The 72089-nt window shown below is 39.9% G+C and overlaps 1 protein-coding gene and 1 long non-coding RNA gene across 13 annotated transcripts; both read left to right on the top strand.

Moving 5' to 3' along the window:
• The first annotated feature begins 25313 nt into the window (after nucleotides 1-25313).
• Nucleotides 25314-29800, top strand: LOC114273282 (uncharacterized). 12 transcript variants are annotated; one of them, XM_082869007.1, is made up of 7 exons: nucleotides 25314-25514; nucleotides 25594-25662; nucleotides 26105-26252; nucleotides 26978-27092; nucleotides 28576-28862; nucleotides 28978-29049; nucleotides 29533-29800. In XM_082869007.1, exons 2-7 carry the CDS (start codon nucleotides 25596-25598, stop codon nucleotides 29591-29593), a joined length of 750 nt encoding a protein of 249 aa, XP_082725133.1. In that variant the 5' UTR covers nucleotides 25314-25514; nucleotides 25594-25595; the 3' UTR covers nucleotides 29594-29800. The 12 variants fall into 12 exon arrangements, 8 of the variants coding, with proteins under 8 accessions (XP_082725133.1, XP_082725132.1, XP_082725138.1 ...); XR_014329564.1 differs by adding an exon at nucleotides 29135-29221 and having other exon boundaries at nucleotides 25315-25662; XM_082869013.1 differs by having other exon boundaries at nucleotides 25316-25514; nucleotides 25594-25628; nucleotides 26093-26252.
• Nucleotides 29801-38734: 8934 nt separating this feature from the next.
• On the top strand, nucleotides 38735-40102 carry LOC145790659 (uncharacterized). Its single transcript, XR_014329568.1, has 4 exons — nucleotides 38735-38862; nucleotides 39059-39375; nucleotides 39497-39595; nucleotides 39706-40102. It is a non-coding gene; the product is annotated as an uncharacterized LOC145790659 (long non-coding RNA).
• The last annotated feature ends 31987 nt before the right edge of the window (nucleotides 40103-72089 follow it).

Consider the following 72089-nt stretch of genomic DNA (forward strand, 5'->3'; position numbering starts at 1 on the left):
AAGTCAATACCATCCCACATAATCACCACATATGGGCTGTTCAATAATGTCTCTAGATTCGCCAATCAACATATTGTTAATTTAATTACTTGCAAGGGTCATAATTAACAATACTTGAACGTGCGACTATAGTACTACTACTCACAGCGTTCAGATGCTTGGTCCGCCCCTACAGCTGACCCTACACAATACATAATAAACATAAAAATCGGGTCACATATACTTTAGTCCGTTCTTAACTCGTTTAATTCTCTTTATACCAAATTACACATCAATTCGCAATTAACATCATTAACTCAATACACTTCTCCATACATATCTCAACACAATCCAACATAATTCACGCTATTTAGCATGATTTAACTTACTACCACTAAATATAATTCAACATCTTTTAAGGTGAAGTCTTAAATTCTCATTTCATCATTTCATCCCAAGGCTCTTATCACCCATGATATTAATAATCTTGTTCCCCAATTTTCATCTTACATAATAGCATGATTCAGAATGTTCATAGAAAAATTCATTCGCAAATTTTAAACATAACTTTCAAGTATAACCAAATTCCAATTAAACTTGTACATATGTAATTCAACCTACCAATTTCATTATTCTACTTTCAATTTGGGCCAAATCATTGGTTATTATCATTAATCAACCTAGGGTCAACCTAGGGTTTTAAAGAAAATTGGGAGTTTCCTCCAACAATTACTATAGATCAATATGCTAAAAACATTCAACATCCTTTGAAAATTGGAGTAGAAGCCCCATTTGTGAATCAACAACAAGCCATTAATGTTTCTAACCCATAATCAACTCAAAATTCCAAAATGTCAACAAAATCCCAAAGTGTCAACAAAATCACTTTGAATCATAAACATTCAAGGCTAAGAGAACCCCCTACCTGAAGATTGGAAGCAAAGAAGCTAGGTCAAAAGCGTCCTCTTGAAAATCCCACAATATAATCGGTTGGAAAAGTTGATCTTCACTTCTTCCTCATCCTTGATGCACGATCCATGGTGGCTTGTTGGTGAGAATGGCTGAAATCAAAGGTTTGAGGGTTAGGTTTTCGGACCTAGGAAGAGAGGAAGGAAGAGGGAAGAAGAAAATATATGAAATGATCCAAAAATCCCATTTTTTAAGCTGTTGACCCGTAAAACCCGCTCAAGCGTCTATCTTCCCGCTCGAGCGTACCTGCTTCTAGCACAGAATTCAAAACTTCAAACAGGTATAACTCTCCCATCCGGACTCCGTTTTAGGTCGTTCTTGTGTCCGAATTGAACCCCCGGAAATAAAATTTCCAATGGTTCTAACCTCACATCCCAATTCAAAGTGTGGAAAAAGAAAAGGACAAATGAATGACGAATGATCGTAGAATAACTATCCGAATTATATTCTTTGGTCCAATCTTACTTTACCATCATACCACCACCTTAATCAATACCCCAAAATAAGGTAAGAACATTCCAAATACATTAATAAGAATGTCAAAAATGAGCTCACGTGCCTCAGAAGTTCAAACAGGCGACCCGCTTGAGCGCCCAACCTTGCGCTCGAGCTCGAAGACCAATAAATCCGTTCGCTCGAGCGACCATTACTATGCTCGAGCAGAAAATCACCACTCCCAGAATTTCAGTCCGCCTGCAAAATTACTGAAAACCCTAAAGGTCCGCACGAGCGCCAACTCCCCTGCTCGAGCGGAAGGAAAAATTTCAGATCGTTACAGTAAAGGTCGTCAATTCCAATAGATATAATTGATTTAAACCACGTTAACCCCATATTAAATAAGGATGACTTCCTCTACGCATTTTGGGGTCATTACAGTAAGGGACACCAGATTTAGTAACATGTGTTCACAGACTTGTGTGTATTCTGGGATATGTGTTTGGGTGTTTGTTTGTTTTGGCTATCTGTGCTAGCTCAACCCACATGGAAGAGTTATTGAAGGCTGGCTCCAAGTCAAGGAGTAGGAGGGGAGGGGGCAAGTGGAAGACTAGCTCATCTATATGTATATATATTTTCTTCTTGTGTTATAAATGTCTACCGGAAGGAGGGAAGCAGTTGGCTTCCTTTCTTGACTTTGTTTCCCTCTCTTTTGTGTATAAATTAAGGTGAGAAAGAAGGGGTGAGACATAACATAGACAGAGTATGACAACATAATAGAGAGTGTGTATGTAATTTGTAAGTGAGAGAGTTCTATAGAGGGTTGTGAGGTGTGACTTCTATAATCTCCCTTTGGGATAATTCTATAATGGATATCTCTCTCCTTGGACGTAGGCAATTGTCGAACCACGTAAATCTCCTGTGTCTAATTTTTCTATGTATGTGATTGATTTTTGAGTGTGCCTAATCCTAACAAGTGGTTTTAGAGTACGGTTGGAAGAAGAAACAAAGCATTTTTCAGAACCTGCTAGATTTTGAAGTTGTCGAAATTAGGTTTCGAACACACTAGGAGGTCTGGCTTGTCGAGAGGAGTCCAGAACTGCAAAGCAGAGCCCCAAAAGAGGCTCTACGCACTCTCACGCGCCACTTGAAGAAAGCAATTGAAGCCCAGTTGCATACACGCGCTTCATGCACCATCGGTTGCACCGGCCCGTCATCTAAGTCTCACGCAAGCGCCTGATGCGCGGCAGAAGAAAGAAGGCAAGTGATTTGCACGTGATAGTGATGTCACTACCACATGTCATTGCCATGTCAGACGGTACCTGTCAGCCACGTCATCAACACGTGTCACTACATATGCACCAGGTCAGCGCCACGTGTCATCACAACGTGGCTGCCACGTCAGCACAATAGTTGTCCAAACAGTCGGGTTCACCCGACCCGACCCGACCCGACCCGACCCAAAAAGCGGAAGGATTATCTGATGCTACGTGACTAAGTTACATTCGCAAATCTGAATCATCAAACTCATTTTGGAGAGATCTGAATTATTTAGAGTCTTCGAACTATTTGGAGTGTTCCAGACAGATCCGCATGGTCATATTTTGAATCAGGGTTTCTGTAAAAAGTAAGAAGACGATAGAGGAATCCAAATAAACTTCAGGATCCATGATCAAGTTGAATCATTCTAATTATGCAATCTGGAAGCTACGGATGGAAGACATCCTATATTATAAGGACTTGTTTGACCCTATTTCTCTAAAAGGAGTTAAACCGGAAGTAGAGAAGGAGGGAGACTGGATAAAGATGAACTGGAAGACTGTCGGTTGTATCAGACAATGGATAGACCATAATGTGTTCCATCATGTCACCCAGGAGATAGATGCCTATGTTCTTTGGACAATGTTAGAAGACATGAGAACAAAGCCTTGGTGATGAGAAGGCTTGTAAATCTGAAGTTGAAGAATGGTGTGTCTGTCGCCAAAAACACCAGTTAATTCATAAGTCTGGTGAATTAGTTTGCAACCGTCAAGATGCAGTTGGATGATGAAATGCAAGCTGTATTACTGCTCAGTTCTTTACCAGACAAATGAGAGACGTTGGTAATTTCTCTCAATAACTCTGCACCAGAAGGGAAGCTAACCATGAGCATGGTCACAAATGCCATGTACAATGAAGAGACTAGGAGGAAAGACATGAAAGGTAATCAGACCCATGCTCTTGTCACAAAAGGCAGAGACAGAGGCAGAGACAGAGAGAAAGGTACCTGAAAGAGCGAAGGAAGAAGCAAGAGTAGAGGTAGATAGAACAACATGAGTAAATCCAGAGACAACAAAGGTCGAGGAAACTCCAACTTTACTTGCTTTCACTGTGGCCAGGAGGGTTACATAAAAAGGAACTGCCCAAGCTAGAAAGATAAAGGCCAAAACAGTAAATCAAAAGGAGATGAGAACACGATAGCCACAACAATTGATGAAATATTTCTCGCAGTTGCTGAAAAGAAGGATTGCCTTCACGTAGCTGACCATAGAGTGGGTGATAGACACAACTGCATCCTATCACGCCACTTCCTATATAGAACTCTTCAGCTTGTACAATGCTGGAGATTTTGGCACTGTTCGAATGAGAAATTCTAGCTATTCGAAGATTGTGGGTATTGGAGACATTAGCATTTAGACTAATGTTGGATACAAGCTGGTTCTTAAAGATGTGAGGCATGTTTCAGATTTGCGCCTCAATCTTATCTCTGGAAGTGCCCTGGATCGACAGGGCTATACAAATACATTCGATAATGGCTATTAGAAGCTAATAGGAGGAGCTTTAACAATTGCTAGAGAAGAAGTGTGTCTTCCACACTGTACAAGACTCAAACAAAGATCTGTCTAGAGAGTCTCAATGTAGTAGAAGATAAGGAGTCACCAGATTTATGGCATAAAAGACTGGTTCACATGAGTGAGAAGGGATTGCATCTGTTGGCAAAGCAATCCAAGATACCCTTGTCCAAGGGTAGTGCTCTTAAGCAGTATGATCATTGCTTTTGTGGAAAACAACATCGAGTATCATTTAGTTTAACGATGTCACGACCCAAACCCGCCCCTATAGGTTTAGCGTCATGACCAGCCAGTAATCTTAGATTACCTAAGGCTCTATTAACAAAATCAATTTGAGTATAAATTACAGGGCTTAGCGGAAGCAATATAAGACCTGAAAATAATCCATTGAGCTATGCTTATATGAAAAAACCTCATATTATAGCTGTGCAACCATTCTTTACGTACATACATCACAAAGGTTTCAAATATCTGAGTTATACATCAAAACTCGACAACTCATAATTAAACAAAAACCCCATATACAAATACCAAAACGAGATTACAAAACAGAAAAAGGGTTAGACTTTGCATGGCCCATTGGCCCTTGCCCCGAAGGAAACAATACCGTGGCCCATTGGATTAATTGAAACATATAGATCTTTGATGTTAGGCCCACGTGATCACATTGAATATAGAATATGACCCACTGTGGTCCCATTAAATGACCCTTGTGGTCCCATTGTCGTTGATGCATTGTTATTCTATTGGATGTGCCATGTAAATTGATTGAAATGGCTATTGATATAGAGATTCGAATAGAATTGGAAATTGATATTTGAAATGTTATCAAACTTCATTCATATAACCCCTTTATTCTGTTATTACTCACTAGGCCCTAGCTTACTATTTATGTATATGTAGTGTCACGACCCAAACCCGTCCCTAAAAGTTTAGTCCATGACCGGCCTGTACATAGGCCTCAAAACAAAATTTATGAATATTTATTCACATACGGGGCCTTAAGCGGAAGCAAAACCAATATAAAGACAACGCCCATTGAGCTTGTGCATACATGGTGACTTAATAAATTTAAGCATTTAAATACACTTTCATATTTACATATACAATCACAGAACTTGCATAGATCTCACACACACACTTATTTAAGACTCCATACATTACATAATTCCTAGTAATAAAAATTAAGGCCTCAATACGAAGGCGTACCCTAGGCGGCTTGGCAAACAGGTAGATCTTAATACAATTCTAGTGTCAATCCCCAATGGCTCACCTACATAAATATACATAAAAACGGAGTGAGCAAGGCTCAGTGAATAATAGTAATGTAAGAAGGTCAGTAAAGGGGGCATAGTCTTAGAGAATGTAAATATGCATTTCAAACCATAAACAGATCTTAATCATAATCATATTTTAGAACAGCCTCTGGCCCACATGTAATACAGAATGGCCTCGGGCCCATATATATACGAAACGGCCTCAGGCCCAACATATTATACAGAACGGCCTCAGGCCCACATCTTGACAACTGTCCACACATTGGAGGGTAAGTAGGACATCGACATGCACACTACTTCCCTTGGCCTCTGGCCATGAATCATAATTGATTCGAATCAAATTAAGGTTGGTGAGACACCGGCATGTCATCACCTCCCTCATTTCCAGAGTTGTCCGCATTCAGTGGCTGATAACTGAATGGTCTCAGGCCCAATGTTAACAAAGCAGAATAATCTCGAGTTCTTAAGGATCTCATCGTTTAATAACGAATATGAATTTCCACTTGTTCAACATGAAACGATATAATTAATTTACAGAGAACAGAACATTAATAAAAGCTATTAACAATAAACGAAGTATGTCATTACAGTACTATTACTCACAGTGATGAGCTTCCGGTAGCGATGGGACGATGTCCCCGTCTTGGCCTGCAAACACAATACACATAGCATAATATGAGGATATAATCAATCTCTCTCTTGTTTTCTTTAATCAATAAGCCATGGTGGTTTTAAACTCATTAGGCTTGAATAGGTCATAATTCGTGTCTCAGAAAATAGGAAGAATCGAAAGGAAAGCAGTTTAGAAGAAGAAATGGTATTGAACCGGTAGATAGAAAGTAAACAATCTTCACTAATTTGGGAATATCTATTTGTGTACTTAAAATTTGAGAGTGAGAACACCACCATTGGAAACTAGACTTTCAGGGCTTGAATTTAGGCTCAAGAATCACTCAAACGGAGTTCGGATGTAAGAGATACACTTATTTGAAGTTGATTGAAACAGGCTGTCCCGCACGTGCGGGAAACAGGGCCGCACGTATTGGACCACATGCCTTTTTAGCAGAATCTAAAAATGGATTGCCGCACGTGCGGCTCTGGGTCAGTTTTGCTGTCCGAAAATGTTGCTTGCTCTATCTCTTGTTCTTTCCATTTCTAGGCTTGGCTTCCAACTCAAATCACCCAAAAACATGTAAAATTGTCTCACAACATGATAAACTAACATCAATCAAGTGTAATTCCATTTTAAACAAATCAATCCTTGCCTTAAAATAGAAATTCAAGTTTCATGTCTCTATATAATCAAACTTCTATAATATATACCCCACAATCACACAAATACATCTTACACATGGTTGATCTTCACACCAAAACTTGTTATTCCATGAATCATTCTTAAGATTGAACCCAATTCAAGCAAACTTAAGGAAATCAAGGTTCAATTCCTTGAGTTTAACTCATTTCATTCATAACCCAACACACTTGTTCATTTACATATTAATTTTAAGTCAATCCTTGATTTTATGTAGTAGATGAATTTTTTACAAAGATAATAGTTGAAGCCACATACCTTAACTCAAATCCTTGTTTTTCCCTTTAATCTCTTCAATTTTCCAAGCTTTAATGGATGATCTTCTTCCTCTCTCTTTAATTCCCTTCAATCATCTTCAAAGCCACCATGAATGTTGAGCTTCACTTAGAGAATTTTTTCTCTCCTTCCCTCTCTCTCTTTCTTTCACGGTTCTCTTTCTCTCTCCCTTAGATATTTTGGTCCAAATATCTTGAGTTCTACTCATGTATCTCATATGGCTTATCTATATATATCTATATACCACATACCTAGACTTATCACAATTAGGGCTAGCCAAACGCACCCTTACGAATCGCACAAAATCAAATTTCAATTAAACTTCCCAGATGACTCTAAAAATTATGCTGATCACAAATATGTCCTCTGTTCCAGTTTCTGAAACCTCTAAGGCCTTCAATTTGTAGTATAAAGTTAATCACTCAAACACACCTTAACGAATCAGACAAATTAATTTTCCAATCAACTTTCCCAAATAGCTCTAAAAATTCCCATTAACATATCTATGCAATCAATTTTGATTTCTGGACCCATAAAGGTCGGCAATTTCAATTTTAAGGTCGTAACTCAACAGATAATTCCTCAATTCAAATAGATATAATTAATTTAAAACACATTAATTCTTTAGTTGAAACAAGATGATTTCTTATACGCATTTTGGGGTCGTTACATGTAGGTGAGCAGGTTGAGCATCTAGGTTAGAGAAAGCCTCGGAGTCAACCCCATGTTAGCCTCTTCAGTGAGCTTTAATGGCCTCACCAAAGGATACCATGATTACAAATTCAAAACAGAACTTCATTCATTATGAGAAAATAATGTTTCAATAAACCATTTCATCAATCATCATAACATTTCAACAAACCATTCAATCAATCATATGTCAATTTCGAGAACAATAACAGTTTCGAAAATAAATATAACTTGAACATATCTTTATAAAGTTACTACTAAACTGTGAGGACACTAGGCCTTGGACGTCCACCTAAACTGTGACGACCCCGACCTCTGTACAATTATATTATATTGTTTCAATCAGCTTAATTGCATGATTGTGTGTTTAATTATGTGATTACATGCTTAATATTGTGGTTATCTGTTATCACATGGAATATCTGTTCACTTATCGACTTAGAATCAAAAATTGGAAGCCCGAACGGCTTTAGAAGCCAAAATTGACTAGCCCAATAGGCTAATTAGAATATTTAGAATTTTATGGCCACTTTCGTCAAAATTTGATTCGGAATCAATTAAAATTGAGTAGGATTAATTATTCATAAGCAAGCTTAATTAGCCTAAGTTAATTACACCCTATATAAGACCCTAATAAAGTCTTGAACTCATAATATATACATATGGGTTGAGATTTAGAGAGAGAGAATGATGGTGAACTCAACAATTCTAGAGAAGGGAAGGAGAATTTGAAGAAAATTGTGGAGGACTTGGAGAATTAAGCTAGAATACACTTGAATACACTTGAATTCACACATTAGGGATGAAATTCATCCTAAATTCTTAGAATTAAGTCATGTAGGAACTAAGCTCATGGAGTTGTAGGATCATTTGCATGAGTTTGAGTGGGTTGAGCATGAATTACCATGAATATGGTGGGTTTGAGTTGAATTATGTACATGCATGCTTGATCTTTCATTTTTGAGTTAAGATTTCTTGAATTTCATACATGCATGAAGCTTAGGAGACATGAATTTAAAGATTACTCATGGTTTCATGCATTTCATGCCACTTTGTGGTGTTTTGAAAAGAAGAGAGTTCAATCCATAATGTGCATGGTTTTACTTGATAGTGTAAGCTTGAATTTGGACAATTGGAGCATGATTTTGAATAAGTGGTTTCTAATCGACTATATTTTCAAGTTCTAAATGTTTTCCAAGTTTTTGTATTTGGACCTTTGAATATCATGTTTGAACTTCACACACAATTCTGGAAATTCCATAATTCGGATAAACACAATTTTGGAAATTCCAAAATTTGACCTATCCGCTTGAGCGTAAAAATCAAGCTCCCAGAAGTTTTGTAGAGAATTGCATAGTAGCTCGAGCATCCAAAGCTACGCTCGAGCAAACCCTGTTTTGCATTGCTCATCGCTCGAGCGACGGAAAGCTCACTCGAGCGTAAAAATCATACAACCAGTACTTTTACAGAGTTTTGCATATCGCTCGAGTGACCAAAGCTGCGCTCGAGAGACCCTATTTTCAGTAAATTTTGACTAACTCTTTTAAGTGCATACTTGTATCCTCATGTCATTTCTAGCACTCTTAGGCACCAATTGAACTCATATAAACATAGAATGAGTTAGAAACACATAAGAAGAATTAAATTAAATGAAATAGATATTGAATGGTACTTCAATTGTGTATTTGTTATGTGTTTTGTATAGGTGGACGTTCGAGGCCTAGTGACAACATAACTCACTGTGAGTAGTAACTTTATAAAGATATGTTCAAGCAATGCTTATTTTCGAAATTGTATTTGTTACCGAAATCGATATATGAATGATTGAATGAATGGTTTGATATAGAGTTATTTTCTATTGATGAATGAAGTTCACTTTTGGAAAAATATTGTGGCATCCATTGACCATAGGCCCTTATTTAAGAGTAACAATACCATGGCCATAGGCCCTTGCCTGGGGGTAACAATGCCATGGTCATAGGCCTTTGCCTGGGGGTAACAATACCATGGCATATGCCCTTGCCTGGGGATAACAATACCATGGCTATTGGATTGATTGAAACACATAAATTCTCTAGTGTTAGACCTTTATGGTTCATTGTGGTTGGAATATTATTGCTTCATGGATATGCCACTTAATTTGATATTGGATGACATCGACGACGAAATTTATTGAATATTGAGAACTAAAATGAGAATTGGTTTGGCAATTTATCGAACTTCATTTACATAACCTCTTTATTCTGTTATTACTCACTGGGCCCTAGCCCACTATTTATTTATATATATGTAGGTGGGCAAGCTGAGCATCAGAGTTAAGAAAGCCTCGAGTCTACCCGGGTCAGCCTTTTGAGGAGCTTCCAAGCGAAGTAAACTAGGCTCAGGTGGAGCCATGCTAGTTAAACCCATTTTTGCTTGTTCAATGGTTTTGTATTTGTGTATAAGTTGGGGTTATGTTTATATATGACATGAATGTTTGAACTTATGTGATGAATGTACATAAAGAACGAATGTTTGCCTATGATACGGAGTTTTTTTCATATATGCATGGCTCAATGGATAAATGTTAGGTTATATTATACTTCTGCTAAGCCCCATAATTATCTTAAAAAGGTTTTTGTTTATAGGGGCCATAGGTAATCTATGATTACTGGACGGTCATGGCACTAAACCTATAAGGGGCGGTTTTGGATTGTGACATAAACAAAACACATAACAAATACACAATTGAAGAACCATTCAATATCCATTTCACTTTAATTTAGCTCTTCTTATGTGTTTCTAACTCATTCCATGGTTATATGAGTCCAATTGGTGCCTAAGAGTACTTGAAATGATATGAGGATACAAGTATGCACTTAAAAGAGTTAGTCAAAATTTACAAAAAATAGGGTCTTCGCTCGAGCGCAACTTTGGTCGCTTGAGCGGTCTACAAAACTCTACAAAAGTATTGGTTGCTTGATTTTTACGCTCGACAGTCACTCAGACCAAGGACTGAGTAAAAGTGGGTTCGCTCGAGCGCACACTTTGTCGCTCGAGCCATCATGCAATTGTCTGCAAAACTGTTGGGAGCTTGAATTTTATGCTCAAGCGGCACTTTCTTTGGTCGAGCGATCTGCTCAAATTCTAGAATTTCCAGAATTGTGTTTGAAGCTCAAACTAGCAATTCAAAGTTTCAAAACTTGCAAGTTTGGTACAAAAACATGAAAAAACATTGTGTAACATGAAAACACTCTCAATTTGAAACCAATTACTCAAAATCATGAACCAAATCCCCAAAATCAAGCTTAAATCATGAGGTTGAAACCATGCATGACATGAATTGCACTATTTTCTTTTCAAAACTCCCATGCATGAGATGAGAAGTGTTAGAACTATGGAATACCTTCAAAGATGTCAAGTATAGCTTCATGCATGTGGAACATTTCATGAAATTCAAACTCAAAATGATGATTCATGCATGCATGTCTCAATTATGCTCTTATTTGACAAATCCATAGAAATTCTTGCATTCACTACTCAATTACATGTAATTAACTCTATGAATTCCATGAACCCAACTACTACTTAAATTATTTGCAAGGATTATGGTTGAAGATCATACCTAAGGCTTGAATTCAAGTGTACTCCAGTTCAATTCTTCAAATCTCCTTCAATTCCTTTACAATTCTTTGCTCCCTCTCTCTCTAGAATTGATTCTCCCTCTATTTTCTCTAAAATCTCAGCTAAATATACATTTTTGAGCTCAATTAGGCTTATGTGACATATATATAGGTTTAATTAGATTAAGTTAATTAAGCATGCTTAGGGCTAATTAATCCCACTTACTTCTAATTAATTCCAATCAATGATTCTAATTATTTTGACCCGAATTAAATTTCAATTAAAGTTTCCATAAAATTCTAAATATTCTAGTTAGCCTACTGGGCTAGTCAATTTTGGTTTCTAAAGCTGTTTGGGCTTTCAATTTCTAATTATAAGTCGGTAAGTATACAGATATTCCATGTATTGACAGATAATCACGAAATTAAGCATGTAATTACACCTTCAATCAGACAATCATGCAATTAAGCTTATTTAAATGCTGTAATATAATACTGCGGAGGTCGAGGTTGTTACAGTCTTTCTCCCTTAGAAAGTTTGGTCCTCCAAACTTAAGTTACCTTCATACAGAGACAAATGTGGGTATCGTTGCCGCATCTCATCATCTTTTTCCCAAGTGGCTTCTTTCCCATAATGTTCTTTCCACTCGACTTTCACCATAGGAATAGTTTTGTTCCTCAATTGCTTCACTTGTCGATCAATGATTTGTACAGGCCATTCTTTATAAATTGTATTCTTATCGAAGGCAATTCGATGGTGATCAATTACATGAAATGGGTCTCTAAGTGTGACAACCCTCGTCACTGTTTATCGATTAACCACTGATTACTGCTAAACTGAGACTGATTATGATTGGTAACTGAATTGATTGAAGTACTGAACTGACTGACTGAAATCTGGAATTGAATCGATTGACTGTATCTGTTTAATTGCATGTTTATCTGTTTGACTGTTTAATTATCTGTTCAGTTTTTATGTTTAAACTGTTAATTGAAGGCCTTATCGGCGGCCATATTTGAAACTGATTAATGTTATGTGTTCGTTAGAATTTATATGTTTTTATGGTGTATTTATCTAAAATGTGATTTGGTATGATTAAATTGGATTAAAATGAGTTAAATTGAAAGAGTTGGACTTAATTGCCATTTTGCCACTTAGTGGACTTTCATGAGCCTCTTAGTTGATCTCTAATGTTAACATTACAACACTTCATCAGCCCATCTTTCTTGTTCTTGCCGACTTGAGAGAGTGAGAGGTAGAGAAAGCTTGAGTTCTTCACAATTTGGCTTAGAGTCTTGTAAAGATTGAAGGATTCTTGCATATTGAGCCTCTAGACTTGTAATTGAGGAACCTAGGTATGAATTTCATCCTCCTTATTGTGTATTTGAGTCCTTTCTAGCATGGATCATGGTAGTTTAAAGAGTTAAGTCAAGAATTGGTTCAATAATGTTGAATTGGAGCTCATTCCATGCATGCATGTTTGAATTGTTGAGTTGTGAGTTGATTTCATGGTAAAATGTTATATGCATGTTTATATTGTGTTTAAGTCCATGATTTCATCTTGTCCTTGGAAGAATTGGCTCATTAGAGTATGAAATTGAGCTTTGAAATGGTTTAAGTTCATGCATGTTTGCATGTTTTTCATATTCTTGAAAATTGGTTTGAAATTGAGTTGTTTGAAACACCCTTGGGCCTTGATTTTACAATTGAGCTTTGGAATCATGTTAAACTATGAGTTTTGGGATGTTTCCTGGAAAATTGGCCCAAGAGGATCGAAATTTATGTTTTAAAACTTGATTTTGAGCTTGAAGTTCAAATCTGGAAATTCCAGATTTTGAACTCACGCTCGAGCGAGGTGACTGGAGCTCGAGCGTGGAAATCATGCTCCCAGCATTTTGTTCTATTTTTAGGTCAACTGAAGCGGGGTAATTTACGCTCGAGCGGGACCTTGTGTCTTACGCTTGAGTGGGTGTCGAGCGCCTAATCGAGCATGGATTTCACCTATCCAGCACTTTTGGCTGTTTTGCAGAATGCTCGAGCTGGTAATTCTACGCTCGAGCAGAAACCTTTGCCTGCATGTCCGCTCGAGCGGAGTAACATACGCTCGAGCGTGACCCTTGTTTTCTGAAAATTCTGAAAATGCTTTTAAAGAGCATCTTTGCATCCTCATATCATCTTAGGCATTATTAGGCCTAGTTTAAGACATCTTAATGAGGATATAGATGTAGAACCACACTGAGGCAAATTAGGGATTAAGTTATTATTTTCCCAACTGTGTAGCTTAGTGTGTGCTCAATCTGTAAATTGTGTAGGGTTGGCGACAGGGGACGCGCTCTAGCTTTATTGTAGCCCAGAACCCTGTGAGTAACAACTGTGTAAAGATATGTTCAAAATGATTATCTTCTAAACAATTGAACTGTACTGCTTTTTGAACTGATACTGTTAATTGAACGAATGTATGTCCTATATTCTGAACTGTATTGTGGCATCCTTAGGAACTACTGTTTACTGTTACTATTATAGAGATCTCTGTCGGTTCCCTTGTTGGAACCACTACTGTTACTGATTGATGGCCATCATTTACTGTTCGGTCTTTCAAGACCTACTGTTTACTGTACTGTTATGCTAACGGATGTACCACATACGACTGTACTGACTGAACGACTGAAATACTAATTTAATGAACTATTTTCATTACTGTAAGGACATTAATTCTTAACCTCTTTATGCATTACGTTATTCACTGGGCTTTAGCTCACTGCACATATATATATGTAGGTGTACAGGCACCAGACCGCAGCTAGAAGCGTCGGGGTAAACTCTAGTTTTGTCAAGCCAACCTATGTGCCTCACTGCGAGGTTCTGAGCCTGTCAAGTTATGGCTTAGGGGTGATTTAGTTCCCCCTTCTGTCTCTGTAACTGTTTTGTTTACTGTACTATACTGTTTAATAGGGATTATGTCCCTGAACTGAATGATTGTATATATGTACATACTGTTTTGTCCGACTGTATATATTTGAATGAAAAGTCTTTTTGCATACAGACTGTCACAGCTTATTGGACATTGTTTATTTACTGTTTTGGCTTCCGCCATGCCCCTGTACTCTGTTTTACTGTATTACTGTTAAGCAGGCCTTCGGTAATCTTGGATTACTGGCCGATTACGATGCTAAACCCATAGGGACGGGTTTGGGTCGTGACACTAAGGTACCCACAAAGCATGGATATGTGAAATACATTGTGTATTTGTTCCATTCTCAGTGGTAAAGCAATATAGTAGGCAATAGGACACAATCTCTCCAGAATCTGAAACAGCCTGATGTAGTGAGGAATCAGTTTTCCCTTTCTGCCAAAACTTGTCTGCCCTTTCATCGGTGTCATCGGTGTTACTTTAATAAATACACGATCCCCCACTCCATATTCTAAGTCTTTTCTTCGTTGATCCGCATAGCTTTTCTGTTGGCTCTGTGCAGTTTTGAGCCTTTGCTGAATGATTTTTATCTTCTCGGTTGTTTCTTGCACAAGTTTTGTTCCATAGATAGCCCTATCAACAACCTTTGTCCAACAAATCGGTGATCTACACTTTCTGCCATACAATGCTTTATATGGTGCCATACCGATACTAGTGTGGAAACTATTGTTATAAGCAAACTCAGCCAATGGACAATATGTTTCCCAACTGCCTTGAAAATCTAAAACACACATATGAAGTATGTCTTCTAAGGTTTGAATAGTCCTTTCAGTTTGCCCGTTAGTTTGCGGATGAAATGCTATAGTAAACCTCAACTCTGTCCCTGTTGTACTTTGTAGACTATACCAAAATCTAGAAACAAATTTAGGATCTTTATCTGATACAATAGACACTGGAACCCTATGTAATCGAATAATCTCATCAATGTAGATAGTAGTAAGTCTATATGCATTAAAGGAAGTTTTCACACCAAGAAAATGAGCAGACTTTGTCAATGTATCAACTATAATCTATATAACATTCATAGAAAATGAGATTCAAGCTCGTTGGTGGCAAGGACAAAGAGTACGTTCGACACGGAATAGAAGTTGTGAACCAGTTCTTCCCGGTTGATGTTTGAACGCACTACAAAGATACGCTGTTGGGAAATGTTGGAAAAATTCAAAAGGGTGCCATATATTTAGTGGCTACTACTGTTAGTGGAAAAGAATGCAAAGTTACGTTAAGGAGTCAAATGTACTTTAAAACAGTTTAGCCTTATAATTTATGTATTTTTATTTGTAATGTTTAGGTGAATGGAAGGGGATACCCATAGGAGAGAACCTGGTTATAGGTGGAGATTTTAATGGCCATGTGGGCATAGATAAACTGGGTTATGAAAGAGTGCATGGTGGATACGGTTTTGGTGACAGAAATGAGGCTGGAGAGAGTATCTTAGATTTTGCGTTAGCTTTTGACCTGGTGGTGGCCAATACTATGTATCAGAAGAGGGAGGAGCATTTGATAACCTTTAAGAGTGGATTAGTTAAGAGTCAAATAGATTACTTCTTAGTGAGAAAAGTGGACCGCCTAAAATGCAATGATTGTAAGGTGATTCCTGGAGAGAGTTTGGTCTCTCAACATAGGATTTTGGTACTAGATTTATGTTTTAGAGGGCAATACCAAGCTAAGAAGAATGGTGGGCGTCGTAGGACGAGATGGTGGGACCTAAAAGGGGATAAACTAGAAATATTTAAGAATCGAATGGATAAGGAAGGTATTTGGGACTTAGAAGGTGATGCTAACACTATGTGGAACTCGATGGCCAATTGTATGAGGAGAATCTCAAGGGAAGTGCTTGGAGAGTCGAAAGGAATGGGACCCAGCTCTAGGGAAACTTGGTGGTGGAGGGAAGAGGTTCAAGCGGTAGTTAAGGCAAAAGAAGAGTGCTTTAAAAAGTGACAGAAGGATAGAACTGAGGAAAACCTTAAGAGCGATAGATTGGCTAATAAGGAGGTCAAGAAAGTAGTGAGAGAGACCAAGTTAAAAGTATATGATGACCTATACACTAGACTAGATAGTAAGGAGGGAGAGAAGAGGGTATACAAATTTGCTAAGATACGGGAGAGGAAAACAAGAGATTTTAATCAAGTAAAGTGCATCAAGAGTGAGGATTTTAAGGTATTGGTGAAGGATGATGAGATTAAGGAAAGATGGAAGAATTATTTTGAGAAACTATTAAATGAGGAACGTGGAGGTACGACAATAAGGGAAGAAATAGCCAGTAATACGATAAACCAAAACTATAGGTTCTATCGTAGGATTAGGAACTTTGAAGTGGAAATTGCACTTAAGAAAATGGAATCAAATAAGGCTTTAGGACCCGATGATATCCCTATTGAAGCTTGGAAGTGTTTGGGTAAAAAGGGAGTTGGTTGGTTGACTAGGCTGTTTAGCAAAATTTTGTTGACTAGGAACATGCCAGATGAGTGGAGGAAGAGTATTTTAGTGCCAATCTATAAGAATAAAGGTGATGTCCAGAATTGTAACAACTATAGAGGAATCAAGCTAATGTGTCATATAATGAAAGTGTGGGAGAGGGTGATGGAACACCGATTGCGAGATATAACAGAAGTGTCAGAGAATCAATTTGGGTTTATGCCTGGTAGGTCAATAATGGAAACGATCTATCTTTTGAGGAGAGTAATAGAAATGCATAAAGAAAAGAAAAGAGACATTCATATGGTGTTTATCGACCTTGAGAAAGCATATGACAGAGTGCCCCGGGATATAATATGGTGGGTGTTAGAGACGAAAGGAGTGACAAAGGTTACATTGACATGATTAGGGACATGTATGAAGGGGTGGTGACCACTATTAGATCGCCAGTTGGAGAGACAAATGAATTTCCTATCACTGTAGGGTTACATCAAGGATCTACCTTAAGTCCTTATCTTTTTGCTTTAGTTATGGACGAGTTGACGATAAATATTCAGGATGACGTGCCATGGTGCATGCTTTTTGCAGACGATATTGTGCTAGTGGATGAGACTAAAGAAGGAGTTAACACAAAGTTAGAGATTTGGAGAAAAGCTCTTGAATCTAAAGGATTCCGGATAAGCAGAACTAAGATAGAATACATGGAGTATAAATTTAGTAACAGTAACAATGAAAGCAGAGGAGAAGTGAAGATTGAGAACCAAGAATTGCCTAAGAGTGAACACTTTCGTTATCTAGGGTCGATTATCACAACAGCGGGAGAGATTGATGCAGATGTGGCCCATAGGATTAAGGCGGGATGGTGTAAGTGGAGAAGTGCGTCTGGGGTATTGTGCGATAAACGAATACCCACTAGACTAAAAGGTAAGTTTTATAGAACGGCTATTAGACCAGCTATGTTGTATGGGATGGAGTGTTGGGCAACCAAGGAACAATATGTAGATAAGATGAGTGTGGCTGAGATGAGGATGCTAAGGTGGATGTGTGGTAAGACTAGACAAGAGAGGATTAGGAATGAGTGTATTCGGGAATGGGTAGGAGTAGCACCGATAGAAGATAAGTTGAGAGAGAATCGTTTGAGATGGTTTGGTCATATTTAACGGAGACCAACAGAGGCAATAGTGAAGAGATGCGATGCTGTAACGGTAGATGGAAGTGTTAGGGGACGGGGTAGGCCTAGATTAATGTTGACTAGCGTTTTAAATAGAGATATGAATCTACTTAATTTGACTAATGAAATGGCCTTTGATAGGGCCGCGTGGAGAAGAAGGATTCATGTAGCCGACCCTATTTGATGGGACTTAAGGCTTGGTTTGGTTTGGTTTGGTTTGGTTTAGGTGAATGGAGGTGGACGATATAAAAACTAGTGTTGTTGAAGGTGCTTCAGCAAGTGATTTTAGTTATATTGAACTTATTTTGCCTAATTTATTTTCTCAGTTGAGGTTGAGATACAAACAAAAGAGTATAAAGGTTGATAAAATATTGACAAAATATTCTCCCATTTGTGCACCCAATGCCAGTGGGTTGGTTAGAGTAAATGTGTATGATCGGAGGTTAGATGGTAATGAAAGTTTGCAGGCGTATTTTTTTTTTCCCTGTGGATTGTCAATGTGATTTAGTGTATTATGGGAATGGTTATTGTTCCATTAATGATAAACAAGTGCCATGGATGGAGAAGTATCGACTTGAAAAATTGAATTTTAAAAGGGGTATTAAATATTGTAAAATGAAGGAGTATTTGAAGTATTCTATGAGTGACATGTCAGAAGATTTGCAAATGAGGGCCCCCCCATCTATTGTTGTGTTATCTAAAAGATATACTAATGATAATGTTGATGTTTGGCATTGTGCTCCAACCAAGGCTATTTCGATTCTGACACGGACTATATCTGTGGGTTTACCGGAGAAGTGACAAGATTTGTTGTTAGGAGGTTTTGGTGAAAGTGGTTCAGTTATTCATGAACTCAGAGGTTGTCTAGGTTTGACTGAGATTGATGTACGAATAGGTAGTGATGTTGCTAGTGATGTTGATCCTGGTCCGTCGATTTCGGAGGTTGGTGGTGCTAGAAAAGACGAAGTTGATCTGAGGGGATCAGTTGTTATGGACCCGGCAAAATTTTCTGATGTTTTACGAAATGTAATAATCAGTGTGAAAAATAGTGATGTGACTCAAGATGTAATAGTTGATGATAAGGGAAATGTAGTAAGTAAATAAAAGTTTGAGTGGTTTCATAACTAAAATTTTTCATTAATCATGACAGTGGTTACATTTACATCAAACCATTCTCTCATTTTTGGGGACATTGCATCTAACCAACTACTATCCCCATTAGTTAATATAATACAAGGAATTCCTCCTCTAATAGTGAGATATGGTTGGAATTTAACAAATACATGGAAGTCTCTTTGGCAACCTACTAAATTCTTCATTAATTCGGTAGGGACTGTCGAGTATTTGATGTCGTCTATGTCATTGTAGAAGGTTTCTTGATCGTTGTCCTTAAAGCTTATTCTGCTGGAGAAGTAAATGTGTCGTTCGAGACTTCTGGCCCAGGTGGCTTTTCCTGTTCTTGAGGGTCCTTCGAGATAGAGGGAGATTGGGCGGATGAGCCGCTGTTTTTGGATCCTGTTATCAGAGGAGGATGAGAGTTCTTCGTCAGTATATAAATTGTTGATATTATTTTTGTGTATCCCTAATCTATTCCAGTCGTCTTCCCTCCAAACGGAGAGACAACAATTTTGACATAACTCGTATTGTACAAAATTTTGACTTACAAACAAAATATTAGTTTCTGTCCATTTTTTACTTCTTTGTTTAAAAAAGGAAATGAATTAAAAGGGATAGTATATGGGAGCCTCTCTCGTTTGTAATGATTCCTCGAAAATGTTTTTAATCGGGGATATTTTGTGACATAATTAGAAGGACATCTTTCTTTGTAGAGTGTAAAGAATTGTTCCTCTGTTTCTACTTCTGCAAGTATTCCCTGCCAGAATTCATCTCTGTTCTTCGAAGGACTTTTCCCCTTAGATGAAAATTCTCCCCATTCTACAAAGTCGCCCTCTTTCTATATATACTGTCGACTTGCTATTAGAGAATGGAGTTTTTCTATATTTGGATGATAGATCCTTTCGTTGGTTCCAGTGAGATAGAAAAATCTTGGGTTAGAGGTTTGGATCTTCTTCGTGCATTGAACCATGGCATGAAAGTGAGGGTTTCCATCTTCGTGGAGCTCCCTTGCGACAAGTATGTAGTATGGCTGACAGGTTAGTTGGAGAAGGGATTAGAGGAGTTTCAAGAGTTGTTCTTTTGGACAAGGGCATTGTGGGTAGGTTAGGAAAACATTCTTGGCATAGAAATGGAATGAGGCTTGGCGAGGCATCTTGTAGTGGAAAACAGTAAACTCACACCAGCCGTAAAGGCCTCTCTATTAGTTAAAAAACCTGGTGTGAATGGTGTAAGTAGTGTGACTGGGGGGGGGGGCACTGTATTAATATTACCAGCGCCCCCCCTGGGCTGATCTTGGCCGTCCATTGCTGTACTTGTGGACACGTGTATGGATGGGTGTAACAACCCTCACCTTACTCTTGTCATACTTGCATACATCCCTGCATGATCCTGCCTTGTTATTTTGTTTTGAAGGTTTTATCTTGCCTTGATTTGCTTAAAGTTGCTTGCATGATTTTGATCCTTGCATGGTGTGTGTGTGTGGCCGGGATCCTCTTGAGCTTAGTTCGCCTTTGAACCCTTGTACTTAGAACTGTTTTGGGACCTTGGTCGACCCCTACCTACACCTCGGGCATTTATTGCCGAGATGTTTTGCACCCAGTGAACCTTGTCTGCAGGCAGGTATGGCCTAGGTCGAGATGTGGCACACCCCGGCCAAGGTGTGGCACAGCTTAGTCAAGTGTCGTCCTCCTTAGCCGATGTTTTGTTATCCTGTTGCCGAATCCTTGATTTGAGCCGATGTCATTTCTTGCCGATGTATCTTGCCGAGCTTGCTGCATACACCTTGTCAGAGACTTGTCTTATCAATCAATCACCTTTTTGAGCTGAACCAACCCGATAGCGCCACGTGTCCGAGCTGATTGTTAAGACAGCTGGCAGACCTTGAAACAAATCATTTTCTTGTCTCAAATCTTTGCCCTTAGAGAGAGAAGCTCTAGAGAGAAGGAAGAGAAGTCCTTGAGTGAGAGTAAGTCTTCCAAGCTTGATCTTCGTGGTTTGAACCTTTGGATTCGAGTTTTGAGGTTTGAATCTTGATCTACTTTGATTATTGTTGTTGATCATCTAGCTGCATTGCATGACCGAATCTGTTTTGCATGTCATGCATCGATTTAAAGTTGGTTTTGAATAGAGAAAATGGTTTTCCATGTGTTCTTGAAGAAAGTCTCGTTTTGATCGAAAGTTTGGAACGAAAATCATGTTTTGTGTTTGTTCTTGCATGACCATCTCGCATGGGTACCCAGGTCCATGTTTTGAACTCTTGGCATGAAACCTCAGATCTTTGTAACGAGTTTTGATCTTGCATTCATCTTCCTCATGATCATGTTCATTATATTCTTCATGTGCTTCAAAGGGGAACCCAGGTTTCCCCGACTTTGCTTTTTGGTTAAGGCTAGCGGGACCACACCTCGGCAAGGATGTGTGGGACCTCGGCAAGGACCTGGTTGGTACCCAGTGTGTTTCCATGAGACGGGAGCAGTGTTTAAACTCCCAGCATGTTTTGCTTTGTTATTGACTTGGATCTGATGAGAATACCGAGATCATTTGCATGCATGTAAAGCTTGTTTTGAGAATGTGATTTGCCATGTGATTGTAGGACCTTGATCCTTTCTTTGAGTCTACACCTGAAGAACTAGGTGAGTGGTATTATTGATAAAGCTATGTTATACTTGTTTTGATAAATCTTGTTTACTTCGTTTTGACGGAAGTGTTTTGTTAAGCATGAATGAATGGCTCTTGTTTTGATGTATCAAGTATAATCCTGGTTTTGGTGTCATCTCTTGGAAAGTCCCTTGTGCTGGAGGACTTTAAACTTTCGCAGCACTAAGCTTAAAAGGATACGGTCCTTGTTAAATCGGACTACGGGCCTAAGTGACACCAGTCCCTTGTACTGAAGGACTCTAAACTTTCGCAGTACTAAGTGCAAAAAGGATACGGTCTTTTCTTGAAAAGATTACTATGTTAAATCGGGCTACGGGCCTAAGTAACACCAGTCCCTTGTACTGAAGGACTCTAAACTTTCGCAGTACTAAGTGCAAAAAGGATACGGTCCTTTCTTGAAAAGATTACTATGTTAAATCGGGCTACGGGCCTAAGTAACACCAGTCCCTTGTACTGAAGGACTCTAAACTTTCGCAGTACTAAGTGCAAAAAGGATACGGTCCTTTCTTGAAAAGATTACTATGTTAAATCGGGCTACGGGCCTAAGTAACACCAGTCCCTTGTACTGAAGGACTCTAAACTTTCGCAGTACTAAGTGCAAAAAGGATACGGTCCTTTCTTGAAAAGATTACTATGTTAAATCGGGCTACGGGCCTAAGCAACACCAGTCCCTTGTACTGAAGGACTATAAGCTTTCGCAGTACCTTTGACTAAACGATTACGGATCGTACAACCCTTGATACTTGAAATACTTGATCGATGAATACGGTTCATCCCTTGCTTCGCCGATGTTGTAATACTTGATTGATGAATACTGTTCATCCCTTGCTTCGCTGATGTTGTAATACTTGATTGATGAATACGGTTCATCCCTTACTTCGCCGATGTTGTAATATTTGATTGATGAATACAGTTCATCCCTTACTTCGCTGATGTTGTAATACTTGATTGATGAACACGGTCCATCCCTCGTTTTGCCGATGTCAGTAAGCATCCCCTGAGACTTGTAAGATTTAACAGATGAATACGGTTCATCCCTTGTTCGATAAGGTTTTGACGAGTTTTGTTCTGAAAGACTTCGGCTATATTCATGCAAAACCTTTATTTCTAGTACCATTCACTGAGTATCCAAGCTCACCCTCTCTATATATATGTAGGTGATGAGCAGGACGTCGGCGACACCTAGACTGTTTTGAAAGCTTGTTTTGGACCCGTGCTTATGTCGACTTTATTTTGCATTCATGTCGGCAAATCTTGAAAATCATGCTTCTTGACTTGTATTTACTGTATTTTGTATATGTCGGCTCAAGAAGCCTTTTGATCAAGATGTAACACATATCTTGCTTTGTTGTATTCAACTTGTAAAGTTAATTGGAAATGTTTGGCATTGCATTTGATCTACGCACAGCTCTTATGGACCACTTGTATTTGATTTATTGCTTCCGCATTTGTGAGCCCCGTTCATTATACTCTGATTATGTTAAGTTTTTGAAAGTTGGCCTTCGGTAATTACGGATTACTGGCCATCACGGCACCAAACTACTAGGGGCGGTTTGGGGTCGTGACAATGGGGGTTAAAAGGAAGTCACACCCGGGTCCAGGTGTGAGTGGTGTGAGTACTTTTGATTCCTTTGCCAGATAGTGCGATACACGTGTCATGTTTCTGGTGGTTTGCATGGTTGTAAAGAAAAGATTCTTGCAGAATGATTGACATAGGGCAAAGGCAGGAAAATGATTATGCTTTTGAATTAATTTGAATGGGGCATCTTCGTCCTTACATGCGGGCCACTTTTGTTATTTATTTGGTACCAGAAAACGTTTGATGGCAGAGAGGAATATGCTTTTGCAGTGGGATAGCTATTGTGGTGATGTTGTTTTCTGGTACATTGTTTCATCCCTTCTTTTCTGTCTTTCTTTTTTGTTGGATGTATTGGTATACAATGTTGTACTCCTTAGAAGAGTATCCCGAGAATTATGGGTAGTTCACTCAAATGTGAGTAGATCGTTTTTTGATGTGGCAAATAGGACTTTGGAAAGAGAGTCGTCTAGATGATCGAGGTAGACAGACGATGAAGTCCATGGTTATGTGCTCTAATTTCCATTTCGGAATATGGAGGGATTGAAGTAAACCTGCCGGTTTCTGATGCTTTGCTTTCACTTGTTGGCATTGTAGACATTTGGAGTCAAAGTCAGCAACCTCTTTTTTCATGTTGGGCCACCAATACACTAACTTCAAATCTTGATATATCTTGGTATTCCCCGAGTGCATAGTAAACATCGAGTTGCGAGCTTCTTCTAGAATTCTTCTTTTTAATTATGTATCATTAGGAACCAAAAAGTCTCCCTTGAAATTTCAATACTGAGTCTTCAATTGTGAATCAGGGTTTTGGTTTGGCTTCAAACTCATCACAAATCTTCTTCAGAAACTCATCATTCATTTGCTTTTGTTTGATTTCTTCAATAATTGCTGGTTGTGGGACATTGCAGCTGTCAAGCTATTTTGTTCAAAAGGCACTACTTCTATGTCATGCTTTTCAAATTCTTGTAGTAACTCTCTTTGATCTGTGAGAAAACAAGCTAGGTTCCCTATATTCTTTATACTGAGTGCATCAGCTGCTGTGTTGGCCTTACTCGGATGATAGTGGATTTGTAAATCATAGTCCTTGATTAGTTCAAGCCATCATCTATGTCGCATATTAAATTCCTTATGTGTAAAAAAGTACTTCAAGCTTTTACGATCGGTGTACACTTCACATTTAGCTCTATACAGGTAGTGATGCCATATCTTCAATGCAAACACAATTGCAGTAAGTTCCAGGTCGTGTGTTGGATAGTTTTTCTCATGTAGTCTCAATTGTCGGGAGGCATAAGCAATCACCTTGCTATTCTGTATTAAGACATAACCCAAACCCTTATCAGATGCATCACTATAAATTACAAATCCTTTCGTACCTGAGGGTATAGTAAGGATTGGAGCTGTGGTCAATCTTGTTTTCAGTTCTTGAGAAGTTGATTTGCTCTATTCTATCCACACAAATGGTTTCCCTTTTTGAGTCAATTGAGTCAACAGTACAACAATTTTTGAGAAGTCTTTAACAAATCTGCGATAATAACTTGCCAATCCAATAAAACTGTAAACTTTTGTCACATTACTCAGGGTAGGCCAATCAACAATTGCTTCTATCTTACGAGGGTAAATAGAAATACCATCTTTTATCAATGGCATGTCCCCAAAATGCAATCTCATTTAACCAGAATTCACACTTTTTTGAATTTCCCATACAATCATTTTTCTCTAAGTGTTTGAAGGGTCATTTTCAAGTGTTCACTACTAGAAAAAGGGGTATAAGACAGAGAAGCTTTTGCGACGGCAAATAAAGCAGTGGCGAAATTATTTTTTTTGCAACGAAAATCTAAGACTACGGCAAAAAGTAAGATTACATGCGACGGTTATTCAACTGTGGAAATTTTTTTTTTCAGTTTTTTTATTTTGCGACGCTTTTTATTTGTCCGTCACAAAATATTTTATTTTTGCTCATTCATTCGCAACGGTCGTTAGCATTGTCGCAAATCCTAATCCCTAAATTCGTGCCCACCTCCCACCTCCCACACCTTGTCGCTCCCTCTTTTCCACTTTTCCCAAACTTTCTGTATTGTCTAGGATAAAAAAAAAAAACCCCCCTCAATCTTCCGCCCTAATATCACTCTTTCTTTCTTGCGGCCAGTCGATCGTCACTCTCTCTCTCACTCTCTCGCTCTCTCGCAGCAGTAGCAATAACAACAACAACACTAGCGTGGGCTCGTCCAGGTAATCCTCCTCTTGCTCGCGTAGGCCCCCACAATTTCTCTCTCGCTCTCGTGTTACCCTCACAGATTGTCTGTAGCAGGAATGGCTTCAACTTCGTCACCAGTTCTCCCTCCGGTATCTAGGCATAGTTTTCCTCTGCTGTCCTCTGGTCTCCTCAACTATCTTCTCCTCTGCTCTCCTCACTGGTTCAATTGATTAAATAATTTTGATTAAGAATATATTTAATTAATGTATTGTGCAGTTGATGTTTAGCATATGCTCTAGTTATAATTTTTTTTTTTTAAAAAAAAACATGACATGAATGAGGATATATTTTGAAATGCCCTTAGTAAAAGAAGCTTTATGAAAAGCTATTAGTGTTAATTCAATCTTGTGGTTGAGAATATAAAAGACCATGCTTCAGTTTCCGTGCCATTGTAAAACAAGAGATCTAATAGTAGTAGGAACTATTTTGCGGCTAAAAGAATCAATTGTTGCATTGTAGCTGTAAAGTGTGAATGCAGAAAAGAGTTTTAGCAGGTTTAATATAAAATTTATCTGTCAGAGTTGTGATGAAATTCTAATTGTAAATGTGAAAGGAATTTGATCAGGTTGCCTCATAACCTGTGAAGATGGTTCACAAGAAACATACAATGGATGCATAATGGCCATCCATGCTCCAGATGCTTTGAAAATGTTGGGAAAACAAGCAACATATGATGAAATGAGGATACTTGGTGCTTTTCAATATGTCTATAGGTACTGCCTTTACTTTCCTTGTCAATTTTGTATTAGATCTTTCTAAAATTAATATAATGCACACCTACCTCTTACCTTAAAAAAAACAAAGATACATATGCTGAATAACTCTTTTATCTTTCTTTCTGTTTAATAGTAAACAATGAAGAAATAAGTCTGTGCTTACTTCATATACTGCTTCTTTATGCTATGTATGAGGTGGGAAAAAGGCTTAGTGTTATCTTCATTTGCATCTCCTTTACTGAAGTTGGATCAAGGCAAGATTTTAACTCGAGCTTCTTAGACTGATTGGTATTTTCTTCCTTTCAAAGAATAAATGGTAAGAGAAGAAAAGAACAGAGATCAGAGTTAAGAGTAAAAAGAACAGAAGGATAGGATAAGAGAAGCGGAAGAAGTGTAGATGTGTGTATCTGAGAGAGGGAGTTATTAACAATGCCTTCCAAATAAATTCTTTTTTAAATTATCTTGATGCATAAGAATCATATGATTGCGACCTTTGGAATTAGGATATTTGTAGACTTCATTTTGACTGGAGTTCATAAGGACTATAATGTCCACCAATTTGAAAGGTTAGTACTAGAGAATAATACTTTTATGATGTTTTGGTTTGATTGGTTTTATTTTCCTTTTGGGTTATGTTAAGTGAGTATTGAAAATGATGCTAGAGTTCTCCTTTAGTTTATCATCTCAAAATGCACAATCATTCTTTTAACTCTTTATGGCAGTGATGTTTTTCTTCATCGTGACAAAAATTTAATGCCCAAAAACCCAGCAGCATGGAATTTTCTTGGAGCTATGGATAACAAAGTATGTGTGACATATTGGCTCAATGTGCTCCAGGTTTGTAACACATTCTCCTCATGTGAACTGGAGTTGTTTTTATATTTTCATCAGTACATGACATTAGAATGTGGTGATGCCGCAATGCTGATATGTCGCAGAGCAGCTAATATGCTCAAGATTTTTCAATCCACCATAATATGTATTTAAGCTAGTCATAGTCTCAGTCATTACGCAAAAAATAAATGGACAGGCAACTAAATTTCTACTTCTACAAAAAATGAAGCGAACTCCAAAACAGAATGAGGAACACCTTAAATCCCTGCTTTAAAATATATGAATACAACATAGAGCAACAATAGTTTGGGTTTCTGATTTGTAATTTTTTTGGTCTAGGTTTCGACGTCTAATACGAGATTAAGATTGCTTCCTGCAAATGGGTATTTGGGCAATCGTCAATTCAATGTGTTGAATGAGTTCTCCAAACAAGTTAAAGGCGAAGCTAACAAGTTTTGTTTTTTGGTTTTTTTAAGTAACTTGAATATATGTCAATAATTGTCTGAAACCTTAAAAAAGAGATTATTTTTTTTTCTTGTTACATTGGAACATATATTTCTGGGTGTTTAGTTGGTTCTTTATTAGCTTAGTTCTTTAGTTTTTCCCACTTAAAATGAAGGCTACAAATATTGACTTATTACTAAGCTAAGAATACTACTTCTGTTAGTAAATTATTATCATTTTTTATTTGTTCATATAACATGTTGGCATTTTTAGGGCCTTAAAACCCATTTGAAATCCTTCAGGAAGGATGTTTCTTCAACACTATGAAATGATTTGACGTCACTATATTTGCAAACAGTTTTTTTGTTACGCATCATTTGAGCATTCTTTCTGTATGATTACTCCACACATTCTGTTTGCAATTTATTGTCAAATTTATATACCTTGTGCTATTTTCAATCCAATAATATTTAAAATGTTAAAGATACAAAGGTTAAAATTTTAATGAAATAAATATGGTGTAATATTACATGGGTCAAGTCAATCAAACCTAATGGTTCTACAATTATTATTATTTTTAAACTTGTTTTGAACAAAAAGCATACACGACTTTTAAAGTGTTTTACGGTTTAAAATAAATGATTCCACTTAATTCTTCCGATTCACAATGATATTCTTGATTTGACAACTATGATTGTGAGATTTGAATGCACAGTCTGTTGACTTCTCAAAACATGCATATCTTAAACTAAACATAGATGTCATCATCTACTATCTTAACAACATTTATTGCTAAATGTTGCTCATTTTGGTTGGTTCTAATATTTATATAAGATTTCCAAAGTATACTACTTTTAGACTTGTAGAACAAGCATAAAATGCTGACCAAAATTGCATAATAAATGGCCTCATCATTAGCAGTACAAAAAATGGAGTTATTACATAATCACAGCTTTAATAAAATTGTCATCGTCTCCCAAACCAAGAGCTCTTTTTTGAAATTAATATGTTCATTCGTTCCATAATGTTTCTTGACATACAGAATCTTTGTGAGACAGGGCTACCTTATCTGGTAACTCTAAATCCATCACATACCCCAGAACATACACTGCTCAAGTGGTCAACCGGCCATCCATTCCCATCAGTTGCTGCATCAAAAGCATCATTTGAGCTTGATCACATTCAAGGGAAAAGAGGAATATGGTTCTGCGGAGCATACCAAGGTGAGTTTGTTTCATTGTTGCTGGACTGGGATGATGTTCACAGCGTTGATTTCTGTTTATGGCGTGGCGTCTTCTGTGACAATGTCACCCTATCTGTTGTTTCTCTCTATGTGTTTTCTGTTCATGCTTATTTTTCTTCCTCTTTTGGCCATTTGATTCTACTAGAGTTTTTTTATTTTTTTTTATTTTTAATATATTTTTATTATATTTGTTTGTTGAAGGAATTTGTCAAATTTGAACTTGGGTAGGGAGATTTCACCAGCCATTAGAGACTTGAAGAATCTACGGTTCATGTAAGCTTTCTTTGCTAATCCTGTTGATTTGGTGTTTTTGCTCATTGTAACCAGGTTAACATAATACTAACTTTAGATGTTATAGTTGAAATATTTTCAAGGATTTTCAGGGGAACAAATTAACTGGTCAAATTCCTGATGAGATAGGCAACTGTGTTTCTCTGATGCTAGTGTAAAATTTCATCTTCTTTCTTCATTGCAATTTTATTTACATATATGTGGATGTATTAATATCTTCTTCTGTCTGTAGGTGATTAAGATTTTTAGTCTTATTTTAATGATTTATTATTTTTTTTAATATCTTATTTTTTAGTTTGTAATGATTTTAATGATTCTCGATTCGATTCAATTCACGATTCAGAAAATTACAATTTTATTTATTTATTTATTGAAATAAATATAAAATGTTTTACATTTTCTGTAAGTTTGAAATTAATTATATTGTAAATGATGATTTTTTTTTTTTTTGGCTTCTTTTTGCAGATGCAACCTTTTTGAGTACGTGATGATAACGTCGCATATCAATATTGGAGCTTACTGTTGATATTAAAACAAGCTATAATATATATATATATATATATTGTTTGTATTATCGATACTTTTGTTTTATTTTAGATACAAAAATTTGAGTTCTTGAATTATTAATAATTATTAGTATTGATGGAGGATGTTTTATATATTTTTGTAAAGAATATTTGTTTGAAAATTGTTACAGGGTATGTATATATTATTATTTGTATGATTTTGTGGATGTGGATGTATTTTATTTTAGAAAATATTAATAATTTGTACAGGAAATAAATTAAAAAAAATATATTTATTTTATGAAAATAATTTTATTGCGACAATAATAAACTGTCGCCAATGTAATTATCATTTTCTTACATTTTATTAGCAATGGGTTAACCTATTGTATATACATATTAGTTCAAATCTTTAGCGACGGTTTAAACTATCGCAAATAAGATCAAAATGTAATTCTAATTTTTTGGCGACGTTTTAGACTGTCACTAATAATACCTTTCACGACATCACATACCGTCGCTACAAAAGTTTTTGGCGATGGCAACCAAAAGCATCGCTAAAAGAGAAGTTTTTTCCCATTTTTTGTGTCAGTTTAAACTGTCACAAAAACCATTGATTTACCGTCGCTACAAGAAAGCGACGGTTTGTAACCGTCGCAAATATCTTTTGTCACGTCCCCTTCCACCACCTTCCATTTCCCGTCGCTACTCCGTCGCAAAAAGTTTTTTGCGACGACATGTGAACCTTTTGTGACGTTTAAGACCGTCGCAAAAGCTTCGATTTTTAGTAGTGGTTGTTCATGTTCATCTCTACTTTGCGAATAAACCAAAATATCATCGATAAACACAACAATGAATTCATCCAAGAAAGGTTTAAAAACTCTATTCATTAAATCCATGAATGTGGCTGGTGCATTAGTGACTCCGAAAGACATAACTAGAAATTCATAGTGCTCATACTTGGTTCGGAAAGCCGTCTTTTCAATGTCTTCAGCACTTACTTTTAATTAATGATATCCCGATCTCAAATCAATTTTCAAAAATATTTGAGCTCCCTACAACTGATCAAATAAATCATCAATATGTAGTAATGGGTATTTATTTTTCACAGTTATCTTATTGAGTTCCCGATAATCGATACATAGATGAAGAATGCCATTTTTCTTCTTTAAAAAAGAACTGGCGCACCCCACGGCGAAGTACTCGTGCAAATAAACTCTTTATCAAGCAATTCGTGCAACTAAATTTTCATTTCTTTCATTTCACTAGTAGACATGCGGTAGGGAGTTTTAGATATTGGTTGTGTACTCGGTATTACATCAATTGTAAATTCAATTATCGACTACTTGTCCAGGCAATTCATTCGGAAACACATCAGGAAAGTCCCTCGCCACTGGCATACTGTCTAGGGTAATGTCCATGGTCTCTTTAGTCGTTACACTACACAAATACCCTTGATAACCCTTATTAGTTTTCGGGCTTTTATAGCAGATATAAGATACGGTGGTGGAACTACACCCTTTCCCTCAAAATAAAATTCATCCTATCCAGGAGGTCAGAATATCACTCATTTTAAAGTACAATTAATGGTTGAATGGTATTTACATAGCCAATCCATACCTAAAATAACATCAAAATGTCTCATGTTTACGGGTATTAAATCAGCATACAAAACAACATTTCAAAGTAATAATTCACATATAGCATATACAGATGAACATAACATAGATCCCTCTCCCTCCCTGGTAGGTGATGCAACACACTATATATATCTCAATGTTTCGATAGGTCTATTCAGATTTTCAGCAAATACCATAGAAATAAACAAATGTGTAGACCTCTATGCAGGTTGACCACAAACAGAAATTGTACCTGACACTACTACTTCTGTATTTTGAGTATCCCCTGGTACGAGAGCAAAAACCCATCCTTGTCTCAAATCATTTCTTGTTGTGGACGGTGTTGCAGTTGGTTTTGCTGTGGGAACTGATCCAATTGAGCTTGTAGCTCCTCGATTACCACCTTGACGTGACTGTGTACAATCTTTTGCCATGTGCCTGACCTTTCCACACTGATGATAGGCCCCCATGGTGCGATAGCATACCCCCGTGCTTCTTTCCACAAATAGTGCAAGTAGGTATTTGTAGCTTGCTTTTCGTGCTCCTTTCGGATACGACTAGCCCTACAGTTCGGACTCCTGTGGTTCTGAATCTGATTTTACAAGTGCAATGTGAAATAGTGAAAACACAAAAAGAGTCCAAATCCGACAATTCTTTTGAAAAATCTATTTGAATAAAAAATGTCAAAAATAGACTGCATTGCTAGATTTCAGAGTCGCCACCTAAATATTTTTGAAAAATTTAGGAAACCCGTGACTCGTGCCAAAGGCTACTTATTCGTCATCATCAAAGTGTCTCGGCTCAGGAACTTACGTACGAGAGGGGAAGGTCATAAATTGAGCACCTCAGTCGCCCGATCAAAGATTAATCTCTACTAATCATGATGTGATTTTTATTTACATTATATATTCTTATTCCGATTATTAGACTAACATTACTATGTGTTGCACACAAGCATAGACTAATTTGCAAAAGTTGGAACGCTTTGATTTTATGTTTGTTTGAAAATTGTTTTGAATACGCGTCACTTGAAAATGTGAGTTTGTACATTAATCAATTTGTTCCAATTTTAACAATTAACCTTCATCCACAGGCATTCAAACGAGTATATCACTTAAGTATTTAGCCTCATGGAAAGCATGCTCGATATGGTAACACAAATATACTATGTGATATGCTAAAACAATAAGTGCTCACCTAGTACTCCAAGGCAAGCCAAATAGAGAAGAATGATTAGAAAACATGCATGTTCCTAAACCATATAACGTGACTAATGCAACACACACATTTATGCCACTTTAATAGGCTCGGCTATGAGCATGGCATATGATCCAATTCCAAGACATGTGATAAATCACGTATTCAAACAATGAAAGTGAAATTGACATTGGTTAGTATGATGAGCCGAACCCAAATACAAGTGAGACGAGTGTATGTGAACATGAGAAATGCTAAGAAACATGATGCTATACACTACCATTATAAGCGGGTAAATAAAAAGGGAGTAAGAAATGGAGGTTGGAAGACATATACGCTATTACATATTTGTCCTCATGCAAGAGGGTCCAAATAAATGTCCAAGTGGCCAAATTAAACTAACTATTACAAAACCAAATGAATGAATAAACAACTAGTTAGCTAAGCTATTACAACAAAGACTAGTAATAAGAAATAAGCTAGCTACCTAATTTATTACAACAAGGATGAACAATAAAACTAACTATCTAAGTTACTCAACAATAAACATTCATAATCATTACAGTAATGCTAATTATATTTAATTACAATGATAATGAGAGCATTAATTTACAACATTTGATAGAACCAAGAAGCACAAGGATGGCATGCACCTGACAGTTTTTAGAAGCAACTCTGTCTGCCTTCCTTGGAATTTGCCCTGTTTCACCTTCAGCCACTGCCCTCTATTTTTGCATAACATTCTGTTTACCAATCATTGGGGCCCGACCGGCCCCCAATGAAGCCTGGCCGGGCCCAAATAGGGCTGGCCGTGCCCTAATTTCATGCAAAACTTTGTTTTTGTGCTCTGAGGTGAAAACAGTGCAGACAGAATTTTCTGAGTCCTGTTTGTCCCTCTTACACTTCTTTGTCATGGAAAGCCTCAAGAGAAGGATGAAGTCATTTCCAAAACCATCAATGAGCAAGTTGTTTGCTTGATGATTTCGGCTACGATTTGAACAAAAATCAATGAATGTAATGAATCGACACCAACCCCTCCGCTTTATCATGGAGTGAGCTCAAAGGGGGAAGTAAAGATGCTTCAAGGGTCGTCAAAACACCATAAATTGATGTGTAACGACTCTTGACACAACAGACTCAGCATAACGTCCGGCCAAGCCCAAGCCACCTTATTCATTTTCTTTATGTAGGTTGATCCAATTTTAAGCGAAGTTCATTAGTCTTGTCCATTCTTTAATCCATTTGTCCAAGGTGGTAGTTAAGTCCGCTAAATGAGAAGAACGTCAAGTGAGAGGTACTCCTAATATATGAAGGAGTGACCATGCCTCTGATGATGAACTTCTGTAGAGATTAAGCCATTGAGCATAGGTCTCTAGCTCATATTTTGAATAACCATCAATCGGTTGAAATAACTCTCAGACAAGAAGAAAAGAAGAAAGGGGGGAGGGGGAAGATTGCAGACATGATTGCAAGATTGATTCTTGATTAACCATAGAAATGCTATCAAAGCATGTATAACACAACATCATAAGTTAGATATGAAGACTTACAATACAACAAGCTTTGATATTCAAGCATATACTAATTAAATAAATTGCAAGAACCCTAAAACAGCCCCTAATATGCTAAAAACAGTGACCAAAAATCTTGTTGGAGAGTATAAAAAAGGTTGGAAAGTAAAAGGCAAAGCAAAGCTAGTGAACAAAAAGCAAGGAGAGGTGGCTAACCTCTCTATTTTTAAGACTTCAAACCATAATTTTTTGGCCTTTTCCAACCTCTGAAAATCAGTTTAAAAGGCAAAGAAGAGAGTGTAAAAGCAAGGGCTTGAGCTATGAAATAAGGTGCTAGAGAAGGTGTTAACCTTCTTTACCCTTTGGTAGCTATCCAAACCTAAGTTTAAACACTTGAAATGGATTCAAGACAGCATAGAAACACAAGAAGTAGATAGCAAGAGATAGAACAAGAAGTAAAAGAGAAGGTGATAAGCTTATACCTCTCAAACAAGTAAGCTCTTATTTGTAACACAAAGTTAGTTCAAGCACACTCTCAAGCTCGAATTGTGATGCCCAAATCTCAACCAAAGCTCTAAGGTTATGATCTAAGGTGATGTATGGTGTATGGATATTGATCAAGAGAGATAAGTTGGCTTAAAGGCAACTTGTATAGGAAGAAGGAGCTTTCTCTCGTGTGTATATGTTCGTTTGAAAATTTTCAGCCCTCAAAACAGAGGTATAACCTCGTTTTTATAGAATTTGAGCAAAACAAGTCAAAAATATCTTCAAAAAAGACAGTTGGTAGGCTCTCGCCCAGAACAGTGTGTATCGCCATCGAGGCACGACTGTGCCCAAATAGCCACGGTCGGCTTCTAATAGGGCATTGGCCAAGCCCTATTGTACTGCCCCACTCTCCTATTTCAAACTCAGTATAAGGTGGCACAATGGTAAAAAATGAACCTCTGAGGTTAGAATGAGACAAGTAGGAAGGTTTTGGGATTATTTTGGGGCTTGACCTTGGATTCCCTCGTCGAGAACTTGAATCACACAATGCAGTTTTCATCATCGAGTGCGCTGGACCAAGCACCTAAGTCTTACAGGTGGTAAAAAATAGAGTGTCTATAGTTTCCCCTCTTTAACAGAGCTCGGAGTCATAAAATGACGTGAGTGAATGTCAAAGTCTAGAGACGACCCATTTGACGCGGCCGTAAGACTTGGGCAAGAAAAATAAATCAAAATACAAACTTGCGTAGGAATCAAACTTGCAAGGAATCAAACTTGCGTAGTTCAAGGACAAAATGCAAAATGACATGCAAAAATTATAACTTATGATCATACAATACAACAATGCAATGAAACATTCATAAGTATGCTAACAAGTGATGAAACAATGCAACAAGCGATAACAGGAATACAACACTTGAATAAAAGCATAAATCCAAGCAAAACAAACTAAGTCGTGTCTCGCACGGAAAGAAGCGAGTAAATAATCACATCTCCCACGAGAAGGACATAGAAAGCACAAACCAAACTATGTCTCACGTAGAGAAGGTGTAAGAAAATGCAAACCTAACTACACCTTATGTAGGAAGGGTGTAAAAGATACAAGCCAGACTACGTCGAATGTAGAGAGGGCGAAAAGCTCAATGCTAAACTGCGTCTCACACAGAGAGAGCAGAGGGTGGTGTGAACCCTAGGCGTACGTGACGTTTCTAACTGAGTAATTGAGATCCTAACGCGTCTCACGCGAGAAGAGGAAAAACGGTTTGAACAAATAGGCACACTTGCCATTCTTAACCAAGGTGAACAATCCTCATGCGTTACATGTGAGAGGAGGAAATGTGGTGTAAGCAAATAGGTGCACCTGTTGTTTTTAACCAAGGTAAACAATCTTCATGCGCTGCATGTGAGAACAGACAGACGGTGTGAACAGACAGGCGCACCTGTTGTTTTTAACCAAGGTAAACAATCTTCACATATCACACACGAGAGGAGGAAAGATAGTGTGAACAAATAGGCTCACCTGTTGTTTTTAACCGAGTTTAACAATCCTCATGCGCCGTACGTAAGAGGAGAAAAGGTGGTTTGAACAAACAGGCGCACCTGTTATTTTTAACTGAGTTGAACAATCCTCACACGTCGCACGCGAGAGGAGGAGAGGTAGTGTGAACAACAGGCGCACCTGCTTTTTTAATCGAGTTGAACAATCCTCACGCGTCGCATGCGAGAGGAGGAAAGGTGGTGTGAACAACAGGCGCACTTGCTGTTTTTAACCGAGTTGAACAATCCTCATGCGTCGCATACGAGAGGAGGAGAGGTGGTGTGAACAACAGGCGCACTTGCTATTTTTAATCAAGTTGAACAATCCTTACGCATAGCACACGAGATGAGGAAATGTGGTGTGAACAAACAGGCACACCTGTTTTTTAATTGTGGTAAACAATCCTCACGTGTCACACGTGAGATGAGAAGAGGTGGTGCGAACAACAGGCGCACCTGCTATTTTTAACCGAATAGAAACAATCCTAACGCGTTGCAGCGATAGGAGGAGATGTGGTGTGAACAATAGGCGCACTTGCTATTTTTAATCGAGTAGAAATAATCCTAATGCGTCACACGTGATAGGAGGAGAGGTGGTGTGAACAACAGGCGCACTTGCTATTTTTAACCATGAGAACCATCCTAACGCGTCGCACATGATAGGAGGAGAGGTGGGATCAATAAAAGGGGCAAACAATTCAAAACTTGACACAGCGTGATTGGAAGGCCTCGGAACATAAAGCCCGCTGAGATAGCCCAATTCAGGGTACAAAATTAAAACGCGAACCAAGGTACAAAACGTAAACACAAAGTTAGATACAAAATGTAAACACGAGTTTAACGAAGCTTTCAAATGTGAATTTTAACAAACTAATCATAGATATAAAATCACAATAATCAAAATGATGCTTGAATTAATGAGTTTATGTGAACAAAACAACACAAAAGGAACGAATCTCTCTCCTTTTCTATTTTTCCTCTTCTTAGTTTTGCTTTGTTTTTTTTTTCTCTCTTTTTTACTGTTTTTCTTCTTTTTCTCTTTTCTTTTTGCTTTTGTTTTTCTGTTTTTTTTCCGTTTCTTCTCTCTTTCTTTTTTTTCTTTTCACTCTTCAAATCCAAAGCAAGGCCCAATATTGAAACAAACAAACAAAAAAACAAGAACAAAAACGAAACAAAAACAACAAAACAAAACAAAAAAACTGGGTTGCATTTAGGGCCGACCGGGCCCTAATGAAGCACGGCCAGGCTCCAATGGAGCTGGCTGGGTTACGGCAACGACCAGGGGCAGTTCAGGTAAACTACACACCTCGGTTGATTTAAACACAAATCAACCCTCATTTTACACACACCCAAGGCTGAAGCTCTCTCTCCCCTTTCTCTAGGGCTCCTCTTTTTCTAGATTTTCCCTCTTTTTGCATAACCCACTAACCCTTACAAAAATTTTCCTTAATCCTCTTTCAAACCTCTACATTTTGAACGGAACAAAATTTGATTTGGTGGAGTTTGAGTTTTTCCCTTGGTTTCTCTCACATTTATCCACACTTTCACTCTTCCTTCTTTGATTTTTTCTTCTTCTCTCTTTGTTTTCTTTCTCCTAGGGTTTTGGTTTTTTGAATTTTCACTTAATCTCACTTACCCCCTCACTTTTTTTTGCACATTTTCTCATTTTCCCTCATACGTCCCCATGGCTAGTGATGAGGTTCCTATTCCCAACCTTGTTGTGGGTATTGGTGTTGTTCTAGGTGCGGGTGTAGAGGTCGAGGACACTCCCGCATTGCCTCCCCTTGCCAATAGGCCATTCGACTCGGCCACCTACCAGCCGCGTACACATGCTCTGACCCCAGGTGGTATCTTGAGATTTGAGGGCCTTATCCTAGGGATAGATGAGGGCATTTTGCTGCGAGAGTAAGCGGAGCACTTGTCTGCCGATGCCTTTATGATAAGTAATCTTTCCTTTGTTTTGCACATATGTTGAATCTCATAAGCAAACTACTCGTCAATGCTGTACACGTATTGATAACATTCCGCATTTGCAGGTGATAGCCAGGAGGATTGGCGGTTATGGGATCCACATCCAGCCCTCGGCATTGGTATGAGAGGCTTCCCGTGGAGGTTCGCACACAGGTCGATGCTGCAGGCTTCGGGCCTTTTTGTTCAGGGCTCATACAGATGAGGGTGAGCCACTTCTTTACGGTGTCTTGGTAGAGAGATGGTGGGACACCACTAACTCATTCCACTTCTCGTCGATTGGGGAGCTGACCTTGACTCCATATGACTTCTCGATGCTCACTGGCTTATGGGTTGGGGTTGGCGGCCTGATCCCATTTGATCCCGACATGACGCAGTGGAGAGCCGCACAGTGCCAGCTCCTCGGGGCGATCCTAGACACCACCAGCCACGAGATGGTGAGGTACAATTGGTTCTTTGATCATTTCTCTAAATTTCAACTAGCTACTACAAATGAGGTCGCCTAGTACTCCCACGGCTTCCTTATGTACCTCCTCGGTACTTCCCTGTTTGCGAACAGGGAAAATACCGTGGGGTTATATCTCCTGGGAGCACTGTTGTACCTACCACAGGTGCCAAAGTGTGACTGGGATGGTGCCGACTCAGCCACCCTGTACTGCCACATGAGCTCCGTATCTCGCCGAAAGGTGGATACACTTAGCGGTTACTAGAGGGTTTGGGAGGTACAATTCATATTCACTCAGCTTTGCATTTTATTTTTTGTTCATCTGCTCATTTTCTTTTTCCATGTCTTTCTGCTTACAACTATGGGTTTACACGTATTTCACCTTCTTGACTCCGATCGCAGTGAGGCCGATTGAGTTGTTAGTACCTCGCTCTCGGTACTACAACTCTCGATTTGAATGACGCCGCTGCATAGACCAAGACTTCCTTTACTTTCGCCCCTTTTTTGACACGATCACTACGGATCAGGTAACAAAATATTAACCTTTAACTTTAACATACTATGTGCATACTACACTGTTTCCATACTATTGTTTTCATACTGTACTGTTTCCATACTGCATTGTTTCCATATTGCACTGTCATTCTCATACTGCACTGTTTCCATACTGCACTGTCATTCTCATACTGTTGCTTCTATATTGCGTTTCCATCATGAGGGTAGTCGATGATCTTCGCGACGGACCCCAGGTTGACTTCCTTATGTTGGGGAAGGATGGTGACTGGTACCACGAGCCTAGCGACTTCACTACCTTCTTACACACTCGAGTGATAGCGCCTCTTACCCTAGGCGTGGTCTGTGTTGTTCTTGAGGTTGCTGCTATCACCGGAAGAGTTCCCACTGCAGCTCCCGTCCTTGGGCTTCTTGTGATTCCTATCGAGGTCGTGTACATGTGACCAGATGGAGTGATCGCGTACATCCCTCTTGAGCATATCGAGGAGAGGGACCGTAGACCGATGCTTGCTCCTGACATTGAGCAGGTTCACACTTCTTTATACTTCTGCCCGCTGCACTTTCTTATTTCTTTCTACTGCATTCTGTTATTTTGGTCCACTGTGCTCTGTTATGTGGTTCTGAATTCCAATGCTCTCCCTCTTGCAGGTACTTGCGACATATGCTAGCGACCTTCTTCGGATGATTGATCGACTGCTTCTCATGGTACGGAGGAGGCAGACTGTTCTAGCGACCCACAGGATCGAGGTATACTTTGCCCCTAGTTTACAATCATTACGATCTTGCTCTCAACTTTGTTGATCTCTTTTGATATCTATACTTTCGCTTTTTCTTTCTTCCCTTTCAACTTGAGCCAGCACCAGTTGTACCAGTAAGACCTCCTCTAGATAGGAGACGGAGACGGGGCCCAGTGAGGGGCGGGGAGGAGCTGACTGGGAGAGAGGCAGAGTGAGACAGTGCTCACCTCCCGAGGAGTCTTTCGAGAAGTACACGACCTCCGAGGAGAAGGGGGAGGTGGTCGACATACAATCTAGCAATCCCAGTGATGACAGTGACGCACCTCCTCCGCAACTGAGGAAGAAGAGAGCGAGGATGGGTTACTAATTTTTTTGCCTTTTTATTTTTCTTTGCAGTTAGGAACTAGCTTTAGATAGACCTATGTATTTTGTTTTTGAAGACTTTTCTTTTATTTTTGGTCTTTGTAAATAATGATTAGGGTTGAACCACTAGTTTATATAAAGACAAATTTTTGCAGTGATCTTCTCGCATGATATGTGATGATTGAATGGCGCTTGCATGATATTCTTGTACAAGACTGTTAACAATTGTGAATGCTTGCTCTTGAATTGATTCTTGAATGGGATAATAACTTACAACCGGTCAAAATATAAAATACAACTCGATAACACGAAAACAAAATGAAAACAACTCAAAAATACTAAAAAACACTTGGTATAAATAAAACAAGACTCAAATTATAGCCATAGTACACCAAAGCAAAGGCCAGCACTTATTTGCAACTGCACTAACCTAGGCCAACATTTAGACTCGACCAGGTCCAAATAGGCCAACATTTAGACTCGACCGGGCTTCAATGAGGCACGACCGGGCCCAAAAATGAGGTTGGTCAATGCTATCCAGCTATCATGCACTACTCCTTCTCAAAGTCTATAAAAGGTGCTCTTAAGTTGTTTTCCTAGTAGAACAGCAAGTCCTTGGTATTTTGCTCTCAAGATGGAGACTCTTCTCAACAATAGGCTTCGAGACTGGATAACCACTTTGGATGGCTCGAAAAAGGTGAACTTTCGTGGTTTTGGCCTAAATGCTCTTTTACCTCTGAATCGTACTTTGCTTTGTTTTCCATTCCTCCATGTCGCTACTCGATGCTGGAACCCGATCACACACGTGTTTTGCTTTGGATCACAGGAGATGTGTTCAATGATCGAGGAATTTCAAGCATTGATGGAATCCCTGTGTAACGAAGAAATTTGCCTTAGCCTTGCTTTGGCCATGCCCAGACTTTGGGATGGATATGTGGGTTTTCAATCCATGAAGCTCGGTCCTTGGCCTATGATGGGGAGCTAGACATCCCCGACTTAGTTCATCGATTTTCCGTTATTGGAAACAGGGTGACCTTCTCTGGCGAGGTTATTGGTAACATGCTCTCTGTTTATGTTTGCTTGCGCAATTCCTCCTTGCCCTAAGTTTTGGTGGAGCCAACATCCAGTTGATCGAAGTGGCGCCCAATGTCTGAAAGAGGGTAAGAGTTGCATGGGCCTGGCCCTGGCCGAAACCTTGATGGGTTTGGATGCCTTTCATCAGTGAGAGACTACCCGCTTTGCAGGGAGTCCGTTACTTCTTTAGGTATTGCCTCCCTCCCTGCTAATTTATAATTCTCACATCACTCAACACCCAATCTTTGTTTTTCTCTCAAAACCTCTTTCTTACTTTTCCCTCATTGTACACCTCTCTATTCTTTAATCCTTTTTATTTTTCGTCCTTCCCCAGGTATGGCTTATGGATAAACTGCAAGTAGTGGACCCTTGCCCCGAGTACTCGGCTAGGGCCCTTGCCTCGAGTACTCGGCCAGGGCTTACTTCTTTCGTCAACGGTTGGTGGATTTCCCTTCAGAAGGGTTGTGGTGTGAGTGGATATGCAGTAGATCTGCAGCTGACATAACTTGGCATTGCCCCTGGCTTACTTTAACTGAGATGAGCTACAACATGTCCTATTAGCTAGGTATGCAGTTGATTGGCCTCACACACTGCGTGTTTTATTTTCCCTTCCAGCAGACACGTCCAGATGAGGAGGTGGAATATCCAGCTTCATTTCCCATTCGTGGTTCACACTTGCCTCGATACCTTACTTCTTGGAGAACGAGGTAGTTTTTGGCCCCTGCCTCTAGCTTCAGTTTCGCCCTTTCTGGCTAGTGTTTAGCTTAGCTTGAGGACGAAGAACAAATTGGGCCATCTTTAGCTGCAGAAACTTCCACGAGTGCAAGCAGAAGACATAGAGCTACCTGACTTGGCTGTGCCCCTAGTTTTATTGCTTTGATCTTTATTTTCAAGTTTTAGTGATGTAAAAACAATTTTCGATTTAAATCAAAGAGTTGGAGAATGTACTTGTTTTGAAATCAATAAAATTAAAGTTGCGAGTACTAAAAATTTTCCTTTTCGTCCCAAAAATGGTCCAAGTTGTAAAAGGTAAATTTTGAGAAAGATTAGTTTTTATTAAAACTTTTCAAAACCATCTTCGAAAATGGTCATTACCTGACACACTCAAAACCCATCCTCAAGTTGTACAACCCCGAATCAACAAATCATGATTGCCCATAACCGCATCCACTATACTAGCCCCTTTAACATAAAGATTACACAACCACGCTAACCGATAATGGAAAAAGATGGCCTGATCAAATATGAATGAATAGGACAGTTGAATTGGAGATGGTTACGACCGAACTTCAGGATAAAATTGCCTACGTATCCCAAAAATGGGAATGAGGCCTTACGTAGTTAGGTTCAGGTTCACTCAAGTATTAACTCTCTCCTTTTGGCGCTCTAACTTTTGCCAAAGTCTCCCTTTAGGGTTTTCAACCTTGCAAGCTCAGTTTTTCTTTGTTTTTATTTTTTCATGCTAACTTTTGCCTAGGTCGCCTTTTCGGATTTTCGGCCTAGCGAGCCTCTCAGGGGTAATATTTCTTTAACTTGTCCATATTGATCGATTGCGAAAACTCCAAGCCATCCAAATCCATGAGAATAACTGCCCCTCCTGACTAGATTGACTTGATGATATAAGGACTAGTCCAATTGGGTCTGAATTTTCCCTAGGGTCATGGATGGAAGCCCGGTTATCTTTCAGTACCATGTTCGCTTCCTTGAGATTCCTGGACTTAACTTTCTTGTTAAAAGCCCTAGCAATCTTGCGTTGGTAACCCTGGATATGATATAATGCCCTCAGTCTTCTCTCATCAAACAACGTTAACTCCCAGAACCTACTTCATTGCCAGTCCGCCTCCGTTATCTGACACTCGACCATAACTCACAGCGATGGCACTTCAATTTCAATTGGCAAAATAGCCTCCATCCCATAGACGAGAGAATAGGGGGTTGCCCCTGTAGATGTTTGGATTAAGGTTTTGTAGCCCCAAAACACAAATGGCAGTTTATCTGGCCAGTCCCTGTATGTTTCCACCATCTTCTGCAGAATATTCTTCACATTCTTGTTTGTGGCCTCAACAACTCTGTTGGTCTGTGGTCTATACGTGGATGACTTATGAAAAGCCATATTATATTTCTCAAGTAGATCCAGAACCTCTTTCTTGAAGTGCGAGCCATTATTGGAAATGATCTCGTTCGAAACCCCATATCGGTAGATGATGTTGTTCTTGATGAACTTAGCCATATGTGATGCTTTCAACACAGAATAGGGCTGGGCCTCCACCCATTTAGTAAAGTAGTCGATTGCTACTAGAATGAACTTATGCCCATTTGATCCCTTTGGCGTGACGGCACCAATAGCATCAATTTCCCAGACTGAGAAAGGCCATGGTGAAGTCATATTATAGAGTTTAGACGGTGGTATGTTCATGCGATTGGCATGAATTCGGCATTTGTGGCATCGCCGAACAAAACCAACACAATCCTCCACCATGGTTGACCAATAGCAGCCTTGTCTAAGGATTTTCTACATCAACATCACACCGTTCATGTGGGCTCCGTACACTCTCCCGTGAATGGCCTCCATAAGACATTTTGTTTCTTTTTCTTCAACACATAGCTTATGTATTCCTAGATGGCCTCTTTTGTATAATTTGCCCTCGCAAATGATAAATTGGATGCCCAGATGCCGTATTCCTCATTTGTCTTTGGCATTTGCCCTTGGTGGATACGTCTCTTTTTTCAGAAAGTTCCAAATATCATAATACCAGAGGTATTTGTCTTGCGCTTCATCTATTGCAGTGACAATCTGGTAAGTAGGGGTATACTTCTGCTCAATAATGATTGGACACATCTTTACTCCCAACGAGATGTCTACCATAGAAGATAGAGTTGTTAATGCATCAACGAACCAGTTGCTCTCTCTCAACGAATGTGTAAACGTCAATTTTTCCAAGGCTTGAGGATACATCTTCATGTTCTTTTCTTTGACCTTCCAATCCCTGTTAGCTTGAGAGACAACCAAATTCGAATCTCCAATAATGTCTAACCTTTTTGCCCCTAGTTCTAGGGTAGCTTCCAAACCAGTAATGCACGCCTCATATTCTGCTTTATTGTTGGACACTCTGAACCGGAGTTTGAACGCTAAGAGTATATTGGAATCATTGGGTGTTATGAGCAACACACCTATCCCATAATCGTACTGATAAGTTGTCCCGTCAAAGTACATCGTTCACGTTTCCTCTTCTATATACAAAATGTCTTTATTTGGGAACAAGTATTCCACTGCTTCATTTCCTTCTACCGAATGATCCGCCAGGAATTCCGCCACAGCTCTCCCTTTGACTGACTTGCGTGTAACATATTTGAGATCAAATTTGGAGAGAAAAAGCAACCAACGAGCTAGCCTACCCTTAAGCGCTAGTTTCTCAAAAAGATATTTAATGGGATCTAATCTCGAAACCAAAATTACAAAGTGAGCCAACAAGTAGTGCCTCAACTTCCGGGTAGCCTATACCAAGGCTAAACAAGCTTTCTCTAGGGGAGTGTAGCGGATCTCGTAGTCTAGCATCTTTTTGCTCAAGTAGTAGATGGCCTTCTCCACTTTGTCTTCAGATTCTTGGGCTATCATGCACCCCATAGTCGAATTCGTCACTGATAGGTACAAGATCAATGGTTTCCCTGGTTCTGGTGGTGATAGCACAGGTGGATTTTGCAAATACTGCTTGACTTGCTCAAAGGTAAACTGATAGCGATCGTCCTATTGAAATCACTTTCCCTTTTTTAGGAGACCAAATAATAGTTCACAAGTCAAGGTTAATTTGGAAATAAACTGCCTTACGAATTGCACTTTACCCAGAAAGTCGTGCACCTCCTTTTCAGTCCTCGGTGGTGGCATTTCTAAGATGGCCTTGATTTTGGAATGATCTACTTCAATTCCCCTTTGCGTGATTAGAAATCCTAGCAACTTCCTTGTCATTACCCCAAAGGTGCATTTTTGTGGGTTTAACCTCAATCTATATTCCCTGATTTGTTAAAAGAATTTCTCTAGTGCGGTGTAGTGGCCTTCTCGCTCTTTGGATTTGACAATCATGTCATCCACGTACACCTTAACCTTTTTGTGGATCGTATCATGCAGAATGGTGGTTATGGCCCTCTGGTAGGTAGCCCCATCATTCTTCAACCCAAATGGCATGACTCGGTAGCAGTAGGTGCCCCACGGAGTAGTGAAAACGGTCTTCTCCCTATCCTCAGGTGCCATCAAAATCTGGTTATACCTAAAAAACCCATCCATGAATGATAACAGTGTGTGGCCGACGGTGAAGTCTACCAACTCGTCTATGTGTGGCAAAGGGAAGTTATCCTTTGGACTGGCCTTATTTAGATCCTTGAAGTCGACACAAACTCTGATTTTGCCATCTTTCTTCGGAACTGGAATAATATTGGCCAACCACATCGGATACTTAGATACAAACAAGAACCCTGCCTCAATCTGTTTGGTAACTTCTTCCTTGATCATCAAAGCCCAATCTAGGCAGACTCTACATAGTTTCTTCTTAACTGGTCAGACCTCGGGGTCAAAAGGGATTCAATGCTATACAATCTCAGAATCGATTCCAAGCATGTCTTCGTAGGACCACGAAAAACCATCTTTGAACCAAGCGAGGATCCTCCTCAGTACCAACGTTAATTGATACGATTTCATCTGTACAAGGCTTAACATGCCTCTCCTCCTCGTGATCAACCAAAATTTTCAAAACCTGAGGAATTTCTTCCTCTTCGTTTAAGTCAAAATTTTGAAAATCAAGATCATTACAACAAATCAAAGCCACAGAAAAGTAGGCAAAGTTCACAACATTGTCATTCAAAAGGTCTGGTTCCTCAGTTACAGTGGACTCAAAAGAAAAGCTAAAAGGCGACCTGGATAGGACCTTAGTATCTCGGGTTACCACTCCCAGAAGAACTAGACTCAGAGGAACTCGAATCTGACTCCAACTCCATAGACTTAGTGAAATCAGATCCAGGTTCATTAGCCAATCCAGAACTGCTGATGACGCCTTGCTCAAACTTCCAAACCAGGCGTGGAGCCTCAGATGCATCCACGATGAGACTAGTGAAATCTGCTGCCGGTATATCCCCAATCATTAAGATAGTAAAACTGTCCCCCAAGTTGACAGACTCAGCTCCAGTAGTAGAACTTGCTAGTAGGTTAGCCAGTGCTTCTCCCAATAGTTCTTCTTCTTCAATGCCCAGGCTTGTAGTCCTGTTTTGATCTGTGTGGATGCTCAGGTCTGCCTGTTCATCCTTCTCTTCTGGAAACTGATGCTTGAAGAAGATCTTGAACCCCGGATACATTGTCTTTGTTTCCTTGTCAAACCAGGGCTCTGGGAATCCACAGAAGGGGAAGTCTTTCCTTTGGCAGACAAAACGTCCGCTCAAGGTTCCCCGTATTGGTGTGTCGACTAACTCGTACTGCCTCCCAGTCTTCTTCACTTTCAGCCTTCCTCACAACTCCTTCCTTTTTCTTTGCCAATCTGCAGCAGTCAGTTTGTATCCCAGTGCAAAAATGTGAGGGTTGTGACTCATCTCTTTGGCAACAATACCTTCCTGCTTGCCACTTTTGCCTAATCCTATTCCAGGAATATGCCCCTGTTTGTTCATCATATAGATGGACTGAGCGCTCATGTAATTCCCATCGTTCTCTGCCATGATGGTTTAGACCAGTCGGGCCTCTACCAGAGAGAAGCCAGAACATAACACTTCTTCCTCCCCATGCATGATTTCCAATAATGGCGCAGTAGTTCCCTAGGGAGGATGGATCGCAGAATTGTCATACACAGTAGCAATCCCGTCTTTGAAAGGGTACTTTACCAATTGATGGACTATTGGTGACGCCATTTTCATTGATGTAGCTAGGGCCTTCCCAGTAGTAGATTGAATGTGGCCGGTATATCCATTTCATGGAATTCCACCTCGTGTTCAGATGGGTCCATCAACACTTGGCTTTTGAATGTCCCCATAACATCCCGGCTTGTATTGTCAAAAGCCTTGACGGCCTGAGTCGTGGGTGTAAAGTCAACCGGCCTCAAACCGATGGCATAAGCAGTCCTCACTGGACATACATTGATCGCCGATCCGGTATCTACTAACACCACCGGAATCCACTTTTTCTAACTTTCTAGGGTTACATATAAGGGTCAGTTGTGGTTGGCACCCTCAGGTGGTAACTCCTTATCAGTAAAAGGTATCACTGGTGTAACATCCCCAGATGTAACCAATGATACCAATTGGTCAGCAGTGGTGTCGATAGGCAGTTTGTCTGGTTCGTTGCCTCTAACAATGCTTGCCTATGCTCCCGAGAAGCCATTATCAGCCCCCAGTTTGATATGTCTGCCTGAATCTTCTTGAGTTGTTTCAAGGCCAGGTTTTCTTCAACATCATTCTCTTTTGATCTCTCAACCTCTTTGTTAGAAGACTCCGACTGATCTCAGGCCACGGGCTTGAAGTACCGACAACTTTGGGTCATGTGATTAATCTCGTCAGTATACCAAGTGTCATTAGGGGTATTAGCCTTCCACCCTCGTTAGTGTATGCATGACTTAAGTTGTTGTCTTCCCACCACTTTCTTGCAGCCATGGTCGGGCCATTATCTGGTTCTATGCAAAGCATGTTTACATTACGTCCCCCGTCATCATACCATTCCTCATTTACCACAACTTTGGTTTCTGCATCCCGATATTTTTGGAGCTTCCTTAACATCCTTTTCCGGTCACTGGGCTCCCATTTGACCTTTTTGGTAGCTTGGACATCACCTATCGTTGTCTCGAGTTCTTCTTTCCCTTTTCTTTGCTCCAGAGCTATCTTTGTCTTGATCTCTTCTATCCTTTCCCTTTGAACTTGTTGTGCCCGTTCTTTCTTAGTCAGAGGTGTAGCCTTAGCCTTGCCACTAGCACCAATTTCCTCTTTTTTCCCAGTCTCTTCTATCTGTTTCTCAACATCTGACTCCTCCTCACTCAACCACCCGTTGCTTGTTTCCAGTTGGCTTGGATCCCACCATCCTAGTTGTACACTACTTGTATCCTATTCTTCAAAGAAATAGAGGTTATCTAGATCCTATTCTAGCTCGGCCAGGTTTTTTTCCCGTTCGGACAAGTCATTTAGGCCCTGTTCCGGCCAATCGTTCTAATTCTTCCCTAACTGGTCCTCCCCAATAGTCTTAATGCTGAGGGAGTCTGGCAATATGACTACTGGCTTCGGCTAATCGACGACCACAATGTATAAGCTGGGTCGTACTCCTTTGCAAGTGAGGCCCCTTTCTCTATGACTTGGGCATCAGGTAAGCCCTTCTCTAGTGCACTCTCTTTCTTCTCCGTTTTTACTGCCATAGGTTCGGGTTGGGTTTGTGGTGTTAAATCCATCATGCACATGTCCGTGCCTTCTGGAATAATCACCTTTAGCTTGGGTAGATGGGATGGGGTAATGTATACGTTGGGGTTAAATGAAGGCGGTAGTGTATGCATTTGGTTAATGTTTTTGAGTGGCGGGACTTGGTTATGTAGAGGAAGTGGGTTGGTGGTTATGTTTGGTTTAGCATGTGGAGCAATGACTTTGTTGTCAATGAGATCTTGGATCTCATGACGTAAGCGATAGTATAGATCTATGGGGTGGCCATGTTGTTGGTGAAAGAGACAGTACTGGGTCGGGTCATGTCTAGGTGGCAGTGGGTTAAGGAGGGGTCGTGGATCAAGGGGCTTGAGATGCCCTATTTCCATTAACATTTTGAGGGCGCGGGCTGGGCTCATATGGAGAGGGGTAAAGATTTTTCGATTTTGAGGTGGGCCGGTATTTTGTGAAGGTTGTGAGGTTGTGGCAGTAGCAAAGGAATCAGCCATCTTGGCTGTTGTGACAACAGTACTGACATCTGCAAGCCGCGGAATAGTGCTACTGCTAGCATTGGTACTCTGGGAGAATGGCCTTCTAGCAAGTTCACTAGTTCTGTGGATGATACCCTTCTTGAATGCACTTTCAATTTGGACCGCCAACTCGTGTAGGGAAGAAAATGTAGATAACGGCACCACTATCACTCTTTGGAGCATATCTGGCTCAAGGTTTTGGACCACTAACCGGACTTGCTCTCTTTCAGAAGGTCTATTTGTCATTCTTGCTGCTTTTGCCCTCCATCGACAACAAAGTCAATGAATGATTCTTTGGGGTTCTGGGTAGTAGCCTCTAGCTCACTAATGGTTACCTCTATTTGAGTGTTATAAGTGTCATGACCCAATCCCGTTCCTATGGATAAGGTCATAACCGGCCAGTAATCATGAGATTACTTGTGGCCTCAAACCTGATTAAACATATTTTAATAGAAATGAGGGGCCAAATGAAAGCAGATTTAAAATTTTTTGTCCAATGAGCTGTGCTTACATGGCAAAACAAAACACTTCAGAAGTAGTCTATAATAACTCACACACATATGCATAGAGTTAACATCATATATTCATCCAGGAACTTTTAGCTATGCAGCCAGCCAAGCAAAAACTTATGTACATAGGTGATCCAAGGGGTTCACTAAAATAGCAGAAAAGTAAACAAAAGATCAAAAGAACAAAAACAAAGTTTTGTGCTTGAGTCATTCGGGCTGACTCTTCAAATTGACTTCCTCTCACATTCTCCACTGAGGCTGGGTTTGGACCTCTCTTTGCCCACCTACATGCACATAATGAGAGTGAACGAAAGTCTAGTGAATAATATCAAAATAAAGAAATTACATGAATGAAATTTGTAACGGACATAGCCAACGACCTTAGGCTCATTCATGTTTCTGTCTAGTACATCAAACGGCCTTAGGCCCAAACATATCAAACGGCCTTGGGCCCAATTCATTTTTATCAAACGGCCTCGGGTCCAATTCATCTATCTCAAACGGCCTTTGGCCCAATCATTCATGTCAAATGGCCTTTGGCCCAACATTCATATTATGTGCATTTCATACTTGAGATCATAAGCATGTCGTAATCATAATCATATTCCAACGGCTTTATTCAATCATTGGCATGACGAATATCCAATTCAATTTAACAATTCCGTAGAACTCATACGTAAGTGAGCATTTGGAAAGTAGCATACTTCAATACATTCTTATTAAGATATTACTCACAGTGTTCTATTGATGGATTCGCCCTTGCACTTGGCCCTACATAATTTACAACATATCAGGTCATAAGCGATTTAATCCATTCTCAAATTGTTTATTTCTCTTAGGCCTCTTTCTTATCCCTTTAACTCATTTACAATGTTCCATGCATGCCTAAGAGTGCTTAGAAATGAAAGAGAATGGAAAAAGGAGTGTAAAACAACTTTTCAAAATTTTTGAAACAGGGCTCTTCGCTCGAGCAGACCCCTTTGGTCTGCAAATGTACTAGTTGCATGTGATTTATGCTTGAGCTGGGAGTCTTCTCAAAACAGGGTTCGCTCGAGCGTAAAGTCTGCCACTTGAGCCACTGTGCAATTTCTATAAAACTTCTGGGAGCCAAATTTTCATGCTCGAGCAAGACTTTCCTCGCTCGAGCGGACTGGTCGAATTCTGGGTTTTCTAGAATTTTATTTAAAGTTCAAAATGCACTCCCAAAGGTCCAAAGCTTGCATATTTTGTTAAAAATCATGGAAAAAAAAATGCCTAGCATGAAAACATGGGTAATTCGAATTCAATTGACCAAAAATCATGATCCATATTTCAAATCATCACAAGCTCTTCTTGTAATTTCAAAACTCATGCAATTAAGCCTCCAATTTTGATGAATCATGCATGCATGTAAAATATTTACTCTAATTCTACTTCAAATGCTACAAATGATGCTCATGGTCATAAAACTCAACAAAACTACACATGCATGAGTAATTTGACACTCAATTCTACATATTCAACATGCTTCATGCCAAATTTATGGCTAACTCTTACATGCATGTACTTATTAACTTCAAATTCATTATTATCAACTCAATTGTTGTTATTCATTACATAACTTGTTTGAATTCACATGATTACAAACTAAAACCCATGAGTTTGAGTTCAATCACTCACCCAGGAGCTCAAATCATCCAAATTGTAGCTAGCTCCTTGAATTAACCCTCTCAAATTCAAGCTTCTTGCTTAATTCCACAATTTTGTCTTTACCCTCTCTCTAGAATCGACCCTCTCTCTCTCTAGAGTGTAATTTTGGCCAAGAGGAAAGAAATGAGCTCAAAAGTGATTATAAGTGTAAATAAGTCACTTATATATATACTTGCCTAATCAACTTGTATTAAGGCTAATTAATTGTGCCTATTTCAATCAGTTTAATCCAATTATTTTGATCCGAATCAATTTTTAATTAAACTTCACCGTAGGCTCTAAAAATCATGCTAAGCACAAAAATACAGTCAATTTCGCTTTTTGATGCCTCTACGGTCTTTAATTAAATTTTATAGTAGATAATCAAACAGATTTTCCTATGGTGAACATATAGAAATACGAAAACACATATAATCATATAAATGGCATTCAAAATCATATTAAGCACATAATCACAATCATAATTAAGATTAATTGATATAACAAGGGACATGGTTATCATAATAAGAGTACTGGTTGACAAACGCCTCGAATAACTCCTCTTGATTCTGCTTTGTAAAGTCCTTCAACTTAGCGTACCAGATAGCCGCTACATTAAACAGAGTTCTTCCGAACAACGACAGTTTTTGAGCCCGAGACAGGCCCATTGGTCTTAGCACATCTGAAAACAAGTGGACGTGCACAATCGGATCCCCACTTCCATCGAATTTGTCGATGTGGGGCATCTTAAATTTCTCCGGTAATTTGATTGAAGCCCCAGTGTACCCATCTTCGATATCCAGAATGGAGTTGAAGCCTTGGGATTTTTTCAGTGCTTTCTCTAGCCTGGAAATCTTGACCAAGTGTAGCACGCGCCCGCGAGGGACCCCGCGCTACAGTTCGGACTCGATTTGCGTCACGGTTCTTAATCTGAACCAAAGAGTCCAAATCCGGCAAATCATTTTGAGAAAACAGATTTTTGAAAGAAGTGCCAAACATGGACTGCTTTGCCAGATATAGAGTCGCCACCTAAATATTTTATTTTGGGGAATTTAGGAAACCCTGACTCGATGCCAAAGGCCACGTGTCTGTCATCACCAAAGTTGCCTCAGCTCGGGAACTTGCGTACGATTGGGGAAGGTCAGCTATGAGCACCCCCTCTCGCCCGATCCGAAGATCGGCCTCTACTAACCATGATATCTGATTTTGAAAACGTTATGTGTTCTTATCCCGATTATTAACCTAGAATTACTATGTTATGCGCACAGCACAAAAGTATAGACTAGATTGCCTAATTTGGGAATAAGCATTGCATATCCGTTCGTTTTGGAAAAATATTTTGGAATTTGCTACTCGCAAGTAGGCTAAAACACGGATTTCAATGAGCTATTCCAACTCAGACAATCCAACCTTCACCCACAGGCATTCAAGCAGTTATATCACATAAGCAGCTAGCCTCATGGTAATCATGCTATCATGGCAACACTCACACGCATGCAAGGATGCTAAAGCATAAAAGCTTACCTAGTACTCCAAGCCAAAACAGAAGCTAATTAGAAATCCATGCATGATCCTAATTATACAGAAATGCCTAATGCAACACATGCAAAAATGCGACTATAGCAGGCTCGGCTATTCTAGACATGGCATATGAAATGCTACAGCTAACATGTATTCAACTTGGAATTGAAAATACAATGCAGTTAGTATGATGCGCCGAGCCCGGTGCATGCAAGACAGATGAAATGAATGCAAACATGCTATCATACTGTATGCTAATTGAAACATGTCCTAATCTAATCATCATAAGCGGGTAAATAAAAGGGAGAAAGACGTGGGGTTGGAAGACATACATCACACACACGCACACTTATTACAATATTGCCCTCGCGCAGAGGGTCCGAATAAAATAATATACAGTCCGAATAAATAATACTAAGTTAGTTATTACAAAATTTCTAATCTAATTAACAAGCTAAATGCAAAGAGAAGATGGCCGCAGCCCCTGCCTCGGGATACGCGAATGATGCATGTTCGGTCCATTTTGCCCGGAAACTCGTACCATGCCACTGCTGCCTCTGTTAATGCTGCCCTGCTCCTCTGAAAATTGCCAAAGTCCCAGGGTATCTTCAATGAGCATTGCATAACACCACCGGCTAAGTGAAATGACCACCGGCCATGGTAAAATGCTGTCGGCTTCTGATGAAATTATCGGCCGTTCGCTAATGGCTGGTCGGCACTAAATGTTGCCGGTCGGCAAAAACTTCCTACAGAAAACAGTTTTGACAGCAGCAGAGGATAGGTAGTGCATGGCATAGGATTTCAAGCACATGTAAGCATGGTCATGTTCCCTATCATGTATTGAACTCAGGGGAGCATGGTCCTTGATCCTTGGGCCATCAATTAAGCATGATAGCCTAAGGGACCAAACTTTCCATTCAATGTAAAATGCATGCAACACAAAAATGAGGACCAAGACCCTATCATGTCAAAGTCAAGGGCCTCGGTGACGGAGGGTTGAGATGTGTTTCATCACTTGTATTATGAACACCTTTCACCCTCACACTAGGTTTGACACCCCAAACCAAGCAATGCAATGCATGTTGTGCAAACATGGCTCAAAAATGCAACAAGAAGCTAAGATGCAAAACATGTCAAACGTGATGCAATGCAAACTATGATGCAAACAAAATGGTAATGCCACTAACATGCAACACTACAAGCAATACTACAATGCACACTAAATAGGCAAGTATGTAAAGAGGTGGGCATGCAACAATGCACAAACCATAAGGATACCACAACATGCAATGTCATGAGCATACTACAAGATGCAAATATATGATCCATGGACTTACACTAAGATGGAGGACCCTCAGCCACACCCCAAAACAGTGGCCAAAAGTGATGGAATGATGGGCAAATACTCATGCAAACTTGCATACCAAAGAGCATAAGTCTAAGGCATAAAAGAAGCCTTCTACCACAACTATTATAACCACACATGGTATGAATGAAACAACCCAAAAAAAAAAAAAAAAAAAACAGAGTTTTAATGCATTAAAACACGCCCCAAAACCCTCATGAATGGCAACCCAAGTGACTTAAACATACAAGCATGCACAATGCCCATTTCAAGGCACAAAACTACAACACCTCGAGGCATAAAAGGATGATAAATGCTGTCATACAAGCATGATATAGGGACTGAAATAGCATAAGAAGTGACTCCAAATCATTTAAACAACCTAACCAAAGCATGCTAATGACTCATTCGCTCAAGGCCAAAATTCTAGAATGCAAAGGAGCTATGTAAAACACGACAAACATGACAAAAACAGTGGCCAACAAACCTAAAGCATGATAAATCATGACCAAAAACTTCAATAACTAAGCCAAATCATGAAGATATACTAGGCTAAACACATGGCACATTTCTAGGCAAGATAAGGAATTACAAGGCAAGTACAAGATGCATGCTAAGGGCTACAAATCCGACCAAAGACAGAGACATAACATGACTAATAGGCACCCAAAAACCTCTGAGATGGGACCAAAAAACAACCAAGCATGCACGTTGCCCTTTTAAGCCAAAACAAAGGTAAAAGAAGGACAAAGGGGAGAGGGGTGTCCCTCCCCTACACAAGACTTCAAAATCACTCCATCACCACTAAAAATCCACTGGATTTCAGTGGTGAGAAGACCAACACAACAAAGTGAACAAAGCTTAAAGAAAAGGGCACCAAAATAGGCCAAAAGAGGCCTAAGGGGAGGAGTTCGACCCCCAATGCCAAAATGCCCTTAATGAAAGATGTTAAGCACGAAAATACAAGACTTTTTCATGTTATACACAAAGCCTAAATCAGCATGCAAGACAGGTAGAAAACTAGTGCAGGATTGGGGAAACTAAAGCAAATGTCTCACCCTTGAAGAAACCTTGAAGAACAGATGATCCAGCCACTTTCTACTGATCAAAATCAGTCCAAAACCTCAACAAACAACCCTCAATGCCTCTCAATCTCGGAGCAAGGTGTAATGGCGTGTGTGTTAGTGCAAAAGTAAGGTCAAAATGCACTTTTAGGCTTCCAAACACACCCTAAGGATGAGAGAGAGGGAGATATAGAGAGAGAGGATGGTATATCAGATATATAGATATAGAAGCTCTGGTTTTTGATTCAAAAGCTCCAACCCCCAACAAAGGGAGAGGATGAGTGCTTATATAGGCAAAGACCAAGGTTCTAGGCTTCTCCAAGAAGCTAAATGAAAGGGGCAAAGGGGTGAAAAGGGTTCTTGACTTCTTGGAGAAGCTAATACAGCTGGCCAAGCTTCCCTAAGAAGCTTGGCCAAAGGGTTCAAGCTTCTAGAAGGAAAGGGGGTTCAAAGGTTCACACCAGCCAAAAACTGCACGGGGAGGAGTGATGGTGCATTCCAGCTGGCACAGCTGGCATGCACCATGCCTCAAGGGTGCAAAAGGGTCACACCGGCCAGCAAAAGAGGTCGCCGGCAAAATAAAGTGCCAGCTGGACAAATATAGTGCCGATCGGCCATTGGTTTTAAGAAACCATGGCCGGTGGCACCCACAAACAGCCGGTGATGCTAGGGGAAGGCCGGTGGAATGTGGGGATGGCCAATAAGCCATTCCCCGCCCTTCAAGGCAGAAACACAAGTGTTTGGTGCCAAAACCAAACACGGAACAGTCAAGTCGAGAGATCCTGAGGCAAGGCGCGCAGTCAAGACTTTCGGGAACTCAAGACGAAACACAAACAAAGAGGATCATCGAGTGTTCCAATGGTGACGTCCAAGTCTTGAGGACGGTCAAAAATAGGGTGTCTACACCAAGGTCGGATTGATTTCATTAATATCAAAAGGAAAGATTCTTGCAGGGGATTGAACCAGAGGCCTATAAGCCTAAGCCAGGGGAAACATTTCTTGAGGATCTGGGATTTGGGGACTTTCTACTAGTGGAGGTGGATCCAGGTTTGGCTAAGCAGTCGGGATCGGATGCACGGTCGATACGGATGCCCCAGATGTACATCGTAGATCATCGATGACTTCATCCTGTGCCATCCTTTGGTTTACGGTATCCATGGTTCTCTGGAAAGTTTCCATCATGGTAGCAAATTCTTTCGTGTTCTGTGCATTGTTGGTCTAGATGAGTTAGATGCTAGTGAATTGCTTGAGTGAGAGCAGATAGGTGTTTGCTGAATGCTTTGTATCGGTGTTGCTGACTATCTGTTCCTTCTTCGTCGAGTAACTGGCAAAAATGAGACTGACATAGGCTAACCACCAATAAGGTCTTGAACTTTGCAAAGCCTGCCAGAGCGACTCCACATAATTTGGGAAATATCGGGTTTTTCTGAAGCTATAATGCTAAACTACCTAGCAAAAGAAAAGAAAACCATCGATCAAAATCAGATGGTAGTTCGACCCAATTCACAGCAGATAAAACATAACTGAAGAACCACAATCCCCACTGAACTCTATTTCTCAAACTCATACTAATATGAGCCATCCTGTACGGTCTTACTGTAAAAGCACATACCAAGTAAAAGAATCAAAACACCCCTATGAGGGGGGTAGGGTTTCCCTATCCTAGATTTTTGTCATAATCTAGGCTGCATTGCTTCTATCAATGAGTCTCACAACATCCTGCATATGAGTGGCATCCTGTCCTAATTTGGAATCGTCATTATAGCATCACTATATGTAACTAGGTCAAATGGTCGAAAGGGTACCTTGGCAAAATTATCTAATATACCTCTCACACCTAACATCGAGAAGTGAAAGGAGGATCAAACGGTACAATGGTAATCCAGATCCGAGGGTTGTGTTTCCAACATGGCAGAGCCCATGACTGGTCAACCTTTTGGCAAGCCTTTTGGGCAAGATGCCAGTAAACCGTCCAGGAATAGCAGATGGAAAACACAGTGACTTAAAGTAACCATGCAAATGCGATGCAAAGAACATATAAGTATAAATAAAATTTCACATAAAAAATTTCAAGTCAAGTTCTCTAAGTCCCCAGCAGAGTTGCCAGAAACTATAGCTTGCTTTTCATGCTCCTTTCGGATACGACTAGCCCTACAGTTCGGACTCCCGTAGTTCTAAACCTGATTTCACAAGTGCAATGTGAAACAGTGAAAACACAAAAAAAGTCCAAATCATGCAATTCATTTGGAAAATCGATTTGGATCAAAAATGTCAAAAATGGACTGCATTGTTAGATTTTAGAGTCACCACCTAAATATTTTTGAGAAATTTAGGAAACCCTTGACTCGTGCCAAAGGCCGCTTATCCGTCATCACCAAAGTGTCTTGGCCCGGGAACTTAGGTACGAGAGGGGAAGGTCATGAATTGAGCACCCCACTCGCTCGATTAAAGATTGGCCTCTACTAATTATGATGTGATTCTTATTTACATTATATGCTCTTGTTTCGATTATTAGACTAACATTACTATGTGTTGCACACAAGTATAGACTAATTTGCAAAAGTTGGAATGCTTTGATTTTATGTTTGTTTGAAAGTTGTTTTGAATACGCGTCACTTGAAAATGTGAGTTTGTACATTGATCAATTTGTCCTAATTTTAGCAATTAGCCTTCATCTACAAGCATTCAAACAATTATATCACTTAAACATTTAGCCTCATGGAAAGCATGCTCGATATGGTAACATAAACATACTATGTGATATGCTAAAACAATAAGTACTCACCTAGTACTCCAAGGCAAGCCAAATAGAGAAAAATGATTAGAAAACATGCATGTTCCTAAACCATAAAACGTGACTAATCACATTTATGCCACTTTTATAGGCTTGACTATGAGCATGGTATATGATCTAATTCTAAGACAAGTGATAAATCACGTATTCAAACAATAAAAGTGAAATTGACATTGGTAAGTATGATAAGCCAAACCCAAATGCATGTGAGACGAGTGTATGCGAACATGAGAAATGCTAAGAAACATGATGCTCTACACTACCATTATAAGCGGGTAAATAAAAAGGAGAAAGAAATGGGGGTTGGAAGACATACATGTTATTACATATTTGCCCTCATGCAAGAGTGTCTGAATGAATGTCCAAGTGGCCGAATTAAACTAACTATTACAAAACCAAATGAATGAATAAACAACTAATTAGCTAAGCTATTACAACAAAGACTAGTAATAAGAAATAAGCTAGCTACCTAATTTATTATAACAAGGATGAACAATGAAACTAACTATCTAATTTACTCAACAATAAATATTCATAATCATTACAATAATGCTAATTATATTTAATTACAATGATGATTAGAGCATTAATTTACAACATTTGATAGAACCAAGAAGCACAAGGATGGCATGCACACGACGATTTTCAGAAGCAACTTTGTCTGCCTTCCTTGGAATTTGCCCTGTTTCACCTTTAGCCACTGCTCTCTATTTTTGTAAAACACTCTGTTTACCAATCACTAGGGCCCGGTCGGCCCTTAATGAAGCCTGGCTGGGCCCAAATAGGGCCGGTTGTGCCCTAATTTCATGCAAAACTCTGTTTTTGTGCTATGAGGTGAAAACAGTGTAGACAGAATTTTTTGAGTCCTGTTTGGCCCTCTTACACTTGTCTGTCATGGAAAGCCTCAAGAGAAGGATGAAGTCGTTTCCAAAACCATCAATGAGCCAGTTGCTTGCTTGATGATTTCGGCCACGATTTGAACAAAAATCAATGAATGCAATGAATCAACACCAACCCCTCCCCTTTATCATGGAGTGAACTCAAAGGGGGAAGTAAAGACGCTTTAAGGGTCGTCAAAACACCATGAATTGACGTGTGACGACTCTTGACACAATAGACTTGACATAACGTCCGGCCAAGCTTAAGTGACCTTATTCATTTTCTTAACGTAGGTTGATCAAATTTTAAGGGGTGTTTTGGAAAGTTGGTAAAAAGCTGGCTTTTTTAGCTTGTTGCCAAAAGACTCCTAAGCCAATTTCATTAGTCTTGTCCATTCTTTAATCCATTTGTCGAAGGTGATAGTTAAGTCCGCTAAATGAGAAACACGTTAAGCAAGAGGTACTCCTAAATATGAAGGAGAGACCATGCCTTTGACGATGAACCTCCGCAGAGATTAAGGCATTGAGCATAGGACTCTAGCTCATATTTAGAATAACCATCAATCGGTTGAAATAACACTCAAACAAGTAGAAAAGAAGAAAGAGGGGAAGATTGCAGACATGATTGCAAGATTGATTCTTGATTAACCATAGAAATGCTATCAAAGCATGCATAACACAACATCATAAGCTAGATGTGAAGACTTATAATGCAACAAGCTTTGACATTCAAATATATACTAATTAAATGAATTGCAAGAACCCTGAAACGACCCCTAATATGCCAAAAATAGTGACCAAAAATCATGTTGGAGAGTATAAAAAAAGGTAGGAAAGAATAAGGCAAAGCAAAGCTAGTGAACAAAAAGCAAGGCGAGGTGGCTAACCTCTCAATTTTTAAGACTTCAAACCATATTCTTTTTATCCTTCTTCAAGCACTGAAAATCAGTTTAAAAGGCAAAGAAGAGAGTGTAAAAACAAGGGCTTGAGCTATGAAATAAGGTGCAAGAGAAGGTGTTAACCTTCTCTACCCTTTGGTAGCTATCCAAACCCAAGTTTAAACACTTGAAATGGATTCAACACAGCATAGAAACACAAGAAGTAGATAGCAAGAGATAGAACAAGAAGTAAAAGAGAAGGTGATAAGCTTATACCTCTCAAAGAAGTAAGCTCTTGTTTGTAACACAAACTTAGTTCAAGCACACTCTCAAGCTTGAATTGTGATGCCCAAGTCTCCACCAAAGCTCTAAGGTTATGATCTAAGGTGATGTATGGTGTATGGATATTGATCAAGAGAGATAGGTTGGCTCAACGGTGACTTGTATAGGAAGAAGGAGCTCTCTCTTGTGTGTATATGTTCTTTTGAAATTTTTTAGCCCTCAAAATAGAGATATAACCTCGTTTTTATAGAATTTGAGCAATACAAGTCAAAAATATCTTCAAAAAAAGATAGCTGGTGGGCTCTTGCCTAGAATAATGTGTATTGCCATCGAGGGACGGCCGGGCCCAAATAGCCACGGTCGGCTCCCAATGGGGCACGGTCGAGCCCTAATGTGTTGCCCTACTCCCCTGTTTCAAACTCAGTATAAGGTGGCACAATGGTAAAAAATGAACCTCTAAGGTAAGAATGAAACAAGTAAGGAAGTTTTGGGATTATTTCGGGGCTCGACCTTGGATTCCCTCGCCGAGAAATCGAATCACACAATGCAGTTTTCATCATCAAGTGCGCTGGACCTGGTGCCTAAGTCTTACGAGTAGTCAAAAATGGGGTGTCTATAGTATGGAGTTGCCACTTTAGGTTGACCCAGAATTACTGGAAACCCCAGACTTTGACTTCTTGTTTGTAGTCGATGATGCTCCCTTGTTGAAATTTTGTCTTTTACCCTTCTATTTGAATTTTTGGCTATAGTTGGCCATGTTCGCTTCCGACATCAACGCTCTATCTAATATGTCTACATATTTTGGTTGTTTCAACACATTGATCCTCTCCAGGATTGAGTCATGTAATCCTTCTTCAAACTTTCTAGCTTTTTTGTAGTCTGTATCAATCATATGTGGTGCAAAACTAGGCAACTCTGTAAATTGGGCCTTATACTTAGCAACTGACTTATTCCCTTGTTTGAGTTGTTCATATTCAGACACTTTTCGTCCTATAACACACTGTGGGAAATACTTCTCGCAGAAGATCTCTAGGAAATGAGCACAAGTGATTCTATATTTTCTTCTTAATTTAGCATCCACCAATGTCTTGCTTCATCTTCTAATGTGAATGCGGCTAATTGTACCTTTTGAGCCTTGGTACATGGAAACACTTCAAGCAACTTATCGATTCCTAGAACCCAAGATTCTGCCATTAATGGATCAACCCCAGCATGAAACAACAGTGGTTTCAATTTCTTAAACTCCTTAGTCAAAGCAACAGTACAACCACCCGATTGACACCCTGGTATTGGAGGTGGCACAGGCATTGGAGGTGGGGGTGGTTGTTGCTGTTGTTGTTGCCACTGTTGCTGTTGTTTTATAGCTTCAGCCATGTCTTGCTTCATTCGTTCCATTCTATCCAATCTTGAGGAGGTTTCCTCCTCTAGATCATCACCTCTTGTTTTTGCCATTTTCTATATGAAACTTTGTGTTATGATAAACGCAATATATTTACGCACACAAATTCATATATAATCATGAAATTATCTCACTTTAATGTTCAAAAGCACATGAATGCAATACTGAAGGCTTTTCTATACTCTCTATAGCTCAATGGACAAGTGAGTGAGATATAACTCGTGCTCTGATACCACTCTGTCACTACCCAAACCCACTCCTATAGGTTTAGCGTCATGAGCGGCCAGTAATCTTAGATTACCTACGGCCTCAATTAACAAAATCAATTTGAGTATAAATTACGGGACTTAGCAAAAGCAATATAAGACCTGAAAATAATCCATTGAGCTATGATTATATGAAAAGACCTCATATTATAGCTGTGCAACCATTCTTTACATACATACATCACAAAGATTTTAAATATTTGAGTTATACATCAAAACTCCATGACTCATAATTAAACAAAAACCCCATATACAAATATCAAAATGAGATTACAAAACAAAAAAGGGGTTAGATTTTGCTTGGCCCACTAGAGCCCAAGCTTGCTCTTTCTCGGAAGCTCATCGAAAAGGCTGACATGGGGTTGGCTTCGAGGCTTTCTCTAACCTTGATGCTCAACCTGCTTACCTCCATGTACATATAAATAGTGAGCTAGGGCCCAATGAGTGATAACAGAATAAAAGGATTATATGAATGAAGTTCGATAACATTTCAAATATCAATTTCCAATTCTATTTGAATCTCGATATCAATAGCCATTTCAATTAATTTAAGTGGCACATTTAACAGAGTAACAATGCATCAATAACAATGGGACCACAAGGGTCATTCCATGGGACTATGGTGGGTTATTCAATATTCCATATTCAATGTGACCACGTGGGTCTCACATTAGAGATCTCTATGTTTCAATTAATCCAATGGGCCACGGTATTGTTTCTCTCGGGTGAGGGCTAATGGGCCATGGTATTGTTCCCCCCCAGGCAAGGCCTTACTAAAGGATGCCACGATTACAATTTCAAAATAAAACTTTATTCATATAACCCCTTTACTCTATTATTACTCACTGGGTCCTAGCTCACTATTTATATGTATATGTAGGTGAGCAGATTGAGCATCAAGGTTAGAGAAAGCCTCGGAGTCAACCCTATGTCATCCTCTTCGATGAGTTTCTGAGAAGAAGCAAGCTTGGGCTTGAGTGGGCCAAGCAAAGTCTAACCCCTTTTTTGTTTTGTAATCTCGTTTTGGTATTTGTATATGGGGTTTTTGTTTAATTATGGGTTGTGGAGTTTTGATGTATAACTCAGATATTAGAAACCTTTGTGATTTATGTACATAAAGAATGGTTGCACAGCTATAATACGAGGTCTTTTCATATAAGCACAGCTCAATGGATTATTTTCAGGTCTTATATTACTTCTGCTAAGCCCCGTAATTTATACTCAAATTGATTTTTTTAATAGAGGCTGTAGGCAATCTAAGAGTACTAAACCTATAGGGACGGGTTTGGGTCGTGACAAACGAGCAGGAAGAAATCAGAATTGCTCAGCATGGTCTACTTGGATGTTTGTGGCCCTATAGAAGTGGAGTCACTCGGCGGTCGTAAGTATTTTCTGGCTTTTATGGATAATGCATCAAGGAAGTTGTGGGTGTGTTTCTTGAAGACAAATGATGAGGTATTCCAATACTTTCAAAAGTTCCATACAATGGTGGAAAGAGAGACCGGGAAGAAATTGAAGTGTCTTCACACAAACAATGGTGACGAGTACACTTCCAATACTTTTGAAGCATATTGTGCCAGCAGAGGTATCTGCCATGAGACAATAGTTTCCAGTACCCCACAACACAGTGGTATGGCAGAGAGGATGAACCGGACTATTGTTGAAAGAGTTAGATGCATACTCAGAATGGTAAAGTTGCCAAAATCATTTTGGGCTGCAGCCGCCTGTACAACCTGTTATCTCATCAACATGTCGCCTTTAATCCCGTTGAATTTTGCGATACTGGAGGAAGTCTAGTCCAGAAGAAATATATCATATTCTCACTTGAAAGTCTTCGGGTGCAAGACATTCGCACACATCTCCAAGGAAAATAGATAGAAGTTTTATGACAAGTCCACTCCATGTATATTTGTGGGCTATTCAGATGCAGCATTTGGGTACAAGTTATGGGACATAGTGAACAAAAAGATGGTCAGGAGCAGAGATACTGTGTTCCATGAAGACTAGACCATAGCAAATTTTGAGAAGTTTGCAAAGTCTAGAGTTGTCATCACTCCAAACTTGTTTCTATCTCTAGAACTCTCATAACATGCTAGAGTCGATGAAGTGCAACAAGAAGTGCTAGAGTTGTAAGATCCAATGCCAGAAGATGAGGATCCAAAAAAAAGAGATGAAGACCCGGATGAAGAGGGTGCTGAGTAAGCAGAGCAACCCTATCCATCAGAGGCAACTGGGCCTAAGCTGCGAAGATCACCCAGAGAATCTGTGCCATCAACCAAATATCTCGCTTCTTTGTATATTCTAATTACTGATGAGAGGAAGCCCAAGAGTTTTTCAAAAGCAAAGAGCCATTCAGAGAAAGACTGCTGGGTACAAGCCATGAAGGAGGAGATGAGTTCTTTGCAGAAGAACCACACTTATGAGCTTGTTTCATTTCCAAAGGGCAGGAAGGCATTGAAAAACAATGGGTGTACAAATTAAAGAGAGATGGCAGCGGAAAACTACTTCGACATAAAGCTCGATTGGTTATCAAGGGTTTTTGGAAGAAGAAAGGAATTGATTTTGATGAGATCCTTTCCCTAGTTGTGAAGATGACTTCCATTTGAATGGCCTTGGGATTAGCAACTCACTTGAATATGGAGCTAGAATAAATGGATGTTAAGACTGCCTTCTCCATGGTGACTTGGAGGAAGAGATCTATATGGAGCAGCTAGAAGGAATTGAAGTTAAAGGAAAAGAAAATCTAGTCTGCAAACTGAAAAAGGGTCTCTATGGCCTGAAGCAGGCGCCGAGACAATGGTACAAGAAGTTTGATTCATTCATGGTGGATCACGAGTACAAAAGAACAGTAGCAGACTGGTGTGTATACTTCCGAAGGTTTTCAAATGGAAACTTCATTATTCTACTGTTGTATGTCGATGATATGCTAATCATCAGACATGATATTACTATGATCAACAAGTTGAAAAAGGACTTGTCACAGTATTTTGACATGAAGAATTTAGGCCAACACAACAGATTTTGGGCATGAAGATTGTTCGTGATAGGAAAGCCAAGAAGATATGCCGGTCATAGGAGAAATATGTTGAACGGGTGATTGAAGGTTCAGCATAAAAGATGCCAAGCCAGTCAGCACACAACTGGCCAACCATTTCAAGGTGACAAAGAGTTCGTATCCCACGACCAGCTCTAAAAGGAAAGAAATGGAGGCAATCCCCTATTCTTCCATTGTAGAAAGTTTGATGTATGCAATGGTGTGTACCTGACTAGGTATAGCTTACGCAATTGGCGTTGTGAGCAGATTCCTTGCCAATCCCCAGAAATGAGCATTGGGAGGTCGTCAAATGGATTCTTCAGTACTTGAAGGGAACTTCAAAGATGTGTCTATGTTTTGGAGGAGCTGAACCAATTTTGGAGGGATTTACAGATGTTGATATGGCAGGTGATCTTGATGGTAGAAAATCTATATCAAGATTTTTGTTCGCCTTTGCAGGGGGAGTGTAGACGCGCCCGCGGGCCTCACGCTACAGTTCGGACTCGATTTGTGTCGCGGTTCTTAATCTGAACCAAAGAGTCCAAATCTGGCAAATCGTTTTGAGAAACTGATTTTTGAAAAAGTAGTGCCAAACATGGACTGCTTTGCCAGATACAGAGTCGCCACCTAAATATTTTAAAATGGGGGAATTTAGGAAACCCTGACTCGGTGCCGAAGGCCACATGTCCGTCATCACCGGAGTTGTCTCGGCTCGGGAGCTTGGGTACGATCGGGGAAGGTCAGCTATGAGCACCCCCTTTCGCCCGGTCCGAAGACCGGCCTCTACTAACCGTGATATCCAGTTTTGAAAACGTTATGTGTTCTTATTCCGATTATTAGCCTAGAATTACTATGTTATGCGCGCAGCAAACAAGTATAGACCAAATCGCCCAAATTGGAATAAAACATTTCAAATTTGTTTCGAAAAGGGTTTGCTACTCGCAAGTAGGCTAAAATGCAGATTTTGCCACCTTCAAGTGGGCTTTTGGAAAAGATGGTTTTGCCACTATCTAGTGGGCTTAAAAATCGCAGTTTTAACGCATTATCCCAATTTAAGCAATTTGACCTCCACCCACAGGCATTCAAGCAGTTTATCTCATGTAAGCACTTAGCCGCATGGCAGGCATACTCTCATGGCAACATTCACACGTATGTTGGATGCTAAAGCATAACCACTTACATTGTACTCCGTGCCAAAACAATAAACTAGTTAGCAAATGTGCGTGTCCTAGTTCATGTTATTTTGCCTAATGCAACACATACAAGATGCAGTTTTAGTTAGGCTCGGTTAACCTAAATATGACATACGATATGCAACCAACTGATTCATGTATTCAATTTTGGAATTTGAAAATACGGATGCGGTTAGTATGATGTACCGAGCCCGGTGCATGTTTAACAGATGCATGAATGCACGCATGCATATCATAAGGTATGCTAATTTCAAAAATGCCCTAATCTACCATCATAAGCTGGTAAATAAAAGGGAAGAAAGAAATGGGGATTGGAAGACATACACACACTCACCCACACTTATTACATGTTTACCCTCACTCAGAGGGTTCGAATTAATATTACAGTCCCAAAATAATGAACAAATAAAATTATTACAAAAATTCTTAATTAATTAAAAAAAGGAAGCAAAAGAATGAAGAGGGTGGCCACAGCCTCTGCCTCGGGGCGCGCAGATGATGCATGCTCGAATCTGTCCTGTCCGGAAAACCCGTACTATACTCTTGTCGCCTCTGTTTGTACTGCCTTGTCTTTCTGAAAATTACCAAAGTGCTGGAGCAAGCTCTCTGCATCCTGCAGAGCACCACCGGCCAGACAGAATTGCCACCGGCACTCCAAAATTCCCGTCGGTACTTTATCAGATTCATCGGCATTCCAGATAGTGCCGGTCGGCACTAAATTCTGCCGGTCGGCAGAGACTTCCTGCAGCAGACAATTTGACAGCAAAACAGAGAACAGACAGTGCATGGCATGGGGTTCTTGGACACATGTAAGCATGGTCCTACTTCTTATCATATTTCGAACTCAAAGAAGCATGACCTTCGATCTTTGAGTCATCCAAGGTGCATGATGACTCAATGGATCAAATTTGCTATTTGATATGAAAATGCATGCAACAAATAACGTGAAAACCGGGGCCTTATCAAATTGGAGTCAAAGGTCCCGATGACCGGGGATCAAGGCACATTACATCACTTGAAGTATGAATGGTCCTTGACTCCCGCACTTGGTTTGACACCCCAAACCAAGTAAATGCAATGCATGTAATGCTTCAACAAGGCTCAAATACATCATGCCACCAAGATATGAAGCACAACTAACAATATGCAACTATGATGACAAAATGTATGATATCAAGCACACAAGATACAAACATGATGCAAGCATGGAGCAAATTGACCATGGAATTGATGTGCTACAAAGCTTAATGGAACAACTATCCAACAAACATGGAGCAAGCATGCAAGAGGGCTTAAAAAATGGCAAAGGGACAGACCCTTACCCTCTTCAAAACAGTGACCAAAGGTGCTTAAAATGGTAGGCAATCAACTCATGTTATCAAGCAAATTCATGGTCCCAAAGTTAAGACACAAAGAGGAGACAACTCACCCCCATTACCATGACCACTCATGGCATGATCAAAACAAGCAAAAAAAAAAAGGAATTTATGCATGCAAGATAGGACCCCAAGAAGCTCCTAATATGGCAACTAAGATATCCCCCATGAAGCAAACAAACTAAGGCTCATTCTTAGGCATAAGAGGACACATCTTCAAGGCATGAAAGAGGCCATGCATGCACACATACAAGCATGATTCTTGGACTAAAATATGACCCTAGATGATGCCAAATCAAGAGGGTAATCACAACCATGCACGCTAGAGGTCAAAATGCTCAAGGCTTCCAAGCCAAAATACAAAGCAACTCTAACAAACATGCTAAACATGACCAAGTTGATAATCAACAGATTTTAAACATGGAAAAACAATGCTAAATGCTCCATGGAACCAAGCCAACACACACAAAAATCATGGCCTAGTCATGAAATACAATTCCAAGCAAAATAGAGCAATACAAAGCAAGTATTACAAGCATGCAAGGAGGCACAAGTTTGACCAAAAACAGAGATTAAATATGACCTAAGATGCCTAAAAAAGTGCTGGAATGAAGCCAAGAAACATCAAGCACACATGCTATCCTTTTGAGCCCAAAAAGCAAGTAAACAAAACCATAAAGGGAGAGGGGTGTCCCTCCCCTATGCAAGACTTCAAACCAACCTTTTTGACACTAAAATACACTGATTTTTGGTGATCAAAAGATCAAAATGCTGATGTGAACAAAACCTTATCGAAAGGGTACCAAAATAGGCCAAACAAGGCCTATGAGGGTGAGTTTGCGATCTAACCACAAAGAGACCTCAATGAAAGTGTTAGAGCAGGAAAATATGAACCTTTTTTATGTTATACACAAGAGCTAAAACAGTAAACAAAATAGGTAGAAAACCGATGCAAGTTTGGGGAATAAAGAGGAAAATGCTCACCCTTGAAGAACCCTTGAAAAGCAAGTGGTCTAGCCTCCTTCTTTGGATCAAAACCAGTCCAAAACTCAAGAAACAACTCCCCCAAGTCCCTCAATCTCGGACTAAGGTGTGATAGTGTGTGTAATGGTGCAAAAGTAAGGTAAAACACACCTTTTGGGCCAAGAAACACACACAAAGGAGGGGGAAGAGGGAGATATAGAGATAGAGTGTATCTATATTGTTAAGGGCTGGTTTTTGCTTCTAAGAGTCTAACCTAGAACCAAGAGGGAGGACCCTCTCTTATAAGGATCCCTCTTGCAAAGCTTATACAACAAGCTTGGCTAGAGGGAAATCCCTCCATACACGTGTATGGAGGGGAAAGGAGTTGGTGCCAGCTATCACAGTTGGCACAAAATATCTCCATAAAGTGGAGGAACAGTGGTCGGCTGCCCAAAAAAGCTATTCCGGCAAAAAACAGTGCCGACCGGCAACATATTATGCCGACCGGCAATAAAGTGTGCCGACCGGCAAACAAAAGTGCCGATGGAAGAAAAAGACCGGCCGGTGGCCTCCAGCCACTGCCGGTGGTGTATGGGGGTGTCTCACAAGACATTCCCTGCCCTTCTAAGGCAAAACAAAAGTGTTCGGTGCAAAACCGGACACCACACGGTCAAGTTCGGAGATCCTGAGGTAGGGCGCGCGAGCCGAGACCTCCGGGAACTCCAAACGAACACAATCATGGATGATCACCGAGTGTTCAAACGGTGACGTCCAAGTCTTGAGGACGGTCAAAAATGGGGTGTCTACAGTTGCCCCTCTTTGACAGAACTCGAAAGTCATAACAATGACGGGAGTGAATGTCAAAGCCCAGAGACGACCCATTTTTGACAAGGCCGAAGACTCAGACAAACATGCAAGACAAATAAGATATGCGCCCGGAGGCAGGGGCAAAATGCAAGACAATGCACGGAGCCGAGCACAACTTATGATCATGCTAAGAAAAGCTGTAATGAAGCAAACATGCGACAATTTTAAGCTAGCATACCAAACTACACTACAATGCAGAAAGGATGTAAGAGAATTATGGAATTCTCAATACGTCTCACTCGGAGATAAAATACCTGTGCGGCTCGTCTGGTTGCACCAGCTTTAAATGAACCGTACATACAATATCGTGCCTGAAAAGAAAACAAACTTAACAGGTACAATATGGTTAGCAACATGCGAAGTAGTGTACTCGAAATACGTGACAGCGCAAAGCAAGTGGGGAGCATAACAATGCTGTGGAAATATAAACATGTAAATGGAGCATGCGGTCTACGCAGGTAATGAAATTGAACATGCGATCTACGCAATCAAGACATGCGGTCTACGCAGGTAATGGAATTAAACATGCGATCTACGCAATCAAAATATGCGGTCTACGCAGGTAATGAAATTAAACATGCGATCTACGCAATCAAAACATGCGGTCTACGCAGGTAATGGAATTAAACATGCGATCTACGCAATCAAAACATGCGGTCTACGCAGGTAATGGAATTAAACATGCGATCTACGCAATCAAAACATGCGGTCTACGCAGGTAATGGAATTAAACATGCGATCTACGCAATCAAAACATGCGGTCTACGCAGGTAATGAAATTAAACATGCGATCTACGCAATCAAAACATGCGGTCTACGCAGGTAATGGAATTAAACATGCGATCTACGCAATCAAAACATGCGGTCTACGCAGGTAATGGAATTAAACATGCGATCTACGCAATCAAAACATGCGGTCTACGCAGGTAATGAAATTAAACATGCGATCTACGCAATCAAAACATGCGGTCTACGCAGGTAATGGAATTAAACATGCGATCTACGCAATCAAAACATGCGGTCTACGCAGGTAATGGAATTAAACATGCGATCTACGCAATCAAAACATGCGGTCTACGCAGGTAATGGAATTAAACATGCGATCTACGCAATCAAAACATGCGGTCTACGCAGGTAATGGAATTAAACATGCGATCTACGCAATCAAAACATGCGGTCTACGCAGGTAATGGAATTAAACATTACACAGCATAATCGAAACAATTTGCGGGGCTCACAAAGCATGAAAAGGATACGGGGCGGGACATTCTTTGCGCGCATCGAGCGTTGCTTGCAGAAGTTGTGGCCTGAGGTCAACTCAAAGGTTCACGTTTCAAAGGTGTAATTTCCCGTATTGTGAGGGCGTCCGACAACGCGGCTGACCCGAACAAAGATACGGAAGGTGCGTTAACCACAAGGGGAGTTTCATCGGTATCAGTTCTGATACTTGGCTACCCTGCCATTCTACGTTTTATTTACCTTTTTACTAGTAGTTTGAGCACATTGCACTGCCTCAGACAGGTTTATTTTCTTTCTCAAAATTCACGCACTTTACAAAACATGTGATGGAAATGAAACGAATCATTTTGTTCAAAAGATGTTGCAATTGTGGATCTTCTGTGCATCGCATCGCAGGGTTTCACACCACAATGTGAACGAAATTGAACCCATTTTGGAAATTTGCCATCGTAATAATCAGGTAGTGAACCGACTTACAACTCGATAAGCAAAACAAGGACATGACACAGCCAAACAAGTGTGAATACAACTCGATAAACAAATCAAGAGCTCAAAGAGAGCGAAATACAACTCGATAAGCAAATGTTCAAGACTCGACAAGCAGACAGGCGTGGCTCCGCAAGAGTCGACCGCCGGGGAGGGGTTGGAGGTGGTTAAGTTCCCCAATTCTTAGCATAAACAGCTCAGGAGACCAGGGAGGAAGCCCACCGGCACGGTGTAGGAACCACCGGCTGCAAGGAGTGGCTACCGGCCGTATGTCTGTTTTGTCGGCAAACTGGAATGGCCGGTCGGCATATTTTGATGCCGGTCGGCACTAAATGAGGGGAACCACCAGAATGTTGACACCTGTTTCCCCACTCAACCTTATCTCCTACAAAAGATCTCAGCTTCGTAGTTTTCCTCATTTTCACACTGATTTGCTCCAATAGAAGAGTTTCTTGCTCAAAATCTCACAGCTTGGATTGCTAGCTTGGATGGCTCGGAAAAGGTGAATTTCCGGGGTTTCGGCATAAATGCACTATTCACTCTGGGTCGTACCCCGTTGCATCTCCCGTTTCTTCACGCCGCGGCAAGATTTTGGAATCCGGTGACACATGTCTTTAGCTTTGCCGGGCAAGAGATGTGTCCTACCTTTGAAGATTTCCGAGCTCTAATGGAGTCCGAGCGCGACGAGGAGCTCCTGCCCCAACTAAATTTTGGTCATGCCCAATCCTTAGGGCGCATGTGCGGACTCAGCATGCGCGATGCTCGGTCTCTGATGGGCGACGGGATGTTAGATATTCCGAGTTTGGCCAATCGATTTTCTGATGCTGGTGATCGCAGCAACCATTACTGGCAAGGCTTCCGGCGACATGCGCTCTGCTTGTGCATGCTGTCTCATTTCCTGTTCATTTCGGGCTCTGGAGGGGCTAGTGTCCGGCTGATTGAGGTTGCCCAAGGCCTGAGAGAGGGCAAGAGCTGTATCGCCATGGTTCTGGCCGAGACACTAATGGGCTTAGACGCCTTTTACCGTCATGAGACGACTAGGTTGGCAGGGAGTCCACTACTGCTACAGGTAATATTTCCCACCCAATCTCGCATTTCTGTATTGCTCACATCACTTGGCCCTCGAGCTCAGTCTTTTCTCACAAAACCCCATTCTCACTTTTCTCTCCTCGTGCATCTCTCTATTCTTTAATCTCTCATTTTTCAATCCCTTCCCAGGTGTGGTTGATGGATAAATTGCAGGTTGTGGACTCCTGCCCAGCATATTCAGCTCGCGGCTACTTCTTCCGGCATCGTCTGGTCAATGCCTTGGATGAGGAATGGTGGTTCGCTTGGATGTGCCACTTGTCCGCAGACCGTATTGCTTGGCGGTGTCCTTGGTTGAGCCTTCCGGCAATGAGTTACAAC

This window comes from Camellia sinensis, chromosome 5, assembly GCF_055761805.1.
Source record: "Camellia sinensis isolate YWXY chromosome 5, ASM5576180v1, whole genome shotgun sequence".
In the NCBI taxonomy this organism is placed as follows: Eukaryota; Viridiplantae; Streptophyta; class Magnoliopsida; order Ericales; family Theaceae; genus Camellia; species Camellia sinensis.

Excerpts from the sequence above, each read along its gene's own strand:
- LOC114273282 (XM_082869007.1), top strand. The coding sequence starts at position 25,596 with ATGGCTTCAACTTCGTCACCAGTTCTCCCTCCGGTATCTAGGCATAGT. Across the intron at positions 26,253-26,977 it reads GCTTTTCAATATGTCTATAG|TGATGTTTTTCTTCATCGTG; the intron begins GTACTGCCTTTA and ends TCTTTATGGCAG. Across the intron at positions 28,863-28,977 it reads ACCCTATCTGTTGTTTCTCT|GAATTTGTCAAATTTGAACT; the intron begins CTATGTGTTTTC and ends TGTTTGTTGAAG.